The 56,926-nt window shown below is 48.7% G+C and overlaps 1 protein-coding gene across 1 annotated transcript; it reads left to right on the top strand.

Annotated features, from left to right (window-relative positions):
- Positions 1-14,497: 14,497 nt before the first annotated feature.
- On the top strand, positions 14,498-56,511 carry LOC311526421 (antigen WC1.1-like; the record flags this gene model as incomplete). Its single annotated transcript, XM_084639432.1, has 14 exons — positions 14,498-14,561; positions 19,998-20,312; positions 35,554-35,868; positions 42,611-42,928; positions 43,008-43,322; positions 45,900-46,214; positions 46,806-46,868; positions 46,944-47,262; positions 47,601-47,851; positions 50,134-50,229; positions 51,693-51,776; positions 53,950-54,039; positions 54,899-55,042; positions 56,267-56,511. The coding sequence occupies 14 exons, from the start codon at positions 14,498-14,500 to the stop codon at positions 56,431-56,433; spliced, it is 2,856 nt and encodes a 951-aa protein (XP_084495558.1). The 3' UTR covers positions 56,434-56,511.
- Between the last annotated feature and the right edge of the window lie 415 nt (positions 56,512-56,926).

The following is a 56,926-nucleotide window of genomic DNA, read 5'->3' on the forward strand; positions in this document are numbered from 1 at the left end:
GACGTATATGAGGTTTGGACTGCCCTGATGCTTCATCTGCACTGTTGTGCTGTTTTGTGTTGGCGTTGGTAAAGGTAGTAAAGATAAAGGTATCTGACTACAGCATTGTCAGGAGAGCTGCACATTCCTGATTTGGGGAAAAACATTTTATAAAACTTAACTTTCCCATCTTTCTCACCCACCCCTATGTGTTTACTTAAAATACACAACCTCATAAAACAACCAAACCAATAAGCAAACTATATTTACCGGGCTTCATCCATCCATCAGTCACTGATGCTGGTGAATTTTCCTTTTCAGCTGGCTCTTCCCTTTTTCTTTTGAGCTTTTTTACCCTCTGCTCTAAGGATCTCTCATGTTTTGACCGTACTGTGGAGCAGACAACATGATTATTATAAAACACATGAAACTATATTGTAAACTTAAAAAATAAAATACTCATTAGGGTGTTTTTCTATTTAAAAAGTCACAGCTTTAAAACAAAATAATCCATTTCTGGCCGCACAACAAACACAGGTTTTGAGTTTATTTCTACCACTTTAAAATACATCTCATTTTGCAGAATAAAAACCAAACTGCTTTAAAAACCAATTTTTAAAATCCATTTTAAAACACATTTTGCACAGAAACTCCTGTTAGTTTGAAACACAACAAACCAATACTTTGCAGCCATATACTTTTTTTAAAAAAACCACCTACGTTTTGCACAAACTCAGGGTATGTCTACACTACGAAATTAGGTCAAATTTATAGAAGTCGTTTTTTTAGAAATCGATTTTATATATTCGAGTGTGTGTGTCCCCACAGAAAATGCTCTAAGTGCATTAAGTGCATTAACTCGGCGGAGGGCTTCCACAGTATCGAGGCTAGAGTCGACTTCCGGAGTGTTCCACTGTGGGTAGCTATCCAACAGTTCCCGCAGTATCTGCTGCCCATTGGAATTCTGGGTTGAGATCCCAATGCCTGATGGGGCTAAAACATTGTCGCGGGTGGTTCTGGGTACATATCGTCAGGCCCCCGTTCCCTCCCTCCCTCCGTGAAAGCAAGGGCAGACAATCGTTTCACGCCTTTTTTCCTGAGTTACCTGTGCAGACGCCATACCACAGCAAGCATGGAGCCCGCTCAGGTAACCGTCACCGTATGTCTCCTGGGTGCTGGCAGATGTGGTACTGCATTGCTACACAGCAGCATCAACCCATTGCCTTGTGGCAGCAGATGGTACAGTATGACTGGTAGCCGTCATCGTCATGTCCGAGGTGCTCCTGGCCATGTTGGCCAGGAGCGCCTGGGCAGACATGGGAGCAGGGACTAAATTTGGAGTGACTTGATCAGGTCATTCTCTTTAGTCCTGCAGTCAGTCCTATTGAACCATCTTATGGTGAGCAGGCAGGCGATACGGATTGCTAGCAGTCCTACTGTACCATCTTCTGCCAGGCAGGCAAGAGATGAGGATGGCTAGCAGTCCTACTGCACCGTCTTCTGCCGAGCAGCCATGAGATGTGGATGGCTTGAAGTCCTTCTGCACCGTCTGCTGCCAGCCAAAGATGTAAAAGATAGATGGAGTGGATCAAAACAAGAAATAGACCAGATTTGTTTTTTACTCATTTGCTTCCCCCCTCCCCCATCTGGGAACTCATTCCTCTAGGTCACACTGCAGTCACTCACAGAGAAGGTGCAGCGAGGTAAATCTAGCCATGTATCAATCAGAGGCCAGACGAACCTGCTTGTTCCAATAAAAACTATTACTTAGGTGCACCATTTCTTATTGGAACCCTCCATGAAGTCCTGCCTGAAATACTCCTTTATGTAAAGCCATCCCCTTTCTTGATTTTAATTCCCTGTAAGCCAACCTTGTAAGCCATGTCATCAGTCACCCCTCCCTCCATCAGAGCAATGGCAGACAATCATTCCGCGCCTTTTTTCTGTGTGGACGCCATGCCAAGGCAAGCATGGAGGCCGCTCAGATCACTTTGGCAATTAGGAGCACATTAAACACCACACGCATTATCCAGCAGTATATGCAGCACCAGAACGTGGCAGAGAGATACCGGGCGAGGAGGCGACGTCAGCGCGGTCACGTGAGTGATCAGGACATGGACACAGATTTCTCTGAAAGCATGGGCCCTGCCAATGCATGCATAATGGTGCTAATGGGGCAGGTTCATGCTGTGGAACACCGATTCTGGGCTCGGGAAACAAGCACAGACTGGTGGGACCGCATAGGGTTGCAGGTCTGGGATGATTCCCAGTGGCTGCGAAACTTTTGTATGCGTAAGGGCACTTTCATGGAACTTTGTGACTTGCTTTCCCCTGCCCTGAAGCGCATGAATACCAAGATGAGAGCAGCCCTCACAGTTGAGAAGTGAGTGGAGATAGCCCTGTGGAAGCTTGCAATGCCAGACAGCTACCGATCAGTTGGAAATCAATTTGGAGTGGGTAAATCTACTGTGGGGGCTGCTGTGATGCAAGTAGCCCACGTAATCAAAGATCTGCTGATATCAAGGGTAGTGACCTTGGGAAATGTGCAGGTCATAGTGGATGGCTTTGCTGCAATGGGATTCCCTAACTGTGGTGGGGCCATAGACGGAACCCATATCCCTATCTTGGCACCGGAGCACCAAGCCGGCGAATACATAAACCACAAGGGGTACTTTTCAATAGTGCTGCAAGCTCTGGTGGATCACAAGGGACGTTTCACCAACATCAATGTGGGATGGCCGGGAAAGGTACATGACGCTCGCATCTTCAGGAACTCTGGTCTGTTTCAAAAGCTGCAGGAAGGGACTTTATTCCCAGACCAGAAAATAACTGTTGGGGATGTTGAAATGCCTATAGTTATCCTTGGGGACCCAGCCTACCCCTTAATGTCATGGCTCATGAAGCCGTACACAGGCAGCCTGGACAGTAGTCAGGAGCTGTTCAACTACAGGCTGAGCAAGTGCAGAATGGTGGTAGAATGTACATTTGGATGTTTAAAGGTGCGCTGGCGCAGTTTACTGACTCACTTAGACCTCAGTGAAACCAATATTCCCACTGTTATTACTGCTTGCTGTGTGCTCCACAATATCTGTGAGAGTAAGGGGGAGACGTTTATGGTGGGGTGGGAGGTTGAGGCAAATCGCCTGGCTGCTGGTTACGCGCAGCCAGACACCAGGGCAGTTAGAAGAGCACAGGAGGGCGCGGTACGCATCAGAGAAGCTTTGAAAACCAGTTTCATGACTGGCCAGGCTACGGTGTGAAAGTTCTGTTTGTTTTTCCTTGATGAAACCCCCCGCCCCTTGGTTCACTCTACTTCCCTGTAAGCTAACCACTCTCCCCTCCTCCCTTCAATCACCGCTTGCAGAGGCAATAAAGTCATTGTTGCTTCACATTCATGCATTCTTTATTCATTCATCACACAAATAGGGGGATGACTACCAAGGTAGCCCAGGAGGGGTGGTGGAGGAGGGAAGGAAAATGCCACACAGCACTTTAAAAGTTTACAACTTTAAAATTTATTGAATGCCAGCCTTCTGTTTTTTGGGCAATCCTCTGTGGTGGAGTGGCTGGTTGGCCGGAGGCCCCCCCACCGCGTTCCTGGGCTTCTGGGTATGGAGGCTATGGAACTTGGGGAGGAGGGCAGTTGGTTACACAGGGGCTGTAGTGGCAGTCTGTGCTCCAGCTGCCTTTGCTGCAGCTCAACCATACACTGGAGCATACTGGTTTGATCCTCCAGCAGCCTCAGCATTGAATCCTGCCTCCTTTCATCACGCTGCCGCCACATTTGAGCTTCAGCCCTCTCTTCAGCCTGCCACTTACTCTCTTCAGCCCGCCACCTCTCCTCCCGGTCAGAGTGCAAGAAAGCACAAAATGACATTATTTGCCTCCACGCATTCGTCTGTACTCTGTCAGTATGGGAGGACAGCATGAGCTCAGAGAACATTTCATCACGAGTGCGTTTTTTTTTTCTTTCTAATCTTCACTAGCCTCTGGGAAGGAGAAGATCCTGTGATCATTGAAACACATGCAGCTAGTGGAGAAAAAAAAGGGACAGCGGTATTTAAAAAGACACATTTTATAAAACAGTGGCTACACTCTTTCAGGGTAAACCTTACTGTTAACATTACATACATAGCACATGTGCTTTCGTTACAAGGTCGCATTTTTCCTCCCCCCACCACGTGGCTACCCCCTCAACCCTCCCTCCTCCCCGTGGCTAACAGCGGGGAACATTTCTGTTCAGCCACAGGCAAACAGCCCAGCAGGACCTCTGAGTGTCCCCTGAAGAAAAGCACTCTATTTCAACCAGGTGATCATGAATTATATCTCACTCTCCTGAGGATAACACAGAGAGATAAAGAACGGATGTTGTTTGAACGCCAACAAACATACACTGCAATGCTTTGTTGTACAATGATTCCTGAGTACGTGTTACTGGCCTGGAGTGGTAAAGTGTCCTACCATGGAGGACGCAATAAGGCTGCCCTCCCCAGAAACCTTTTGCAAAGGCTTTGGGAGTACATCCAGGAGAGCCGTGAATGCCAGGGCAAATTAATCCTTTCACATGCTTGCTTTTAAACCATGTATAGTATTTTAAAAGGTACACTCACTGGAGGTCCCTTCTCCGCCTGCTGGGTCCAGGAGTCAGCCTTGGGTGGGTTCGGGGGGTACTGGCTGCAGGTCCAGGGTGAGAAACAGTTCCTGGCTGTCGGGAAAATTGGTTTCTCTGCTTGCTTGCTGTGAGCTATCTACAACCTCATCATCATCATCATCATCTTCTTCGTCCCCAAAACCTGCTTCCGTGTTGCCTCCATCTCCATTGAAGGAGTCAAACAACACTGCTGGGGTAGTGGCGGCTGAACCCCCTAAAATGGCATGCAGCTCATCATAGAAGCGGCATGTTTGGGGCTCTGACCCGGAGCGGCCGTTCGCCTCTCTGGTTTTCTGGTAGGCTTGCCTCAGCTCCTTCAGTTTCACGCGGCACTGCTTCGGGTCCCTGTTATGGCCTCTGTCCTTCATGCCCTGGGAGATTTTGACAAAGGTTTTGGCATTTCGAAAACTGGAACGGAGTTCTGATAGCACGGATTCCTCTCCCCATACAGCGATCAGATCCCCTACCTCCCGTTCAGTCCATGCTGGAGCTCTTTTGCGATTCTGGGACTCCATCATGGTCACCTCTGCTGATGAGCTCTGCATGGTCACCTGCAGCTTGCCATGCAGGCCAAACAGGAAATGAGATTCAAAATTTCGCAGTTCTTTTCCTGTCTACCTGGCCAGTGCATCTGAGTTGAGAGTGCTGTCCAGAGCGGTCACAATGGAGCACTCTGGGATAGCTCCCAGAGGCCAATACCGTCGAATTGTGTCCACAGTACCCCAAATTCGACCCGGCAAGGCTGATTTAAGCGCTTATCCACTTGTCAGGGGTGGAGTAAGGAAATCGATTTTAAGAGCCCTTTAAGTCGAAATAAAGGGCTTCATCATGTGGACGGGTGCAGGTTTACATTGATTTAACGCTGCTAAATTTGACCTAAAGTCCTAGTGTAGACCAGGGCTCAGACACAAACACACACACCCCAGCAGTTTAAAACACCAAACCAAATACCTTTTTAAACACCCACACTTATCTCTAGCTTAGCCCCCGAATCACTAACAATTTAAACATCAAAGCCAACTCTTTTAAGAAGACTAACAACCCCAATTAAAAAAATCTCATTTTTTTGCAGAATAAAAACCAAACTGCTTTTAAAAACCAACTTTTAAAAACCATTTTGCACAGAAAAACACTGTTAGTTTGAAACACATCATACCATCAGCTTGCAGCCATAAAACCCCAGCAGTTTAAAACCAACAGTTTGTTAGAATATACTTTTCAATAAACCCACATGCATTTAAAAGCCAATTGCAGAAAATTACCTTCTACCACAGGAAGAAGGGTTGCTGGCACATGGTTGTTCTCTTTTCCCCCATGTGTGTTTGGGCCTTTAGGTTAAAGAACAAGCAAAAATTTTAGTTAGTATTATTCCCTAAATGCATCAGCCCCCTGTACAATCTGTATAAAACCTGAAGTTTTTTAATTTAACAGTATTAAGCACAACTTTCTTTAAAAATGGTTTTTGGCTTTTACCACCTTGGCCTGGTGGTGAAATCAGCTTAAAGTTACTAGTTCTATGCTAAACAGATCACACTGCAATTAAGATAGGTACCATTATTTAGTAAGGACAGCATGGCCAAAGAGTGACATTATATATGTAACCCTTCTGCCCACCTGATTTGGCAGCAACAAGGACCAGGTTCAGTATCTCGGGGTTCTGTTTCAATAACACGATGCAAAACCAGCTCGAGCCCCCACTCAGGGACCTGGGACAATTACATACCACCCACCTCAAAGAGGCAATACTTCCCCTCTCGCAAGCACAGAGTCTGAATGTAGCAAAAGCCTTTTAATAAAGGAGGGAAACAATGCGGCATTATGTTGGGGAAACACCACAAACAGGATTCATAACACAAATCATGAGCAAAAGACCCAACCCCAAGTATGTTTGGCAGCGTCCTTTTCCCCTCAGAGTCTGAAGTCCAGCAACCCAAAAGTCACCCCACCCACAGTTTCTGACCTTGGTCAGTGCAGCCTCCAGAGTTCAGAAGTTCATCTGCAGAGTTTACCTCCCAGCCCGGGTGGAAGTGGAGGGAGGTATGGGGGGCACCTTACATGTTCTGCTGCTCGGGTCGATGGCCAAGTACCACGCCTCTCCATGGGGTCCTGATGCAGTCTTCACCGCCAGCTGCACCTCTCTGCTGCTATCCACTCTGCATGCCTCTCTGCCAGCCATCCTGCTGTCCCCTCCACTCTGTGTGCCTCTCCACCAGCCATCCTGCTGTCCACTCCTCTCTGCCAGCCACCCTGCTATCCACTCCACATGCCTCTCTGCCAGCCATCCTGCTTTCCTCTCTGCATACCTGTTCACCAAGCACCCTGCTATCTGCTACTCACTCTCCAACTTATCTTCACATCACCCCCCTTAACACAGCTCTCTGCAAGTTTAGCAAATAGCAGGAAAGTCTGAGTGCCGGTGCACCACTATCCCAAAGTAGATCTAAAGCTTAAACCTAAGTATCAGTGGTTTCAGCTCTACAGCATATAACAAGACTCCTAGCGAAACAAAATTAATTCTATTATTACATAGCAGAAAAGGAAGGAAGGAAAAAAGATGAGAAGCATTTCAGAACATCACAAATACACCTATCTATCCATAATATCTCTCAAGTCATTGGGTTTTGGAATCCATGTCCCTTGCGTAGCGAGTACTACTTAGTGGAGGGTGACTCCCTCCATCATAAAATGCCAAGTACAGTTCTACTGTCCCTGATTCACATAACCAGGATAACAACCCTCTATTACTCCTGCCCCAATAACAAAGAGACTGGGGATCCCACAGCAGCCAAAGTGACCATTTGGGCAGGCAGTCCATCATGCTAGGCAGGGTGGATGTGCCCATGCAAATGAGATCAGCCCCTGAAGTCCTTTTCCACAGCTCACCACCAGATGTCAGGGTAGAGCTCATTCTGACTCTGCTTACATATAATATATATTTTCAGAGTTAAAAACAGGGAACATACCTCCTCTTGCAGTCCAGCAGCAATTCAATTCAAGATAGTTTCTGTTGAAAGAGGACAGTCTCCAAAAAAATTACTGTTTTTATACCATCCTAACTCTTTGTTTCAAACAGACTTCAAAAGTCTGTAGTTAGCAGGTTGATTTGATCACCACAAATCTGAATTAATAGATACTTAAGGATTTTAGCCCGCCCCACCCCCTTGCCCCTAACATTCCCTTTTGTGATTTGGCGTGGGGGAATTAAGTTCTCTGCACAACTGGGCTGCTTTTGGCTATTTTTTTTTCTTTTAGTTAAAATACATCTTTCTGTTTCAATGAAAAAAACAGTAAATCACCATATACAACAATCCTTAATGTTACTGTACCCCATTCCCAAGTTGGGGCCCCTTGCAGATATCAGTGAATATCTTAGAGCTTGTTTGTTTTTTAAACATGTTTCTTTCATGCTTAAAGTTTGGGGGATGTTTTTGAAATAAAATGGGTGAATCACAACCATAGTAAGCACCCTACAAATACCCAGAGCTTTTAAATGTTTCATTGTCTTTACAGCACATGCTTGTTCTAAAGGATGGTGGAAGTTTGTGAGCCCTTGAAACATTTCAGTTTTGGGTTAGACCCTTGTTTATTGTTGTGAATATATTATTTTAATGACTTTGAGTTGCTAGAAAGAGTGAGCCATAGCGTTCAACTAACTCCTGGGTTATATTTAAACTGTCCAGTAATGTTCTACAAACTTCTGGGGTCATATTTAAACTATCCAATAGAGTTCTACCAACTGCTGGGGATATATTTAAACTGTCCAATAGCATCTGCGAATTTCTGAGGTTTTATTTCATTTCATATTAATCAGAGCTCACCATCCTCACCCACCCACCTCCCTTACTGTGTGTGTACACCCGTCAAATTTAATTACTGATCACTAATATGATTAACCCTGATGGCAACAAGGGTGGGTAATCTCAGTCACCCTGGCTATTCCGTGGGGAGTTGGTTAAAACCATTCAGTTCAATACGGTGGGTCAGCTCTCTTGTACTCAAACACATGTCTGAACCATCCCTGTTTTTTTTTTTTTAATTGTAAATGTTACCCAAAATTGAGCCAGCTAGTAAGCTTAGGGAGGACTGATGACCCCCCAGAATTTAGCAGAAAGCAGCACGTTTATTTTATACTGATAGCTAAGCTCAAAAGAAGGGATGGGGGGTGGGGTGTCACACTCACACCCGCATACTCATGCTCACAGGACAGGCATGGCATTGGAGATGTCAGGATCCTTCAAGGTAAGTGTTCCACAGTGCAGCAATGGACGGTGCAATGAAGGTAAGTCTTCCCGAGGCATGATGCAATGCAACACGGCGAACCTCTGGCCAGGCGGTCTGGGTGAAGGGCCTTCACGGGAGGTCCAAGCTTGTGAGTACACTCCTGAGCACATGGGCGCTTCCCATTTTAAGAACCTCCTCCTCATGGCCTGCAACTAGAGATGACTTTGCTGCGTCTGGTTGGTCACACTCCACCCAAGCCAGTGTCCATGCAGTGTCCATGCTTTGGGTGTGGGAGCGCTGCCTAATTAGAGTCCCAGGCACCTTGTCTACCTGGGAGCTCTTCTGATCTTCCAGCTGTTCCAGCAGCCCATTAATCCCACAAGCATTCCAGGAGAGACGGGGAGGGGGAAAGCCACTTCACAGGTATTCAAAGAGGGAGAGGAGACAAAGGGGCCGGGGGGAGTGTAACAGACCTTTTGAGCATACAGGTTATACATAGCATAGTCATACAGAGCATACAGATCACTGCTGCGCCTACAACAGTAAACACATTATTAGGGTCCCCCTCCCACACACAAGATTCTACAACATACATTTCAGATATTTGCTGTAAATGGGTCTCTTTTACACAAAGACACAAGAGCTAAGTTCTCACAAACTTTTTTTTTTATTTAAAAGACATACAGCTCCTTGAAAACAAACCAAGATGCTCCGTTAAAACTATTAGCTCACTCAAGTGACACAGAGACCTTTTAACAGAAACACAGATAGCCACAAAGCTCTTTTCAATAATTTTTTTTAAAATTTACAGCTACCAAGTTTTATATCGCATGTATGTCCCCTCACCATTCTCTACCTTAATCCTTTTAGATTTCTTAAGCAGGGTTCTGTAACTTTTTGTGCGGACCAGATGGTCAATGTAACGCTATAAGCAGGCATCTTCCAGTTTGGTCATTTTCTTTAAAACACTTCAGGGTCTCCACTGAATTGCACAGCATTTATCAAGGTCACCCCTTGCACTAAATATTCTTGAGTTCAGCACAGACATTGCATAGCATCACCTATGGCAATAACAGTGTTTAAGAAGCTTTCCAAACACAGCTCAGCACACAAGCCCCGGAGCTTGCAGTTGATATCCATTGAAGTCCAGGCTACACAGTCCTGGTGCTGCTGGCCTAGCACGTCTATAACACAGCTCTCACAGTCTTCGAAAATCTTTCCCTAAGACAGTGATTAAGGACAGCATAAACTGCAATGCATTCAAGAAAAGTATGACTTTTTTATGCTTACGACATGGCACTGGCTCAGTTAGTTCCATGCCAAGCCTCCTCTTAAACTCCTCATAGCCGTCATGCTCGGAGTCCTCTTTAACAATTTGTACTGGTGTTGAGCAAAAACAAGGCCATCTTCATTGTTTGATGCAACACTGTCCAGGGCCTCCAGGGCCTCTAGAAAGGCATCGTCAAGCTGTCGAGGAACTTTCAGAAAAGAAACAAGTTTAAGTTCCCACTGCTTCTTTTTAGATTTACACAACACCACTTTCTAACCCCATTACACACATACACACACACAAACCCTCTAATATTACTTCTAAATTGTTCATTTACCTGAGCGATGTCTTTTCTGTTCACCTTGTCCGCCATTGACTCCTCTGAGCTGCGTTTGCCTTCCTCCTCCAAGGGGGTGGACGACGAGAGGCCAGCACACTTATCGGGGGGTCTCATGAGCAGCTGGGTTTCGGGGTCAGGTTCTGGTGTACCCATCAATGGCTGGGCCAAAGGGCTCCCATTGGCTGCTCCCTCCTCCTCCTCGGAACTCTCGCTGATGTAGCGCTTTCTTTGTGGCTGCTCGAAGGCCCTCGGTGCTAAAACAAAGTCCAAAGTTTTCATGGGGGTGGTGAAGGAGTCCATGTTTCCTCTCAGCATTTCCACGATTTCTACAACACGCATTCTTAGTAAGGGATGGCCTCTTCTGCCCAGGGCTGGGACTTATGGGGTGGTGGTGCTGCACTCTGATTGGCAGAGGGTGGTGGGAGGAGTTCTTAGAGAGGTCATATGACCCTCTGCTGGGCAGTTCATTCTGCCCTGGAACCTACCCTATTTTGATCAAATCTGTTCTTGTTGTGGTCCTCTGTGGACAAAACCCATCCCAATTGGTAGAGGGTGGTGGGGAGAGTTCTTAGAGGGGTCACACAAACCACTTCCAGATCATAGAATCATAGAATATCAGGGTTGGAAGGGACCTCAGGAGGTCATCTAGTCCAACCCCCTGCTCAAAAGCAGGACCCATCCCCCATTAAATCATCCCAGCCAGGGCTTTGTCAAGCCTGACCTTAAAAACTTCTAAGGAAGGAGATTCCACCACCTCCCTAGGCAACGCATTCCAGTGTTTCACCACCCTCCTAGTGAAAAAGTTTTTCCTAATATCCAACCTAAACCTCCCCCACTGCAACTTGAGACCATTACTCCTTGTCCTGTCCTCTTCCACCACTGAGAATAGTCTAGAACCATCCTCTCTGGAACCACCTCTCAGGTAGTTGAAAGCAGCTATCAATCCCCCCTCATTCTTCTCTTCCGCAGACTAAACAATCCCAGTTCCCTCAGCCTCTCCTCATAAGTCATGTGTTCCAGACCCCTAATCATTTTTGTTGCCCTTCGCTGGACTCTTCCCAATTTATCTACATCCTTCTTGTAGTGTGGGGTCCAAAACTGGACACAGTACTCCAGGTGAGGTCTCACCAATGTCGAATAGAGGGGGACGATCACGTCCCTCAATCTGCTCGCTATGCCCCTACTTATACATCCCAAAATGCCATTGGCCTTCTTGGCAACAAGGGCACACTGCTGACTCATATCCAGCTTCTCGTCCACTGTCACCCCTAGGTCCTTTTCCGCAGAACTGCTGCCTAGCCATTCGGTCCCTAGTCTGTAGCTGTGAATTGGGTTCTTCCATCCTAAGTGCAGGACCCTGCACTTATCCTTATTGAACCTCATCAGATTTCTTTTGGCCCAATCCTCCAATTTGTCTAGGTCCCTCTGTATCCTATCCCTGCCCTCCAGCGTATCTACCACTCCTCCCAGTTTAGTATCATCCACAAATTTGCTGAGAGTGCAATCCACACCATCCTCCAGATCATTTATGAAGATGTTGAACAAAACTGGCCCCAGGACCGACCCCTGGGGCACTCCACTTGACACCGGCTGCCAACCAGACATGGAGCCATTGATCACTACCCGTTGAGCCCGACAATCTAGCCAACTTTCTACCCACCTTATAGAGCATTCATCCAGCCCATACTTCATGTTAGTCCCCCAGGGGATCCTACCCATCCGTTCTCTGAGGGAGTCGAAGTCTGCTTTCCTGAAGTCCAGGGTCCGTATCCTGCTGCTTACCATTCTTCCCTGTGTCAGGATCCTGAACTCAACCAACTCATGGTCACTGCCTCCCAGATTCCCATCCACTTTTGCTTCCCCTACTAATTCTTCCCGGTTTGTGAGCAGCAGGTCAAGAAAAGCTCCCCCCCTAGTTGGCTCCTCTAGCACTTGCACTAGGAAATTGTCCCCTATGCTTTCCAAAAACTTCCTGGATTGTCTATGCACTGCTGTATTGCTCTCCCAGCAGATTTCAGGAAAATTAAAGTCACAGGAAAGTGTGGGCCCCTTAATGAATGAGGGAGGCAACCTAGATGGGTCACCCTGCCCCAGAACTCCCCCGATAGGTCAAATATCCTCTCGGGGGTGGTCCCCAGCAGCTGAAACCCATTCTGATTGGTAGAGGGCAGTGGGCGGAGTTGTTAGAGGGCGTCACACGACCCACTTCTGGATGGGTCAACCCTCCCTGGAACTCCCCTTGATTGGTCAAATCACCTCTTGGAGGAGTCCTACCAGGGCAAAAACCATCCTGATTGGTAGAGGGCAGTGGGAGGAGTTCTTAGAGGGGTCACATGAGAGACCTGGCTCCTGGTCATCTGTCCAGATTGACCCTGGAGGTAATACCCCATAAGCAGGACTTTTGGTGACAGGTGGGCGGGACTTAAGGGTAAAGGGGCGGGGTTAACGTTTGATTGACGGTAGACCCCTTATACCACTTTGGTGCAATTTCCTTTTTGTCATTACTGTTTGTTTAAGTAGTGGGAGGGGAGAGTGAGGGGGAATGGAAGGATTGGGGCGCAGAGTTTCTTAAAAATAAGGAGACAGAAGGAAGGGGAAGAGGCACATTAACACCTCCCCTGCCAAGTGTTTTTCCGGAATCACAACAGAACAGAGTCTCAAGGAGGGATTCAAAGGAGGATTAGGTGTTGGTTCCAGAGATTTTCTCAGGGAGTTTTCTCCATACAGATAGGACAGCAGGGGAGAAAATGCAAAGGTAAAAAGTTAAAGACGTTTCCCTTAATCCAAGTATTTGTAAGAGTTCTCTTGAGGAAGAGCAGGAGGTAGGTGTGGTGCCAACCAGTCATTATTCTGTGCTATTCCCTTGCCTTGTGCCTGTTCCTTGAATTGTCTGTGTCCCATGAATCAAGTACACTTGTTTCCAAGGAGCCCTCCTGCTGCTGATAGCACTGATGGGCATGGTGTGTGCAGGACCTCCTGCTACTGCAAGAGAGGGTCATGGCCTACTCAGGAAGCCCTATGCTCTGCCTCTACCACTAAGAATCATGGTCTAGACAGGAAACCCCAAGGCCAGGGTGAAAGTAACATTAAGCACTTACCAGTACAGGGGCCTGACTCTAGGCCCCTGGAAAGGGCAGAGCCTTGGGCAGAAGGGGCGGGGCTGGGAGTCAGCCTCCCCCAGCCAGCCCATCCGCGCTCCCTGGCCCGTGCTGCCCGGAGCTCCGTCGGTGATTTAAATTTTAAATTGCTGGCCCCGGGGCAGCTGCCCCTTTTGTGCCCCTCATTGGCAGCCTGGGTGGGGGGCAATGATGTTAAAGCGCTGCCGTGGCAGCACTTCAACATCGTCTGTGTACGGGCCGCTACCGGCAGCCAATTTTTACTGGTATGTTGTACCGGTCCACTTTCCCCACTGCCCCAAGGCCTAGTAGTGGAAGAACTGTCAATATTTCAGATGCTGCTGAGTAATTCTTCTTCTATAAAGCTGATGTGAGCGACATAACCTGGTTCTAGTGAGTTGCCCTTGTCTGTAATTGGACATGTCCTATACTGGGAATTGGTCTTGTAATGATCACCTTTGGCACAAGAGATTTCTTTCCTAGTTTATAAAATAACCAGCCTCTAATGTCTCTCAGTTCATATTTAATATGATATAGAATCTATCAGGGCGAGAAACAGCACGGCTACAGTTTGTGCAGAACTTTTCCTTCCGGCTCCGGAGATTGGGGGTTACCCGATGATCTGAGGCTGTGGTAAACCTGACATCAGGAGGGGGCTCATCACTCATATATGGTGATGTTTGTTGCTTTCGAGTTTTATTGGATGTTTTAGCTGCATAAAGTCACAGATAAAACCACTGATAATAACTAAAAAGGCAGATGGGTTTGCTATTGGTTCCTTCCCGCAGCTGATACCAGTCTCTGAATCTATATATTTCCCTTCCCCTGCTTTGTTGTCACTTGTCAGATACAGAGGAGTCCTGGCAGGTGTTTAGGGGCAGCCAGTGCAGTGAGTGGGGGGACAGCAAGTTAGGCTGGCAATGAAGGGACATCTCTCCACTCTGGTGCTGTGGCTTCTTCTCCTCACAATTCAGGACATTGCAGGTAAGTCTCCTCAGTGTTTCACCAGGGGAGCTGGGTTAACTGGAACGAGGGTGGTAACTTTTAGAGTCAGCTTTTTACCATCAGTACCTGGCTTGGACGTTATGACTTTTCCTTTTGGGATTAGACCTTGCCACTGTTATCAAAATGTTTGTAAGCTTGAGATTGGACTATTCAAATGACCCTAATGTGGGGCTGTACCTTAGAACCATTCAGAGAAGGAAGCTGGTGCAAATAGCAGCGACTCACTGATCAGCACATCTTGCTGGGAGCATGTTACAGCCGTGCTGGAGGGTCTGCAATAGCTGCCCATCTCTGGGTGGAGGTTAAGGTGTTGGTGATGATTTATAAAGTCCTGAATGGTCTGGGACCAGCCTCCCTGAGAGATCCCCTCTCTCCCCGTGACGTACTGCCACAGCTCTGGTTAGCGGGGGCACCTAAGCTGGTTCCCCCTTTTTATAAAGGAGAGGGGTGGCTGGCAGGGTGCTGTCTGTGAGGACTCCAGGACTTTGAAACTTGTTGTCCCTTTTGGGCCAAAATAGCCCAAATCTGGTGACCTTCTGTGCACACTGCAATAGACACTTGTTTGGGGGTGCGGGTGGGAAGGACCCAGGCTGTGCGTCACATAATGAGAAAAGGGTGGGAAGAAGTTTCTGTGGGTGTCTGTCTGGCTGAGTTCCGGTTGAAATGGTCACTTCATGCTGCAGGGATTTGAGTGTTATCCATGCCGTCCGCATGCCTAGAGCCTTGGCTGGGCATCGCTTTAGTAATTTTAATCCCAATAAATACATCAATAATTTGGGATCCAACAGAAATGTCTGTTTGGTCCAGAATCCAACAGGGCCAAGAATCCAAGGGCCAAGTCCTGGCTCCTCACTGCCCCATTCACTCACTGAAGCCAGAAGAAGTTTTGCAATTTTGAAGTGAGCAGGATTTATCCAAATAAACCCAGAGCTGATTCCTCCCACACAAATGTGTGTGTTTGTGTGTGTTGGGGTGCAGTGTGCAATGCCCTGTGCCCTTGGGGGTACTGGAAGCTCTGCCAGCAGGAAGATTTATCCTGCAGGAGCCCTGCTTCCCTCCCCCAGGTTTTCTGCTGGAGCAGAGAAGCTTTGAATCCTAGCTGGAATCTAGAGAAGCCCGACCGGCACAAGCTGCATGGCAGAGGTGCTGCATCAGGGCCTCTCACGGCTACATTGGTTTAATTCCCTCAAGGCCGCCCCTGCCCAGTTTCAGGGCTGCTCTCATTCCTCCAGCACAGAGGGGGCTGCAGGCTCCTTGCTACCCAGTGTCCCAGCTCCAGGAAGATTTAACAGCAATGCGGGAGGGGGGAGCAGATCATGAGATACATCAGAATGTGCTGGTGCGTCTTAGGGAGTGAATCTGGCCCAAAGACTCCAAAACTGATCAGCAATAGGATTCAAATTGAATGTGGCACCCAGATATGATTCAAATAATACAGTGATTGGAACCTGCTGGGCTGGTGTTAGCAGCACAAGAATGATCCATGTGTCTGGCAGGGCAGTGAACTGCTCAGCAGTAGCTGGTTCATGGGAACCCGATGTGCTGCTGCGCCAGCCTGAGAAACTGACCCTGACCTTGATAATCAGCAAGATCGGTTTAAATTGTTGTCTTTGAGAAAAACCTGCCCTGATATATATTTCACAGACAGCTCAGTCACTGTGCGTTGAGTAGGGGGCTCGTACCCAGAAAATCCTGAGCAAACCAACCATCTAGCAGGTTACCTGGAGTTTATATTTCAGATTCCCAAGAAGTTCCTATATAATGTGCCGGGATTAGAGCCCATGACACAGCTGTACATGACCGGAAAGCATGGAATTCTGTGGTGACTTCTGCTGATCAGACTGACATTGCAGGGGATGGACAGTTATTACCACATGCGGGATAAATTACTGCACGATTGTGGGATGGTGTCATATAGTGATGCCAAGCACATGTTCAGCTCAGTGTATTTTTGTTGGATTGCTGAGGAAATGTGCATCATCCCCTGAATATTTTTTATTTTCTATGGGAAATTTGACTGCTTCACATGATGCAGACACAGTGACATGGGGAGCATAAAATACTCTCCAGCTATTTGTGGGATAACGTCCTATAGTGATGCCAAGCACATGCTCAGCTCAAAGTATTTTTGTTTGATTGCTGAGGAAATGTGCATCATCTCTTTCATATTTTTTTATTTTCTATTGGAAATCTGAGTTTACTTCACATGACACAGACACAGTGATGTGGGGGAGTTCACAACAAAGGGGATATCACCATATAGCTACTCTTCCATTTCCCTCAGTGCCCCAATTCTCCTCCTTGAGCTCTAAGAAGAGGCCAGGTCAATCTTTGCGAGAAGATCGTGTTTCACAATTATTGACCTCTTTACATTGTGCAGGAAAACTAATTTGTAAAATTCAGTGGGGTTCAGGCCAACAAATGAGAATATATCAGGGATGGGTCAAAGCTGCAGGTTTCACTCCCAGACCCAGATCTGAACTTCCCCAATGTTCAGAGTGCTGGGTGGGGTCATTATTCCAAGTTGGGTCACAGAAGTGGAGCCAGCATATGAGAGGTGCAGTTTGTAAAAGTGATTGTTATCCTGAAAGGTGCTGATGGCTGCCATTGGGGAGTCTTCGATCCTAAGACAATCACAGACCTCATGAAAGCCAATGGCAGGGCGAGAACTCTCTTTTAAGCTCAACAGACGGAGCAATCAAGATCCTTTATGTAGTGAAAACAGATGCAGGCAGTGGGGGCTACTGCCAAAGGCACTGGGCACATGGGCAGGGCAGAGCTAAGCCAGGGGTTTCCATTGTTGCCAATGCAGGGGCAGGATACTGGTCTCAGAATGTGTCTGGTGGGGGGAGAAGCCAGTAGGAGTTGTGACCGGGATCTTGGAAGCAGAAAGGAAACAAAGCCAGTTGGAGCTCACTGGAGGGGCAGGCTGGGGGATTTCTGAGCAAGGAAACTGCCGGCTGTTCTTAGTTTCTACTGGGCGCAGGGAAACAGAACTGTGTGTGCACTTAGCTAGAGCAGTGCTGCAGCCTTGGGTCCTGCCACAAGTGAACAACACGGAGTTAACTCCATTGAAAAAAAGCCCCTATTTTTCTCAGTGCAGACCAGGCCCCATGGGTTCCCTGTGGGATTGCACTGAAGTGAGCTGTACCTGATAAAAGCCCCTGTGGATTGCAGTAAAGTGAGTGTTTTGTATTTCCTTGGCATTAAAGGAGCAGGATGGTCTGGCCACGTACTGGTGTGAACTGCACTGTTCTCTGAGCTCCATGGGGGCTCCTTAAACATAGTATCCCCAGCTCAGCCATCCACAGCTGCAACCAGCCTGTTCCAGGGCTCACAGTGGAACTCTGCATGTAGCTGTAACTCCTGGGCATTGTAATGATGCCTGGACTTGCTCCCAGTCTGAGGGACAGTCCTGGCTCTTCACACCCTGTCCTGTGGACCAGTTCTCCCAGCCAATATCCCAGGATTGTGTTGCAGGCAGTGGCCCCTCCTCACATTCCCTGTTAACTGCCTCCCTCCCAGCAGCCAGCTTTGCCTCTCCACAACCCCCAGAAATGCAAACAGCTGTAGAGACAACTGGGGACAGGGGTGGAGCTCAGAGCTACTGGGAGAAATGCCAATGTCAGGGAGTGGGGGCAGAGTCTGCTTCTCATGTGGGGAAGGAGCAGCCTGTATATGCAGGGCCGACAGGCCAGATAGAAAGGGGAGAAGAGAGGGGGGAAGAGCCCAGGGGAGGCGGGTGGGAAGAGACCAGTGGAAGAGGGAAATGTGTGGGGAGGTGGGGAGAGGAAAGTCCTGTGGGGAGCATAAGGCTCTAATGACAAGCTCCACAGAACAAAAATTACGAGGTTATAAAAACCATCCATTCATGTTACTCAGTCTGTCTTTGGACTGCAGAACCCCCCTCTACTCCTCTGCCAGCATGGGGGTGAGAACTGCAGACTGAAAAGTCACCATTTAATGCACCCAGATTGCACAACTCCCCCTGGCTGCTCAGCTGGAGTCTGCGCTTACCCTCCCCTCACCCCTGAGATGGGAACTGCTGTCCATTGCCCAGCACTGCCTTCACTCTGCCTCCTGATTCAGTTCCTCTGACAGAGGAAGCGCTGACTGGGAAATAGCTTGACAGCCACTGAGTTAATTCATGCAGCGTAGTTCACACTCGCACACAGAACTTCTGTTACTGTTTAGAGGTGAGTTACAGATATTGGAGACCTTCACATTGACATCAACCATTCACATCCGCTATAATGTCACCGTAACAGGGCAGGGTTGATTTAGCCATTTGCAAACAGCAACACTTCCCAGGCTTCCCCCACCCCACCCCTGCAACTTCTCTGCCTGAGGCGGGAAAGCACTGCCCCCATTCTAGAGCCCCCTCCCCTTCTCTCCTTTGCTCCTGCCCCTCACACTCCTGATCCCATCCCCTGCCTACTCCAGACTCCATTCCCCTCCCCAATACTCCCTCCTGTACCCCTGCTCCAGAACCCCTCCCCTCCCTCCTGTCTACCAGCACCAGACTCCCCACACTCCATCCCGATTCCTCCATCCTCCCCAATTCTCCCTCATCTCCCCCTGCTCCAGGCCATCTCCCCTCCCTCCCATCCTCTGCTCCACACCCCTCCCCTCCTCACCCTCTTGCTGCACTGCTTCAGAGTCCCTCCCTCCTCTCTTACACATGATCACCCCTCCCAACCCCTACCTCCTTCTTCCTCCCTTTTTAGAACCCCTCTTCTCCCCATGCCTCCTTCTGCCCCCTCTCTGCTCTCTCCCCTCCCCCTCTCTCCCTCCTGCCCAATTCCTCACCCCCTCCTCACTTCTCACTCCTGTCCCCCACTCCAGACCCCTCCTCTTTCCAACTCTCCATGCAGCCCGTTTCTCTAAACCCCCTTCTCCTCCCTCCTGCCCCCTGCTCAGTAACCACTCCAGCCCTATGCTCCCTGCTCCCCCATCCAGACCACCCTGTGCTCCACCTCCACTGCTCCCTCCTGCCCCAATTTCAGATCCCTGTCCCCTCCCTTCCGACTTTCTCTCCTGCCTCCCTGTTACCCCACTGCAGACCATCTCCCCACCATCTCGCTGGCTTCAGCCCCAGTGACAGTGACAGGAGATGGTGCCATTTGGAATAAGGGAAACTCCATGAGTTGGCGCCTTCCATCGTGTTCTCACAAGACAGGTAAAAACTCCCCAAACCACCAGAGTGGGGATAAAATGGGGAGAGCTGCAGCAGTGACAGCCCCGAGTGCGAGACCCTGAGACGTGAGAAGGTGGTGCCATGAGGCAGCTCTGGGCATGTCCCATTCTCCTGGTTCTGGGCATGGATCCCTTCCTGTTGAGCACGGACTCTGCTGTGATAATGGTGAGGAGGGGGCTCCCTGCTGCTCTGACCCTGCTCTGTGTCTGTCTTTGAAGGTGCCGACGAGCTGAGGCTGGCGGATGGAGGCAGCCCCTGTGCCGGGAGAGTGGAGGTTAAACACCAGGAGCGGTGGGGGACAGTGTGTGATGATGGCTGGGACATGACAGATGCTGGGGTTGTCTGTAAGCAGTTGGAATGTGGAGCTGCTGTCAGTGCCCATCGTAATGCTCATTTTGGAGCAGGATCTGGACCAATTTGGCTGGATAACATTGCCTGTCGTAGTACCGAGTCTGCTCTCTGGCATTGCAGGAACAGGGGATGGGGAGTGAATTATTGTGATCACACAGAGGATGCTGGAGTGACCTGTTCAGGTAAGAATCAGCCAACTCTGTCCTGAAAGACAAATCCCCTGAGAGAAAAGGGCTGGAACCCACAACGTGTTGTGTGCCTGTGACCCTAAGGAGAAATGAACAAAAAGCAGAGCAAGTCCTGTAATTATTATTATTACTGAACTGCAATTATTACTGTTCATGTCACTGGGCACCGAGGAGCCCCATGTGTGACTGTGAAGCATTTTCATTATCTCATTTCCAGTTGTTTCAGTGCCACATCGTTCCTTTCCCTTTCCCTTTGAATGGGTCTAAAAATGCAGATAGGAGAGAAAATGGAAAAGGAAAATGTCACGTAGGTTCCTAAGTCACTGAGGCACTTTTGAAAATGTTACACTCATGCTAAAATCCAGACCCAGACACCCAACCACAGAAGTACAGAGGCTGGGGCATTTATGTAGCTCGTTTGCCACCCTCATAGGGTGACCAAGGAAGGGGCAGATTCTCCCAGCTTGGCCAGAATTAGATTTTGCCGAAAGCACTCCCCTGTCTGCTCTGTTACTTCTCACATTTTGGACCAACCAGTAACAGAAAATTTCACAATCTCTGATACCCTGTAGATCGAGAGTAGAATAGAGAGCTCAGCCAAAAATATACCTCAACCCTACACAGCACAGGAATATCATATTATCGCATTTGTTGTAACTGAATAGTTAACATTACAGCTACAGACCCATTATAAATTTTATTTTTAAGTTCTCTCTTCTGAACATTTAGTAGGAATAATATCTTCCCCTGAAATAGCACAATAATAATTGTGAAATGAAATAGCACAGTAATTTTAATTTTGTAAAATTACTCTTGTGTTTCAGCTGGAGCTGCATGTTTGCAGTGGGAATAGAGTTCAGCTTTTTAACAGGGCCCTTGAAGGGCCAAGCTCCTGCATGTTTTGTACCCCTAATCTCTGGCTCCTTGTTTTGAAGGTCAATTTGTCTTAGTCTTTTGGGCAAAGAAACTTAGGTTCTCTCTCCACCAGGTCCTAGTCCATAGTCCTGCATGTCTCAATCCCTGAATAGGGGAGGCCTCCCAGCAGAGAGTCTAAATCCCCTGTCCTGGGCTACTTCCTATTCCTGTTCTTGTTGTTTGGAGCCTGGCCCCTCTAGTTCTATTCGCTGGGTGGCTTGCATCCCATAGCGCCTTCTTGTGGATCTTGGGTGGTATCATGCTGCAGTCTCAGGCTCCTTCAGAGGGAGAAGCTGTAAGTTTGGTGACCCAGTTAGCTTCAGGGACCCAGTTACCTCAGTTTCTGGAGGCTCCTAGGTCTCCTCCACAGTCCCCCTTGGCTGGGGAGACAGTGATTACTCCCTGGTGGCTACCCCAGCTGGCAGGCTAGTGACCCTTCCCCTCAGGTAGGGAGGCGGATAGCTCCTGCCTCTTCGCCAGTCAGCCCTCAACTGAGCCAGGCTCTCTCCTTTTCTCCCCCCAGGCCTGGCATTGGCTGCATGTACAGCGGAGTGGAGCTAGCTGGGCCCAAAGGTTCCCTTTAATCCCTGCCGTGCTGGCAGGGTAGTTCCACGGGGGCTTATATAGTCTTTCTCTTGTGGTTGGAAACCACCTTGTCCTCCTGTGTAAAATCCCCTGCACAAGATGGAGTTTGCAGACACCTGGGCAAGTCACATCTATGAATGATTCAGCTTTTTGCAGGCCGACGCCATTGTTTACATGTTAGCTTGAATGTTCCCAGGAAAGCTCAGATGTGGATTGGTGTCTCCCAAAGTCCATTGTCAGTTAAGTGTTTCTTGATTGGGCACTTACTGAGAATAGTCCTTTCTCCAGAAGCCGACCAAATGCTTCACTGAGGCAACTTAGAATCAAATAATTACATAGCCAATATTCATAACTTCGAATACAAAAATGATACACACATTCAGGCAGCATAATCATAACCAGCAAACTACAACCTTCCCCTAGACAATGATCTATTAGGTCACAGTTCATGGCAATAACGTCACAACTGTAATGTGAGTTTGCTTTGTACAGACTGAGTAGAAACAGAATAAAGGACTCAAGATTGGGTGCATTCAGAATTATGCCAGAAATAACCAGTCATCTGTTGACAAACTGCCCTGTGCACTAGATATCACTGAGAACAAACACCTACGGGAGCTGTGATGGTTCTGCACCAAGCGATTTTTGAGAGATGCTGACCTGACAGAACACTAGAAAACTTTCCCAAAAGTGACAGTCGTCTTCTGATATGCAGTGTTGCTGTAGCCGTGTTAGTCCCAGGATATTAGAGAGACAAGGTGGGTGAGGTAATATCTTTTATTGGACCAGTTTCTGTTGGAGAGAGAGAAACTTTTGATGTGACAGAGAAGAGCTGTAAGCTCAGAAGCTTGTCTCTTTCACCAACAGGAGTGGGTCCAATAAAAGCTATTACCTCAGCCATTTTGTCTCTCTCAACCCCTTCTCGTCCAGTTTCACTTTTCATTTCTGGTTGGATTAATACCCTACTTTGCCAAAACATTCTCCTCTCCCAAGGTCCTTGCCTCAGTCAGTGCACGGGCTGGACGGTGACAAGGGAGTGAAGCAGGGATGCACAGTGACAGAGGCTGTTGTCTGTAGGCCCACAGCCTCATTGGTTGCAGCATTGGCGATCCCTCCATTCCAGGATGATCTCTACCACAGATTTACTTCTGGGTCCTTTACTCAGGAGTCCGATCCTGGAATTATAGATCTGCCCACAGTAGGTACAGATGTTTCCTGACAGGTCAGCTGCCTGTTGGGAGAAAGTTCTTTTTCTTTCCTTCCTTCCCTCTCTCTTTTCAACTTCGAGGGCAGGGCACTTCTCCTCAAAGCAGGCCACTGCCTGTTGGAGGATGTGGCATCACTGAGATTGGTTGGTTGCTTGCTCCTCCCAGCTCGTGATGAGTTTTCTTGAGATACGCTTTCAGTGTGTCTTTGTAGGGTTTCCTCTGACTACCACGGGATCTCTGACCATTGGTGAGCTGAGAGTAGAGGGCTTGTTTTGGGAGGAGAGAGTCTGGCATCCGCACACAATGTCCAGCCAAGCGGAGTTGGTGAGTGAGGATCATTGCTTCAATGCTGGTGACATTCGCTTCAATGAGGATGCTGGTGTTAGTGCAGTGATCTTCCCACTTGATGCAAAGGATCTTCCAGAGGCATCGTGGGTGTTACCTCTCCAGACTCTTGAGGTGCTGTCGATAGGTCACCCAGGTTTTGCGTCTATAAAGGAGTATAGGAATAACAATTGTCTCATAGACCTGGATCTTGGTTTCCTCCCGTAGGTCACGGTCTGCGAAAACGCGCCAGAGCAGTTTCCCAAAGGAAGCAGTTGCTCACTGGATCCTGTACTGGATCTCACTGTCCATTTTTGCATTTTGAAAAAGTTGGCTACCGAGGTAACAGAAGTCCTCAACTCTCTCCAAAGTCTGTCCCTCGATGGTGATTTGTGGTGGCTCATGTGCAAGGCCTTAAGCAGGCTGATGGAGCACTTCAGCTTTCTTGATATGGAGTGAGAGTCATAGGCTTCGGTAAGTTTGTGCAAAAAAATCCAGTGTGGACTGAAAGTTATTCTCAGTGTGCGTGACGATGACACAGTCATCAGCGTTTTGAAGATCAGTCATGGACACCCTGAGGACTTTAGACTTTGAGCAGAAATGTCAAAGATTAATGAACAGCCCATCCATTCTGTATTGAATGTCAACTCCAGTGGGGAGGAGGTATTTATCAAGGACCAAAATGACTGCTAAATACATGGAGAACAGGGATGCGGCAATAAAACTTCCTTGTTTAACCACAGTTTTGAGGATGAAAGGATCCATCTCCAGGCCAGAGAACGGTGACAGTCATCTCATCATGAAGAAGCCTTAGGCCCTTAATAGATTTTGGAGGGCAGCCAAATCTGGCCAGGACCTTCCACTGGGCTTCATGATTGACAGAATCAAAGGCCTTTGTCAAATCAATGAGAGCCAGGTACAGGTCCTGATTTTGCTCCCGAGACTTTTCCTGGATTTGGTGAGCAAGGAAGGTCATATTGGTTGTCCAGCAGGATGGTCTGAAACTGCACTGAGATTCCGGCAATATTTCCTCAGCAAGGGGAAGTAATCGGTTTAAGAGGATATGGGCAAGAATTTTCCCTGCTGCAGATAGCAAGTCAATGCCACGATAATTTCCACACTCCAATTTATCTCCTTTCTTAAAGATTGTAACAATGTTGGCATTTCTCAAGTCTTCTGGAATCTTCTCATTACACCAAATTTGAAGAAAAATGAATCTCCCGACAGCATAGCTCTGAGGATCATTGGAGCACACAAGCCCCTTCCTCGCAAGAAGGTGACGGTCTCTGAAGAGGGGCTGCAGCAGTGGCAAGATGTGTAACCAATAAAATTATGCTGAAATTATGCTCCTGGCTGCTGTGACCAGAGTGACACCAGGCACTAGAATGGAGATGAGGGAGACTGTATCCACGTATTGGGCCCAGGCAGTGTGAGGAGGAAGCTACCTGAACTGAATGCAGACCAGGGTGGCAGGGGAAAGTAGATGAGGATAAGGATGCAGGGGGACTATTCTGAGCCTGGAGGCAGCTGGATGGAGAGAAAGTGGGACTGGGAGAGAAAGCAGGAGATGGGGACTGGTTGGGCAAGGAGCCTGGGACTGGGAGGAGGGGGAAAGAGACTAGGACTGGCTAGGCAGGGCAATTAGGACAGTAAGTGGGTGGGGAGAGACTGTGATGTGCTGAGCAAGGAGCTGGGGGAGACTGGGACTGACTGGGGGAGGAGTCTGGGACTGGGAACCAATGGGGAGGAACTGGAGGTGGGTGAGGAAACAAACCAGATGACGAACCAGGGTGTCAGGGGAGTCTAAGACTAACTGGGTGACGAGACTGGAATAAGCAGCCAGAGTGGGCTATGGGAGACTGAGAGCAGACCTCCATGAACATTTAGTGCGTGGCATGCTGGGGTGTAAATCTACCCTGCACTGTCCTGCCATGCATCGAGTGTCCGTGTGGATGGTGTGGCTGAGCACTGGGGCCTTGTCTACACTACAGCTTAAGTTGATGTAAGTTACATCGCTCAGGGGTGTGAAAACAACCCCCCCCCCCAACAATGTAACTTACGTCGACTTAAAGCAGTGTCTGCATCGCACTATGTCAGCCGGAGACGCTCTCCCACCAGCAGAGCTTCTGCCTCTCGATGAGGTGCACTAATTGTGTAGACAGAAGAGCGCTTGCCCATCGATGTAATGTGTCTTCACCAGACGCGTTAAATCATCTCCACTGAGTGTGCAGCAGGCTAGTGCGGGGTAAATTTACACCCCAGTTTGACACAAGCTAAGTGTGTGTAGAGAGAAACCCTGAGACAGGAAGAGGCATCCAAGAAGAGAAACAGGGGCTTGGGGAAGACAGGACAACCCAAGGCAGGGATAAGTGTGAGAAACAGATCAGCTGAGGACCCCAGAGGGGAGGGACAGCACAGAGAATAGGGGGAAACTGGGACAAGGCTGGGGAAGCCAGAGGTGAAGTTCAGGCTTGGCTTGTCCAGGAGCCTGGGCCTGGGGATGAGAAGCTTGAGGAGTGGAGACTGGCACTGGGTAGACAAGAAGAACAGGACTGGGACACAGAGCAAAGGATGGAGAAGAGACAGGACCTATACAGGGACTGCTCGGAGGGGATGGGGCAGAAGGGGTTAGGCTTCGGGGAACAGGGGTAGACGGGTCTGTCACTACCAGAACACACACCTCTCCAGAGCCTGGAATGGAACCAGGATCCCTGAGTTTTGCCATTCCCCTGCTGTCAGCAAATATCTGTCAAACCCTTCAACAAAATTTTCTGATCCCGCTCTAGTGCTGGTCCACAAAGAGGATGACAACCTACTACTACTGTCAGTTACGCCGTTAGCTCAAGTGGCAGTGGTTTCTGTGGTGGATCTAAAGGTTCCAACACTGCTGATGACCCATGTGGGTGTCACAGGGTTGCCATCTTTTTCATGGCTGGTAACCAGATCCTTGAGGCTCTACCCCCTGCCCTACCTCTTCCCCCAAGGCAACGCCCTCTTCCCCCAAGGTCCCGCTCCTGCTCCACCTCTTTCCTCAAGGCCCCGCCCCTTCTCTGCCTCTTCCCCTCAAGGCTCTGCCCTCATCGCTCACTCCCCCTCTCCCCTCGTCACTCGCTGGATCGTCTCAAGCAGCCGGCCTGCAGGTACGAAGCCGCCCTGGCTGAGCAGGGGCTGGCACAGATTAATGACCCGGTTTCCCCCCCCCCCCCGCCTGGAAACCAGATTTTTGGTTCAGGTGTCATTTAGGTCCCTTTTCGACTGGACTTTCCAGTAGAAAACCAGGCACCTGGCAACCCTAAATGACACCTGGACACAGAAGCCAAAAAACGGACTGTCCGGGTAAAACTGAGACGCGTGGCATCCGGAGGGTGGCAACATGATTCTGCATCTTGGAACTTCTGTTTTTTCAGTTTGCTTTTTTAAAAACTTAGGAAATTATGCAGAAAACATTACTTTTAAGGAACGTTAAGTTTGCAAAGTTGAGCTGTAAAAAATAACGAAATGGCAGAATTAAAGTTGACTTTGTAACTTTATTTTGGCCCACTTGTAGATCTGCGTTAAGATACTGTCTTTAATTACAGGATAAGAAGCTATTTTCTCCATGAGACCCCTGCCTCATTCAGTGCACAGCACAGACAGCGTGGGCATAGTTTGGGAGGGTGCAGGGGGGCATTGGCAGAGGAAAGGCATCGGGGGGCACGCGGGGTCGGTGCAGGGAACGGGGGCAGGGGGGGGTGGAGCCACTTCTCCTGAGGCGGAGAGTAGCTGCTCCGGGTTGTCGCTCTGCAGCTGTGCACGGCTGCCTGGCTCCTAGTGCCTGCCCGTTTCCGTAAAGCGGTGAGTGCCTGCAGCCGGGCAGAGGACACTGGGAAAGGGGGAGGGGCACGGGGCAGCGGGCAGGGGAAGGGGGTGGGATGGGAAGAGAAGAGAAGGAGAGAGAGGAATGGGAGCGGGGAGCGGGAGCCCAGCATGTGGCGTCCCCTCGGCAGCAGCAGCCCCAGCAGGGAGGCGGCTGCAACGGCCCTGGGAGGCCCCAGAGCAGCAACATCTCTGCAACAGCCGGTGCTGGAGTGGCCACAGCTCCCAAGCTCAGGTCGCTGCAGCAGACAGCAGCAGCTGGGGCTCACCCATGGAGCCATCCTGCCCCGCCCCCAGCCCTGGCAGCCCAGAGACCACTCCAGGCTGGGGTGGGGGGAGGGAGAGTCAGTGAGCCAAGATAACTGGCTTCAGCATGCACGTGTGTGTGCGTGCGCATGTGTGCGTGCGTGTGCGTGTGTGTGCGTGTGTGTGCGCGTGTGTGTGCGTGTGCATCTGTGTGCGCGCGCGTGTGTGCGTGCATCTGTGTGTGTGTGCGCGTGTGTGCGTGTGCGTCTGTGTGTGTGCGTGTGCATGTGCGTGTGTGCGTGCGTGTGTGCGTGCGTGCATGTGTGCGTGTGTGCATGTGTGTGTGTGCGTGCGTGTGTGTGCATGCATGTGTGTGTGTGTGTGTGTGTGTGCGCGCTCTCTGTCCCCCCCAGATATAGCAGTCAAACTACGCCTGTGCTAGACAGGGCTCTGGATCAGGGTTGGTTGTGGCGTGAAGGAGGCTGGTCTGTGTAGGACCCTGCCTCATGGTCGCAGAAACTGCAGAGTGTGCTGTGTGTGAGGCAGGGGATTGCAGAAGGAGAAAGGAGGGTCTCTTGTTAAGGCAGCTGAATCCTGCCCTGGGGAACGGGATTCTCTCCCTGCCTCTGCCACAGAGATCCTATGTGATGCTTGGCAAGCCTCTGAAACCAAATATTTCACAGGTGGTCATTAATTGTGTGTTCCTCATTTTATGGGTGGCCCCTTGTAACCATGGGGGTCTGGTTGCAAAAGTGCTGAGCATATGCTGCTGTAAACTGAAGTCAGTAGGTCAGGGGTGCGCAAACTACGGCCCATGGATCGGATCCGGCCCCTCAGGGCTTTGGATCCGGCCCGTGGGATTGCCCCCCATAGTGCCACAGGCCCCGCAGAAGCAGCCAGCACCACATCCCTGGGACCCCAGGCGGGGGTGGGGGGGTGGGCAGAGGGCTCTGTGTGTTGCCCTTGCCTCCAGGCACCGCTCCCCGCCGCTCCCATTGGCCAGGAACGGGGAACCGCAGCCAATGGGAGCTTTGGGGGAGGTACCTGGAGGCGTGGCAAGGGCAGCGCACGGAGCCCTGTGCACCCCCTCCCCCAGGGGCCGTGCAGGGATGTGGTTCCGGCCACTTCCCAGAGCGGTGCGGCGTGGGGCCAGGGCAGACAGGCAGGGAGCCTTCCCTGGCCCCGGTGCGTGCCGCTGCCACCCCGGAGCTGCTTTAGGTCAGCGGCGCCAGGCCGGAGCCCGATCCCCTCCTGCACCCCGCCCCCGAACTCCCTGCCTGCACCTCGCACCCCTCCTGCACCCCAACCCCCTTCCCTGAGCCCCCTCATACACCCGCACCCCTCCTCTGCCCCAATCCCTTGCCCTGAGCCCCTTCCTGCACACCGCACCCCCTCCCACACTCCATACTCCCTCCCGCACCCCAACCCCCTGCCCCAGCCCTGCATACAATTTCCCCACCCAGAGGTGGCCCTCGGCCCAAAAAGTTTGCCCACCCCTGCAGTAGGTCTTCTGCTCTGAACATACTAAGTGCTGTATAATGCTAAGGAATCTGAAAAATCAGGACCTGGGTGTCTCAAATTGGGCACCCAAAATCAGTTGACACTTTTGATCATTTTGGCCACAGTGTCTCTGGGCTTCAGTTCCCCCTATGTAAAATAGAGATAACAACACTTCCCTGCCTCCCAGGAGTATTGTGAAGAGAAATTCTTTAATGTTTGTGAAGCACTCAGCTACCATAGGAATGAGCACCATAGAAAAGCCCATGAGGAAATGAACAATTCTATTTTGGGAGTTCAGTTTGGATGATGTGCAGTACATAAGGGCTGGGGCCAAACATTGCACAATGAGTATAAAAAGAACGATTGACCATCCACCCATTCAGTCAGCACCACGTGTCCTGTGCACTGAGTGAGGCAGGGGTCCTGGGGCAAAAATAACATTTGATGGTGTAATTAAAGACTGTATCACAATGGAAATACAAAAGGGACTAATTAAGGTTACAGAGGACAACACGAGCCAAGCATTCTGAATGTTTGAGTGCTTGACTTTACAAATTTAACCTCCTTTTAGAAACATAGCTTTATAGATTTTAAGGGCAGAAGGAAGCATTAGATCATATAGTCTGGCCTCCTGGGTAACAGGCTTCAGAATTTAATCCAGTTACTCCTTAACCGATTTTAAGGAGTAACCAGTTACTCCTTAAAAATCCAATAATTTTTGTTTGGCTAAAGTACATCTTCCAGAAAGGCATCCAATCTTCATCTAAATACTTCAGGAGGTGAATAATCTTCTGCTTCCCTTTTTAGTTTGTTCCAGTGGTTAATTGTCCTCGCTATGGAAAATGTATGGCTTACTTCTAATATGAATTTCTCTGGCTTTAACTTCCAGCCATTTGTTCTTGTTTTGCCTTTCTCCACTAGACTAAGGAGGCCTCTACATACCAGTGTTTTGTCCCTGCGCAAGTACTTCTATACTAAAGTACTTATACAGTATAATCACGTCATCTCTTGGTCTTCTTTGTTAAAAATAAACAGACGGAGCTCCTGGAATCTCTCACTACAAGGCATATTTTCAAGTCCTTAAATCATTTTTGTGGCTCTTCTCTGCACCCTTTCCATTTTTTTTTAATATCCTTCGTAAAATGTGGACAACACACTGGATGCGGTATCGGTCTCACCATACTGTATACAGAGGTAAAACCATGTCCCTGGTCAGAAATTATCCAACAAAATGGAGCTTCACTGGAAAATGCTGGTTTGTTGAACTGGACATTTCCCATGAAAGTGAGTCGGGTGCAAGGATCTTTCTCTAGACCACAGGCAGGGTTGTGGCAGAAACCTGCATGGTTAAGTGCCAGCTGGCTTGGGAGGCTCCAGCCAGCCCTGCCATGCAGACTGCCTTGGGGCCAGGTACCCCAGTCTTCTCAGGTCAGCTGCTCTGGGATAGCTGCACCCTGTAGACTGCCCCAGGACCAGAGACCCTGGTCTTCTATAGTCTGCAGCTCCAGGGAAACACTGCCATGGAGAAGGGAGTCCCAGCTTTCACCAGGGATCAGCTCCCAGCTCCACAGCAGGGAATTTAGAAATCCTGGGTGGGATCCTGATTCCCAAGGTCTGCGGCTCTGAGGCAGCCCTGTTTTGCAGACTGCCCCAGACCGGGGACCCCAGAGCTTTGGTACTCCCAGGCCAGCTGGCTATTTGGGACCCCAGCTGGCCCAGGAGTCTGGAAGCCCAGGGGTCCCCAGCCCAAGGCAGTCTGCATGGTGAGGCTGCCCAAGAGCCACAGATCCTGGGATCCCCAACAGCAGCTGAGAGAAATTGACATTTTTGTTTTTCTCTTAGCACTGGAGGTGAAACTGACAAGAATGTCAGTGTCACTCAGAATCTGCTGGTGTCCCTGGGAGCAAATTTCATGTCAGACACACCATGTGTTGGTCTTTCCAGAACAAATTTGAGGGAATTTCTGGTTCACAGGAAGTTTTGAACTAGCAAAATTTCCTGTGAGCTGGAAATCCTGCGTTTCAGCTAGCTCTTCTCACTGCTCCCCTGTTTAAACCGCCAAGGATCACCTTCGCCTTTTCACAGCATCAGCCTGGAAGCGCTAGTCCCATTGCTTGTCCACTATGACCCTGCCTAGACCATGGGAAATATCTGTATTGTTATGTATATTATGTGTACTTCTGTTTCTTTTATTGCTGTTTTGCCATTTTTTACCAGGTTCAAAGAGTAACTCCTGCTGGAGCTCCCCACATGTCCCAGCAAGGCAGACAATGGCTACAGAGAACCCAGTCACTGGTGCTTAACTGACAATACGGGTGTCAAGGCCTTTGAACTTTTGCCTCTGACCAAGCCGGGCACCCCTCCCCCCCTAGCTTGGGATTGGGGAGGGGCCCTTCAAGTGGGAAAATTAAACAAAGAGCTTGGGAACTATGAAAAGGGGAGCCCTGATGAACAAAGAGGGAGAGGCAGGGTCTGCAGGGAAGGAGATTGAAACCCAGTCCCCACAAGCAGGGGTACCTGGGATAGGTTGGGCCAGCCCAGGTTTTGAGGGAAATGCTGAGGATTAGGTAAGACATATGCCCGTTGGCCTTTAGTTGCCTTAACACTTTTCTCTCTGGTCACTGTGTTCCTATGGATACATAAATAATATCACTCTCCTGGGCCTGGTACTATTCAATACTTTCATTAGTGATTTGGATGATGGAGTAGAGAATAAACTCATAAAATGTGTGGATGACACAAACCTGGGAGGGGTCACAAGCTTTTTAGTGAGAGTATTAGAATTCATAATGACCTTGATACATTGGAGAATTGGTTTGAAATCAGTAAATTAAAATTCAATAAAGACAAGTACAAAGTACTAGACTTAGGAAGGAAAAATGAAATGCAAACAATCGAAAATGGGGAATAACTGACTAGGCAGCACTACTGCAGAAAATGTTCTGGGGTTATGTTGGATCACAGACTGAAATGGGTGATGCTGTTTTGAAAACAGGAAATGTTATTCTGGATTTTATAAACAGAATTGTCACATGTAAGACAGAGGAGGTAATTGTCCTGCTGTACTCAGCACTAGTGAGGCCTCGGCTGGAGCAGTGTGTCCAGTTTTGGGCTTTCTCTCTACAATGGGTAGGTAGGACAAGAAGTAATCCATTTAGATTGCAGCAAGGGAGAGTCAGGTCAGATATTAGGAAAAACTTTCTAACTATAAGGATAGTTAAGTACTGGAACAAGGTACCAAGGGAGGATGTGGAGTCCCCGTTGTGATGTTGCACTCCATATGTTTTATGGAAATATGCTTATGAGTGTGAATATGATGTAACTGGAATATGCTTTATGCAAAAGGTCTCATGTAAGGTATCAAAACAAAAGTTATAACCTACTGAATATATTCCTCCTATTTGTATGTATGTGTCATTCTTGTATCTGAAGCTAGAAATGTGAAGTATGACTCTGAGGTCAGATTGTAATTATGCAAAGTGTGGGCAATTAATGGTGGTTTAGAATCTTGATGGCTCCCATTGACTACGACAATTGGTTGTAGATGGTTTATTTACCTGCAAGCCTTCCTGTGTACGTGTGGGCCAGCCTGTGGGTAATGAACAATGAGGTCTCACAGGACATCCATATTAAATCCATCTTAAATCTGGTACTTTTCCATTTAGAAGGAGGGGTAGGGACAAAAGATTCCTACCTTGTGCCAAAGCTGTAAAAAGAGGTGGAGCAGGACAGACGGGGCTGTCAGTCATGAGAAAGCCCCTGTTTTCCACCTCAGATGTCTGGTGGAACTAATAAGGACTGTACCAGGGGACAGGATTGGGCCCAGACTAGAAAGGAGTCTAGTCTGGGAAAGAAGCTTATTGGAACATCTCTGAGGGTGAGATTTTACCTGTAATCAGTTTCTTAATGTATTAGGCTTAGACTTGCGTGTTTTTTATTTATTTTGCTGGATGACTTACTTTGTTCTGTCTGTTATTACTTGAAACCACTTAAATCCTACCTTTTATTCTTAATAAAATCACTTTTGTTTATTAATAAACCCAGAGTAAGTAATTAATACCTGGGGGAGCAAGCAGCTGTGCATATGTCATAAATATAAAGGGAAGGGTAAACCCCTTTGAAATCCTTCCTGGCCAGGGGAAAGCTCCTCTCACCTGTAAAGGGTTAAGAAGCTAAAGGTAACCTCGCTGGCACCTGACCAAAATGACCAATGAGGAGACAAGATACTTTCAAAAGCTGGGAGGAGGGAGAGAAACAAAGGGTCTGTGTGTCTGTCTATATGCTGGTTTCTGCCGGGGATAGACCAGGAATGGGGTCTTAGAACTTTTAGTAAGTAATCTAGCTAGGTATGTGTTAGATTATGATTTCTTTAAATGGCTGAGAAAAGAATTGTGCTGAATAGAATAACTATTTCTGTCTGTGTATCTTTTTTGTAACTTAAGGTTTTGCCTAGAGGGGTTCTCTATGTTTTTGAATCTAATTACCCTGTAAGATATCTACCATCCTGATTTTACAGGGGGGATTTCTTCATTTCTATTTACTTCTATTTTTATTAAAAGTCTTCGTGTAAGAAACTGAATGCTTTTTCATTGTTCTCAGATCCAAGGGTTTGGGTCTGTGGTCACCTATGCAAATTGGTGAGGCGTTTTATCCAACATTTCCCAGGAAAGGGGGGGTGCAAGTGTTGGGAGGATTGTTCATTGTTCTTAAGATCCAAGGGTCTGGGTCTGTATTCACCTATGCAAATTGGTGAGGCTTTTTACCAAACCTTGTCCAGGAAGTGGGGTACAAGGTTTTGGGAAGTATTTTGGGGGGAAAGACGCGTGCAAACAGCTCTTCCCCAGTAACCAGTATTAGTTTGGTGGTGGTAGCGGCCAATCCAAGGACAACGGGTGGAATATTTTGTACCTTGGGGAAGTTTTGACCTAAGCTGGTAAAGATAAGCTTAGGAGGTTTTTCATGCAGGTCCCCACATCTGTACCCTAGAGTTCAGAGTGGGGGAGGAACCTTGACAGCATATCTCTCTGTCAGTGGACAGTTTATGAGTTTACCCTATATAGGCTTTATACAGAGTAAAAGGGATTTTTTCGGGATTTGGATCCCATTGGGAACTGGGTGTCTGGATGCTGGAGATAGGTGACCTGCTGAGCAGTTTTTGGTTGAAGTCTGCAGCTTTTGGGGTGTGGACCAGAACTGGGTGTGTGTTGCAGCAGGCTAGCATGTCTGGCTCAACAAGGCAGGGTTTTGGAGTCCCAAGCTGGCAGGGAAAACGGGCTCAGAGGTAATTTCAGAACATGAGGTGGCAGTCCCAAGGGGGTGTCTGTAACCGAACCTGTCACACACGTCATTGGTGACTTTTAAGAATAAGTTTGACAAACATCTATCAGGGATGGACTAGGTATACTTAAACCTCTCTTGGTGTGGGGGGATAGACTAGATGACTTCATGAGGTTCCTTCCAGTCCTACATTTCTATTTATTCCAAGATTTCATAAGCTATTCAGGCCTGCTGATTTTTTAAAAAAGTTTATCCCTACTAGATACTGTTTAACATCCTCCTTAGTTACCAACAGACTGCAGAGAGGTTCACCCTCTTCACATAGTATGAATACACTTCCTGCTTCTATCCCAAACCAGAAATGTTTATTGAACACTTCTGCCTTATTTGCATCATTATAAACTATTTTACCATCTCCATTTGTAATGGGCTACACCTTTGTTAGGATTTGTTTGTTTGTTTGTCTTTACTCCTAATATACTGAAAAAAATGGTCATTATTGTTCCTAGCCCTGCCAACTATGGAGTTTTCCCTGATAGCTTTAGCTTCCCTTATCGATTTTCTACATCTCAGAACTTCCAGTGTATATCAATTGCTATTAAGTTCCCCCTTTCCATTTGTTGTACATTGCTTTTTAAAAAAAATGTCTAATTGCTGCCTGCACTGTCCCACTGCACCACATGGGCTTTTGGCCAAAGTTCTAAGGCACTGGAACACCTAACTCCCTGAGGCTCCTTTGTAATTTTCATCCTTCATTGGCTTTCTAGGACACATTGAGCTCCAGCTGGTTGGAGAAGATAGTGCCTGCTCAGGACGTGTGGAAGTAAGACATGGAGACACTTGGGCTACAATCTGTGATGCACACTTTGATCTCAAAGCTGCCAGTGTTATCTGTAATGGACTAGAGTGTGGAACAGCTCTATCTATCCCAGGAGGAGCTCATTTCCGAGAAGGACATGGACCAATCTGGACTGAGGAATTCCAGTGTGTAGGGAATGAGTCACACGTCATGTACTGTCCCAGGATATCACACAGGAGTCAGACGTGCTCACATGCAAATGATGCAAGTGTCATATGCTCAAGTAAGAATTTGGCACAATGTCTCTAAAATCCCAGTCGTGTGTATTCTAGAGTTGAATGCAGCAAAAAAAATGATCTCACTCTGTAGGGAGCTGAGATAACAAAGCTGCTACCAGCTTCCAGTAAAACCTAAACAACTCGATATAATGGGAATGGGTTCAATCCCCCAACTTTCCTTTCCTTTATTATTTAATATAAAATATCTTAAATGCTCCCTCTCTAAACCCCTTCTCCCTTCTCCCCGGGGCACACAGGGTTCCGTCTGGTGAACGGCAGCACAGCGTGCTCAGGAAGGGTGGAGATCCAGGTTCTTGGTGCCTGGGGAACCCTCTGTGACTCATGCTGGGATTTACCAGACGCCAACGTTCTCTGTCGTCAGCTCGACTGCGGATTCGCTGTATCAGCCCCAGGAGGAGGGTATTTTGGGAAGGGAACTGGCTCTGTCTGGACAGACACATTTCACTGCAAAGGGACTGAAATCCATTTGCGCCATTGCCCTGTTACTGCCCTGGGGGCCTCTCAGTGCTCACACGACAATGATGCCAGTGTGATTTGCTCAGGTAAGTGCAAGAGAGATGCTGGATTAAGGACACCTGCCCCTCAGTGTGTGATGCTGTCCCACAGTACTTACAACGATTAAAGCCAAAATTCCCAACTCGCTACTTATTTGCGGTGATTGAGCAGCAACCTGAGACCCTCAGGGCCTGATTCTCCAGAGTACTCACCATTTCTGCAGAGCTTTATGTGTTCAAAGTACTCTCCAGACACTAATAAACCCTCACCAAACTCCAGGGAAGTAGGTGGATAAGTACTATTATTATCTCCTGTGACAGGTTGGATCACAGAAACCCCTTGGGGGCTGCCACCTGATGTGCCAAGACTACTTCTGCCCCTGCTTTCCCTGCCAGCTTAGGACTCCAGCACCCTGTCTCGCTGAGCCAGACATGCCAGTCTGCTCCAGCACAGATCCAGGGTCTGAAGCACGTGCCCCAAAGCTGCAGACTTAACTGAAAGCAATTAAGAACTGTTCCCGTCTTTAACACTCAGATGCCCAACTCCCAATGGGGTCCAAACCACAAATAAATCCGTTTTACCTTGTATAACGCTTATACAGGATAAACTCATAAATTGTCCACCCTCTATAACACTCGGAGAAAGATATACACAGCGGTTTAACCCCCCTCCCCGGTATTAATACATACTCTGGGTTAATTAATAAGTAAAACGTGATTTTATTAAATACAGAAAGTAGGATTTAAGTGGTTCCAAGTAGTATCAGACAGAGCAAAGTGAATTACCAAGTAAAATACAATAAAACACGCAAATCTAAGCCGAATACAGTAATAAAACTGAATCCAGATAAAATCTCACCCTCAGAGATGTTTCAATAAGTTTCTTTCACAGACTGGATGCCTACCTAGTCTGGGCACAATCCTTTCCCTGGTACAGCCCTTGTTCCAGCTCAGGTGGTAGCGAGGGGATTTCTCATGATGGCCGCCCCCTTTGTTCTGTTCCACTCACTTATATATCTTTTGCATAAGGCGGGAATCCTTTGTCCCTCTCTGGGTTTCCATCCCTCCTTTTCAATGGAAAAGCACAAGGTTAAAGATGGATTCGAGTTCAGGTGACATGATCACATGTCACTGTAAGACTTCATTACCCACTTGCCAGCATACAGGAAGCATATTTCAGTTACATTATATTCACACTCATCAGCATACTTTCATAAAATCCTACAGAGTGCAATGTCACAGCTCCATTTTACAGACGGTGAAACTGAGAGAGAAAAGCAAAGTGACCTGCCCAAGGGCACCCAGTGAGTCAGCAGCGGAGTCAGGGGTCATACAAGCAACAGTCTGATGCTGCACAACCCCGATTTATCCATCCTGGGCACTGAAAGTGGCCAGGGCCCTGCGGGAAAATAATTCACTAGAAAATTAATTTAAATGGCCAGCCAATCTGGTTCCCTTGTGCCTAAATGGAGCCCATCTTATGGGTCTATAGATCCATAGAGTTTTAAGACCCAAAAATGCCATTATGATCATCTGCTTCTCCCCTCACCACAAGGACCCCTCCTGCTTAATGAAGTTTCAGCTCCCCTCTCTGCCACATCTTCAAATCCATGTACAGAGTCTCCATAGGGCTTCTTGCCTGGCTGGAACTGGGATCCTTACAGAGAAACCTACTGCAGAAGCCCTGGATTTCAACCTTCTTCCTAATAATGGACACGTAGCTTCCAGGACTGACCCCCACAGAGCCCAGAGTCACTGGTGCCCTTACACACCATGACTAAGCCTATGTGGCCCTGCCCAGAACTCTCAACAGACATCTACTCTCCTCTTTACAACTGATAACTTTGTACCTTGGGGGCAAAAAACCTGGCAGTTCTCCTGCTTCTCACAGAGGCTGCTACCTGCATTCCTCACTGAATTGCCTGCAGCCCTGCCCTGCCTCTCCTAACTAGCTACTCAGCCCAGACCCTGGTTCTTGGAGGGAACTCCTCAGCACATGAAGATGCTGATTTCTCCCTACAATTGCTGGAAGGAGAATCCCTTCTAAGGAAAAACACCTGGTCCCTTCCATACGAGCTCCATCTGCCATGATCCCATCCGGGCTTCCTGCGGAGCTGTGGTACCCAGTTATATCCATGAGCCTCCTCGGAAAGCCCCAGAGCTACTCTCTGCCCTCACACTACACTAGTGGCATACCTAGGACAGGAAACTTGGGTGGGCCTCAGCTTTCGGGGGTGGGCAGTGACCGGAGGAGCAGAGGGAGGGGTGCAGGAGGAATCTGGTGCCCTGGGAAGGGGGCAGGAGGGAGGGGGGCTCCAAAGCTGAGGCTGCTCAGGGCACATAGGCTGCGGGGCGTACCTAGGGTAACCAGATAGGAAATGTGAAAAATTGGACAAGTGGTGGGAGGTAATAGGCGCCTATATAAGAAAAAGACCCAAATATCAGGACTGTCCCTATAAAATCGGGACATCTGGTCACCTAGGCGTGTATTTTGGGCAAAGTGGGGTCCTACTAGGGCTCAAGCTCTGCTCACCCTTCCCGACCCTGGCTCAGTGTCCGACAGCCCAGCCACGTCCCTTTCCTGCCGGTGCCAGGAACTGCTGCCCTGGTCTCCGGCCCCAGCACTAGCCCCACCCAGACCTGCCCTCACGAGGCACACCCCCCGCGGGGCTAGTGCTTGGGTCAGAGACCAGGGAAGCAGCGCATGGCGCTGGCAGGAGAAAGATGCAGCCAGGCTGTTGGACACCGAGCTGGGGGTGGGAGTCCCAGCCTGTGGATTCGGGGGGCTCCAGCCCTGATTTGGGTGGGCTTGGATGATCACTGGGTGGGCCACAGCCCACCCGTGGCTACACCCCTGCACTACCCTAGCTGCATGCAGGCAGTCTCCTGGTCCAGTCTTAGGGTGAACTCCTGGCTCCGCTGAAGTCAATGGAGGTTTTACCATTGCCTTCAGTGGGGCCAGGATTTCACTCTTAGCCTTGAAATGTTATTTGGCTACCAAGATCCTTGAGCTGTTTGGATCCAGTGCGCACACACTGCACCCGTCAGATTGCCATACTAGTACATACTGTACCCGGCACAACCAGTGGGTGTGCCCTGCACTGACTCTGCTGTTGTCTTTTAACATGGTCAGTCTCTCCTGGCTGCACCTGGCCCTGAACTCGGGGAGTAATTCCTAACTTACCACGCTGATGTCGGACTCTCGGATTCTGGGACACACGGAAAGACTGAGATTCTATGTGGAACTATAGAACTATAGACTGAGGAACTATGACGTGATCGGAATAACAGAGACTTGGTGGGATAACTCACATGACTGGAGTACTGTCATGGATGGTTATAAACTGTTCAGGAAGGACAGGCAGGGCAGAAAAGGTGGGGGAGTAGCACTGTTTGTAAGGGAGCAGTATGACTGCTCAGAGCTCTGGTACGAAACTGCAGAAAAACCTGAGTGTCTCTGGATTAAGTTTAGAAGTGTGTGCAACAAGAGTGATGTAGTGGTGGGAGTCTGCTATAGACCACCGGACCAGGGGGATGAGGTAGATGAGACTTTCTTCCGGCAGCTCACGGAAGCTACTAGATTGCATGCCCTGATTCTCATGGGTGACTTTAATTTTCCTGATATCTGCTGGGAGAGCAATACAGCGGCGCATAGACAATCCAGGAAGTTTTTGGAAAGCGTAGGGGACAATTTCCTGGTGCAAGTGCTAGAGGAGCCAACTAGGGGGGGCGCTTTTCTTGACCTGCTGCTCACAAACCGGGTAGAATTAGTGGGGGAAGCAAAAGTGGATGGGAACCTGAGAGGCAGTGACCATGAGTTGGTTGAGTTCAGGATCCTGACGCAGGGAAGAAAGGTAAGCAGCAGGATACGGACCCTGGACTTCAGGAAAGCAGACTTCGACTCCCTCAGGGAACGGATGGCCAGGATCCCCTGGGGGACTAACTTGAAGGGGAACGGAGTCCAGGAGAGTTGGCTGTATTTCAAGGAATCCCTGTTGAGGTTACAGGGACAAACCATCCCAACGAGTCGAAAGAATAGTAAATATGGCAGGCGACCAGCTTGGCTTAACAGTGAAATCCTAGCAGATCTTAAACATAAAAAAGAAGCTTACAAGAAGTGGAAGGTTGGACATATGACCAGGGAAGAGTATAAAAATATTGCTCGGGCATGTAGGAATGTTATCAGGAGGGCCAAATCGCACCTGGAGCTGCAGCTAGCCAGAGATGTTAAGAGTAACAAGAAGGGTTTCTTCAGGTATGTTGGCAACAAGAAGAAAGCCAAGGAAAGTGTGGGCCCCTTACTGAATGAGGGAGGCAACCTAGTGACAGAGGATGTGGAAAAAGCTAATGTACTCAATGCTTTTTTTGCCTCTGTTTTCACTAACAAGGTCAGCTCCCAGACTGCTGCGCTGGGCATCACAAAATGGGGAAGAGATGGCCAGCCCTCTGTGGAGATAGAGGTGGTTAGGGACTATTTAGAAAAGCTGGATGTGCACAAGTCCATGGGGCCAGACGAGTTGCATCCAAGAGTGCTGAAGGAATTGGCGGCTGTGATTGCAGAGCCATTGGCCATTATCTTTGAAAACTCGTGGCGAACCGGGGAAGTCCCGGATGACTGGAAAAAGGCTAATGTAGTGCCAATCTTTAAAAAAGGGAAGAAGGAGGATCCTGGGAACTACAGGCCAGTCAGCCTCACTTCAGTCCCTGGAAAAATCATGGAGCAGGTCCTCAAAGAATCAATCCTGAAGCACTTGCATGAGAGGAAAGTGATCAGGAACAGCCAGCATGGATTCACCAAGGGAAGGTCATGCCTGACAAATCTAATCGCCTTTTATGATGAGATTACTGGTTCTGTGGATGAAGGGAAAGCAGTGGATGTATTGTTTCTTGACTTTAGCAAAGCTTTTGACACGGTCTTCCACAGTATTCTTGTCAGCAAGTTAAGGAAGTATGGGCTGGATGAATGCACTATAAGGTGGGTAGAAAGCTGGCTAGATTGTCGGGCTCAACGGGTAGTGATCAATGGCTCCATGTCTAGTTGGCAGCCGGTATCAAGTGGAGTGCCCCAAGGGTCGGTCCTGTGGCCGGTTTTCTTCAATATCTTCATAAATGATCTGGAGGATGGTGTGGATTGCACTCTCAGCAAATTTGCGGATGATACTAAACTGGGAGGAGTGGTAGATACGCTGGAGGGGAGGGATAGGATACAGAAGGACCTAGACAAATTGGAGGATTGGGCCAAAAGAAATCTGATGAGGTTCAATAAGGATAAGTGCAGGGTCCTGCACTTAGGACGGAAGAACCCAATGCACAGCTACAGACTAGGGACCGAATGGCTAGGCAGCAGTTCTGCGGAAAAGGACCTAGGGGTGACAGTGGACGAGAAGCTGGATATGAGTCAGCAGTGTGCCCTTGTTGCCAAGAAGGCCAATGGCATTTTGGGATGTATAAGTAGGGGCATAGCGAGCAGATTGAGGGACGTGATCGTTCCTCTCTATTCAACATTGGTGAGGCCTCATCTGGAGTACTGTGTCCAGTTTTGGGCCCCACACTACAAGAAGGTTGTGGATAAATTGGAGAGAGTCCAGTGAAGGGCAACAAAAATGATTAGGGGTCTGGAACACATGACTTATGAGGAGAGGCTGACGGAGCTGGGATTGTTTAGCCTGCAGAAGAGAAGAATGAGGGGGGATTTGATAGCTGCTTTCAACTACCTGAAAGGGGGTTCCAAAGAGGATGGCTCTAGACTGTTCTCAATGGTAGCAGATGACAGAACGAGGAGTAATGGTCTCAAGTTGCTGTGGGGGAGGTTTAGATTGGATATTAGGAAAAACTTTTTCACTAAGAGGGTGGTGAAACACTGGAATGTGTTACCTAGGGAGGTGGTAGAATCTCCTTCCTTAGAGGTTTTTAAGGTCAGGCTTGACAAAGCCCTGGCTGGGATGATTTAACTGGGAATTGGTCCTGCTTCGAACAGGGGGTTGGACTAGATGACCTTCTGGGGTCCCTTCCAACCCTGATATTCTATGATTCTATGATTCACATCCCAAGGGAGTCACAATATTCACCAACAAAGCACGTCCCCTTCCCCGCCCCACACACAACCTGCTTCTTGTGCTATGAATTGATCAGCAGGAATCTCATGTTGGACTCAGAGATGACACCACATTTCAGGGGACAGCTCCAGTTAGAACCACCAGTGCCGGGAACTATCTAACACTAGGAGCTCCTGAACTGGATCTACGTGAACCAAGAAAGTTGCCACTTGCTGAGCAAAGATCAGAGGAAGCTAAGGGAATTTACCAATAATAACCTGTTCCTGACCACCGTGAATCCTGCTCTTCCATTGGCCAAACTCCCTCAAGGCAAACTTGCCTAAATCATTCACGACCCACCTGCTAAGTGCTTGTGCAGACACCGTTCACTGGCTTCCAGGCATTTAAGCCTGGATAAAGTGACTACAAACTTCAGCAGCCATTCCACCACCACACAGAGAGACTATTTTCCCAATCAGTAATCGGCAGGAATTCCCTCGCTCACTCATTTAGAGAGTCCGTTGGCAAGCCCTTGTGTCAAGCTCAGAGTTTTAAAATCATTGCAGCACATTCCACTTTTAGATTCACAGGAATAAGTGTCTTCTGACAGAGGTTGTTCCCTTCAACACTGTGACACACTCTGATGACTGGCTTATACCTTCTTATTGAGAAATAGTCCACAATTTCATGTGCAGTATTTCTAGTGTATAAGAGAGAGTGTTATTCAGTGTATTTCCCATCTCTCCTGAGCCCAGGTCACTCTGAATCACTCAGACTGCTGAATGGAGAGAGCCGGTGTGATGGGAGAGTGGAGATTTCCCTCCGTGGTGTGTGGGGCAGAGTGCTGGATGACCAGTGGGACATGAACGATGCCAGCGTGGTGTGCAGGGAGCTCCAGTGTGGAGTCGCTGAGAAAGCTTTTAACCCCCCAAAGACTGAGAATGGAATGGGCCCTGTGGGGCTCAGAAGGGTCCAGTGTGCAGGAAATGAGACTCGTCTGACTCTCTGTGACATCTCCACGTCTGAGACAGCCCAGGCAGGAATTGCTGAGGATGTCGGTGTCCTTTGCTCAGGTGATTTATTTCCAAATCTCACAAACATTTTCTGTTCAGTAGGAAAATACATATTAACAGCTGGGATCTATCCCCGCAGGTAGCCGGCAGATCAGACTGGTGAATGGGACAGGTCGCTGTGCCGGGAGAGTGGAGATTTATTACAATGGCAGCTGGGGGACAGTCTGTGATGATTCCTGGGATCTGTCAGACTCCGATGTCGTTTGCAAACAACTGGGATGTGGACGTGCCATCAGTGCAACTGTCTCTGCTCGTTATGGGCAAGGATCCGGGCAGATCTGGCTGGACGATGTAAACTGCTCTGGGAACGAATCCGATCTCTGGGCGTGTCCTTCCGGGGGCTGGGGCCAGCACAACTGCAGACACAAAGAGGACGCGGGAGTTCTCTGCTCAGGTCTGTTCTGGGAATGCTCACGTGAGCCTGGTGACCAGGGGATTAAATGGAGGGGGCAGATGTTTAAGGAGATTGCTGAGAATGACACTCTCATTGACTGTCTCTGCCTCCCTTTCCCTTGTGTAACTACCTACCAGGGTCACCATTAGAAAGTCCTCAACTCCCACCCAGAGGCGTTGGAGATATTGCAAGATTTCCCTTAGAATGCTAGAAGGCTGCATCTCAGGTATCTAAAGGAGATTATATAATGGAAAGCAGTGACTGAAAAGGATGTAGGGTCCTAGTGGAGAAATAACTGAACATGAGCTCCCAGTGCCATGTGTGGCAAAACGCGCTAATGTTAACCTTGGATGTATAAACAGGGGAATAGTGAGTAGGAGTGGGGACTAAATTTTACTGCTGTACATGATGCTGGTGAGACAGATACTGGAATACTTTGTGTCCAGTTCTTATGTCCACAAAAATTGGAGCAGAGAAGAGCCGCAAAAGTGATCTGATGAATAAAAGACTTACAGTGAGAGATTTCAGCTGCTGAATCTGTTTAGCTTATCAAAACGATCAAGAGGTAACTTGATTACAGGGCATAAGTCCCTTCACAAGGAGAACATACCACTTCCTAAAGGGCTCTTTAATATAATGCAGAAAGGCAGAACAAGAGTCGATGGCTAGAAGCTGAAACCAGACAAATTCAGATAAGAAATAAGGCCCAGGTTTTTAACAGGGAGGATGATTAACCATCGGAACTAACTACCAGGGAAATGGTGCATTCTACATCTCTTGAAGTCTTCCTGTCTAGACTTGATGCCTTTCTGGAAGCTATGCTTACGTCAAACTCAAGTTATTAGGCTCTATGCAGCTGTTTTACAGAAGGTCAGACTATTTGATCTCATGATCCCTGTCACACTGTCTGGAGAGGCTCACAGCACTGAGTGCCCACCTCAGGGCAGATGGTGAGAAACAAGGCAATACCCCAAACTGCTGGTGTGTTCTATAAGTAGATTTCACCAAGCCAGCAACAGATGTGAACTCCTGGACCAATGTTCCCTCTAATTTTTACATCCATGTGTGGAATGAATTTTGTTCTGTGCACCAGTCTAGAGGTGATGTGTGGTGGGGTTGGGGCTGAAGGGTTCAGAATGTGGGAGGCAGCTCAGGGCTGGGGCAGAGGGTAGCTGTGCACGGGGTGAAGGCTCTGGCTGGGGGTGCGAGCTCTGGGGTGGGGCCAGGGATGAGGGGTTTGTAGTTCTGGCTGCCCTGGGGCTGCAGCAGGAAGAGAGGACTCCCCCAAGGCCTCTCTTGCTGCAGCAGCCTGGGGCCAGGGGAGAGGCACCTCTCCCCACTGCGGCAGCTCCAGGGCTGGGGAAGAGGTGCCTCTCCAGTCTAGGCCCCTGTGGCTGCTTGCCTACGTGGCCTTTGATAGCCTTCTGTGCGTCCATATGGCCACGCAGCTCAGAGGGAACTTACTCCTGGATCACTGTATCTATCTTACCATGGAGTCACAGACCGTCCCCTTAGACTCTCCAGTCTATTGTCACCCAAACAAACTGGACTTAGGGATAAGTGGTCACTTACACCTAAAATCACATCACATTCAGGTTTCTTCCAATCCCAAGAGACCAGCCACCTACTCAGATCACTTGGTACCCTGGATCTTACACCAAAGACAATGCCTGTAGCCAATCCTGTAATAAAGTATATACAGGTTTATTCACGAGGAAAAAGAAATAAAAGGGTTGTTTACACGGTTAAAGCAAGCAATCACCTACACACAAATGAGTTACCATTTATATCCTCGGAGTGACAGAGTTGTAGTGATCTGTCAAGTCAAAATGTCCTTCAGCGCTGACCCAGGGGTAACCCCTTGGGGTCTCGGGCTTCAGTTTGGATTCTTTAGCCCTGTCACAGTTCAAACAGCCAAAAAGATGAAAAATCTTCCCATCTATTATTTTTATTCCCCTCTTCCAGCCTTCAAAGCAATAGGATAAGACCTTCTGCATGTACTACATGCAGGGGATGGGCGGCGGGGATCATTCCCGTCCCTGAGTTCACAAGTTCAGAGCAAACATTTTCAGTTATAAAGCAAAACTTGCATATGTTCTTGTTGCATGGACCACAGACATTACAAGTGAGATTAGTGCCCACAGCAACTAACCAGCATTTCATAAAGTCTAAACACTCAATACATTCTTCCAAGACTAATACCTGTTTTCAGCAAAACTAACACACATGTGACCCTGCCTGGTCTCCAGCTACGAGATTGTAAGTTCTCAGCCAAGGCCTGCAGCCTGGGCAAGAGCTGGCATCTGGCCTGCCAATGTCACAATCCTTCCCGGCCTTTTATCTATTACAATCTGTATGTAGCTGCTGCTAAATGGTGGCCTTCCAGAGATGCCCACTGTATTTCGAAGGGGCCTGTGGTGTCTAAAAGAGTCTCTTACTCCTGGAGTGGTTCTCTAGCAGTTGCTCCTGCAGAATGATGCACAGGATCGTTAGCAATCGCAGGGATTTCACTCTTCACACCCCAGTTCATTTCAGAATCAAATGATTTAAATTCCCTTTTTCTGCATTTTCTTCTAGAGTTCACAGATCTGAGGCTGGTGAGCAACAGTGACTGTGCAGGGCGGCTGGAGGTTTTCTACAATGGGACGTGGGGCAGTGTTTGCTCCAATCAGATGTCTGGAGTCACCCCAGCAATTGTCTGCAAACAGCTGAACTGTGGGGACGGAGGGCAAATTGCAAGTGACTTTGAATATGGAGCAGGTTCTGGTCCCAGGTGGCTGGACCACGTTGCATGCAGTGAGCAGCACAGCTCCCTCTGGCAGTGCCCGTCAGAGCCCTGGGATCCAAAGTCGTGTGATAACCGAGCAGAAGAGACCCATATTTCTTGCATTGGTAATTCTGAAACTACCTGCATGCGCGCATGCAAACCCACATGTACGCGATGTGTTCAATTAATTGAAGGGTTAGGAGAGAATTTTTGTTGTTGTTCACATCTCAGTGTAGGCAGATTTAAATTCTCAACACAAGTTACAAACATATTTTCATGATTTTCATGTTTTCATATTTTCATTTTTTATAGGAACAAGCATTTGTCTGACTAACAACAAACATGGAAGTTAATCAATTAATCTTAAAAGAGACCGGTGTTAGACACTGCGATAAGGTAGTCTGAGAGCCAAGAAAAGTCTCTCCCTAGAGACAGACATTAGGCAGCTCTGTGGTTATTTATCCTTTTGGGATGAACAATCAGAGGTGGGCCCAGGCTGTGCAGTTTGGGTCAGAAATGGAATCCCCCATAAGTCTGGGTGCATGCCAGCCTATGTGTCTAACAGCTGAATAGCAAATTAATGAGGTATTAAATGACCCAGAGTTCACATTTCAGTTTATACAGTACTGAAATTAGGGGGTTAAAATACAGATAAATTCTACTCCCACCTCACACACACAACCCAGTGCATTCACCTCAGCTTTTTCTCTCCATAGAAAAAAAACCAAAACCAACTCAGACCCTGTTTGCCGAATGCCCGAACTCTCCAAGCTGCACAGGTATCTCTGCTTCTCACTGTCTCCCTCTTGGTCCCTAAGTTGTCCCAGTAACATGTGAGGTTTCTGCATTTCTAGACCAGGACAAGTTACGTGTCGTGGGAGGAGAGGACAGATGCTCGGGGAGAGTGGAGGTTTGGTACCGTGGCTTCTGGGGAACAGTTTGTGATGACTCCTGGGACATGGCGGATGCTAACGTTGTGTGTAAACAACTGGGCTGTGGATCTGCTCTATCTGCCCCGGACAAGGCTGCATTCGGCGAGGGGACTGGTCCCATCTGGGTGGAGACGTTGAATTGCAGAGGGACAGAGTCATCTCTCTGGGACTGTCCTGCCAGGCCCTGGGGTGAGAGCAACTGTGGTCATAAGGAAGATGCTGCCGTGAATTGCTCAGGTGAGTGACAGGAGATGTTTCTGCTACATGCTGTAATATTCAGGGAAAAGGATGGTTTAGCCCACCCATCCCCTTTGGTCCCAGACCAGGCCCTCCCATCTCCTGAGTGCCGGAGCATCCTGGATGTTGAGGGGTGGAACCTTTGTGGGATCAGACTGACTCAGGCACCAGCCCACATAGCCCCTGCATCATCACAAGCCCCACTGTGCTGGTTTCTTATGAGAGTCCTCATTGCTGCACAGAGCACAAGGGACTTGGGCCCTAAATCACTAACAAACAGGCCCTGTGCTGCTGTGAGGGAGTCTGTGGAGGTGACAGCTGGAGACAACCAGGGACTCTCAGAGGTGAGGATCCCCCTGGGAACAAACACGTCGCCTCCTCCTTGCTACAGGTTTGTGGGCTCCCACGACTCTCACAGACTCATCTCTCCCTGTCGCTTGTTCATTTCCATCCAGCTCCCCCGCGCCGCCCTCCGACCGACAGTGGGAGAGTCACGGTGCCCGTGGTCATCTGCATTATCCTGGGGGCCCTGCTCTGCCTGGTCTTAATCATCCTGGGGGCGCAGGTGCGAAGTGCCAGGGCACAGCGCAGAGGTGGGTCCTGATTTGTGTCACTGTGTGAAATGCCTCTGCAGTAGCAGGGCGGCTGCAGGGTGTCAGGGTGAGGGACGATACCAGGCTGGGTGGGGTGGCCAAGGGTGCCTGTTAACACCTCTCTCTTTTACTATTTCATTAACTGTCTGGCAGTGGAACAGTCCAGCCATGAAATCTGGAGATGATACTGGCTAGGGACCTTTACAGTTTCAGAGAAACGGCATCTGTATCCCCCCGCCCACCCTCCAGTGATCCACTCCAGGAATGCCTACTCAGGCCTCCAGCCGTCACCTGTCTCTGGGTGGGAAACCCCTGTCCCATCTCCTTGCGGCCAGGGGCTTTTAAGACTGCACAGTCCCCTGCCTTCCACTGTGATACCCCCAGCAAACCAATCTGCCTACAGGCCAGCCCCCATGCTGTGCTTTCTCCCCAAGGGCTATGAGCAGGGCATTGCCAGCAGTTACAAGTTACCACCCAGCTCTCTCTCAGCAGATTACACCTTATTCCGAGGATAAAAGTATGACAGAGAAAATATTAAAAACAATAAAAATTCCTCCACACTTGCTGAACATACCAGAATTCACCCATCTTCCTCATGGGCAGCCTGGTAGACCAACATCCCTCCAACGATTCAGTGTTGAGATCCCTATGGACAGAAGGTCCTGCCCATTTGCAGAATCAAAATGAAAGCCCTGAGTCTTTTTAAACTCAGCCTTTCATATCAGAAGCCCTCCTTTGTCTCTTGGTCTCTGGTAACCCAGTTTGAACCAGTCTGTATAAACCACCCTGAAGGTTTTTACCTTTCTGGAGTTGTTTACAATCTCAGTGATTCACCTTAATCACCCACCCACCCATCCACCCCCCACACACACTCAGTGTTTTTTCTTCCTGGAGGAGCTGGGTAACCCTCCGACATGCAGTAGAACATAAACCATTCATGGCTTTAATATAGTGATTCCCAAAGATACTGCCTGGAGCTGCAGTATCTGCCACAGGGAGGGGATCTGAATATCATGAGGAGAGACATCATGGAAAAGGGACCGAGAGAAACTGGAAATATTATCAAGGAAAAAAGGTGTATAAAAATAGAGCTGTGGTAAATAGTTGTGAAGAGAGTGATCCAGTAGAAAAGACAATCTTAGGAAGGAGAAGTGTGGAAAAGGAGCATTTTACTATCTTGTACTCAAGGCTGGCACTTGTCGGGGATTTTACATCTATAACACACTTTATACAAACATTAGCGACCAGCTCCTTGGCAAGAAGATAGAAGATGGGATTGCCATCAACATACATGTAACAGTCACAACGTTGCAGTAAGACAATGACTACAATCAGATCTCATGCTTCAGGGCTTCAGCCAGTCTCCTGCAGGGGTCAGGAAGGAATTCTGGGAAGCCCCCATCTTTGTGTTTTGTTTTGCTTCGTTTTGTTTCTTGCCCTCCTCTGAAGCATCAGACTTTAGCTACAGAGGGAGCTGTGACACTGGATGGGCTGGAACAGTTCTCTGAGGTGATACAGAGAAACCTCTTTCGAAGATATCTGGCTGGTGTGTCTTTCCACATGTTCAGGGTCAAACCAATTGTCAGATTTGGGGTCAGGAAGGAATTTCCCCCCAGGTCAGATTGGTAAAAAGGGACATTGGGGGATTTTCCTCTTCCTCTGAACCATGGAGCATGAATCGCCAGCCACGATTATCAAGGCATCTCTCAAGTAATCAGTTCCCTGCCACTGCGGGGCCCTTGGGCATTGGTGGTACCTTACTCGCTCCTGCTTTCTGCCTGTGGCACACAAGAGTTTATTCTCCTGAGGAGTGAAATGCTTTACTCGAAGTGCATCTTTGGGCTCAAACCTATTGGTATCTGGGTGAAATGCAGTGGCCTGTATTATACAGGAGGTCAGACTAGATGTTCTAATGGTCCCTTCTGGCCTTAAACTCGATGAAAAAAAAGAGGTTCTCACCATTTTGCAGAGAAACACCTGCGTGGGGGAAGAATTATTTACGCTGCTCCAAAGGGGAATAGCCAGAAATAATGAGATGAGATTAAAAAACATTTAAGATGAATGTGAGGAAGCTTCCTAACAGAGAATTAGCCCTGGGAACCATCATCAAAGTGCTGTTGTGGAAAGAAATACTGTCACCTGGCTCATTTAAATTCCAGCAGTGGGAATGTGTGGTAGGGTTCAGGCTCGCACTGGGCCCACGGGGAGGGGCTGGATGATCCCATAGTGTTTCCCGTCTCTGGTTTCAATGACCCTGTGCAAACCCTGCCCTTTGTTTTCAGGCTCCAGAAGACCCTTGGATCCCTTCTCTGAGGCCGTGTACGAGGAGATTGATTATAACCTGATGAGAAAAAAGCAGGAGATGTTCAGTCGCTCAGGTCTGTGGGTCTCACTCTTAACAGGGAGCAGCTATCTAATGCCCTGTCCATCTGAGGCCCTGACCCAGAGTTAAATCACTGCAGCTTCCGCCCTGTGAGCTTGTCATTGGAGCTGCGCACAAGTCTCCACTGCAAAATGTTTTGGTGAAAAATGGAGATTCAGAGACACCAAAACATTTCACAAATTCTTGTCGATTTCACCCAATTGTTCCAAATACACACAGAACGATTCATTTCATTTCAACACTTTCTAAAGAAAACATTTTGTTTTTTTCAATTGGATATTACTTTTCCCTTAGAAATTTCCTTTAATATTTTCGGGAAAAAAAACAAATAAACAAAAATTAACAAATGTCCAAAAGAACACGAAATGGTTTCATTCAACATTAAACTTTTTTTTTACTTTTGCATTTCCCAAAAATTTCCCAAAATAGTCATTTTTGGCTCAACTCAAAACAATCTTATGTTTTGCTTTTTTCCCGAACGGTCAGAAAACCAAACCATCTGGTTTTTTTGCCAAGCTCTAGCTGTGGGAGCTGGGTCTGTGGTGAGACCAGCAGTTACTCATGTAGACTGAGGGAGATGGGTTTCCTTCCCACCATACTCTGAGTGTCCCAATTCTAGGGGCAGTTAATTTCCCATCTGCCCGTCCTGCAGCCTTGGCGTGTAACCAGTGAGGGGTCAGGAAAGCGACTGTCTGGGGCAGGCTAAACTATCATTTGAAAACTTCTTTGGAGCAGGGGATGTTCTGTGCCCCCCTCCCACCGCAGCCACTGGTCTGCTGGGTCGGCTCCCTCCTGCCCCCGGAGCAGAGAGATCAGCTCAGGAGAGCCTCATGACTTTGAGTCCCGGCCCTTTTATCCTTTGTGCCATTTTGTCTCAATGTCTGATGGGAACATCCTGCCCAAGGGCTGTGCTGTGGTGGGGCTCTGGGAACATGCTCAGGGCATCTCCCAGCATCACTGCCAAGATGGTTACAGTGAATGTCAAAAAGAAAAGGGGTACTTGTGGCACCGTAGAGACTAACAAATTTATGAATCACAGACTTTGCTCTGGGCCTTTCTTGGTTTAATCTGGAAACACCACAGAGAGCTGATCGACTGATTCATGGGGGAGGTGAGTATTTACCCTTAAGAAGGAGGAGTCCCCTCTATGGCTGAGGAGGCCAGGACAATTGTGGAACTTCCCTGGACCAGCAGCCAGAGACGGGCCATTCACTCACCCCAGCATCTTTCAGGTCAGATCGTATCATCCCCTCAGTCACATTTATCACAATAACATGGAGATTTCTCTTGGGGAGTCTGTGTCAGCCTCTCACTGCTCAGAGTTGCTGTGAGTCACCATGTCCTGTAGAAGAAGGAATAGACTGAGACTGGAAATCCTGCTCCAGACCCCGGATGTGTTCCCAGTCCTGCAGTTCTGCTGTTCTCACTGTAATGAATTTCTGGTTCTCGTCTCTCCAGTCTCCTATTCAGATGACTCAGTGACGAAGCTGCAGTATTACACTGGGGACAGCGAGGGGGAAAACGATCCTGGATCAGAAGAAGGTAACGGGGGAGGGGCCAAGAGACCCACATCTGGGCAGAGAAATGAATTTCTATCACACTTTCTGCAATCGCAGCCATTTCCATCCCCCCCCCCCACACACACACGGTTCCCATTGTACACAGTCGGGTCTCATCCCATTGAACAGGATTTCTGTCAGAATCTCAGGATGGGAACATGTGACCATCTCCTGAGCACACACCCCTCGGAGTGGCTCCCAGTGACCTCCCCAGGTGTGGAGCTGGAGGAGACGGGTCAGTCTCTTTTGGTGGAAGACGTCAGTGCCCAGCAGGGCTCATCTCTTGTCCCCGAGAGAGAGAGGAAGATTGTCCTATGTTATAATTACAGATGGGCGCAACCCAACTCACTGATCCAAACCCACCAGAACTTTGGGGGGCAGAGGGATTTGCAGATTCTGACCCCAGCTCTGGATCTCAGTTTTGGGGCTGGCACCTGTCGCTGTAACAGGCTGAAGCAAAATCCTGGACCTGAACTTCCGGGCCTGGCCCCATCTCTAATCATAAACGGGGCGGCATTTCTCCCCGAGCTGCTCTCAAGGGAGTCCATGATTTGGGCCCTGTGGGAGTTTAGCCTGTGGCTGGGGGAGGAGACACTGAGCAGATGAGCCAGTTCTGCTGAGAAGCTGGAGCGCTGCCAAGCTGAGCCCTGGGCTGCCTAAGAGGCCAGTGGAGAGCAGGAGCTCACAAAGGATCAGGCCAGTGACCTCCCAGTAGGAGCTTTAATTCCTGCAGAGGGGAGGTTCCCCCTCCCCAGTGTAACAGGAAAATTCAAACCTGTCTGCAGAGATCAGCTGGATCCACACAGGCCGGCTCTGGCCTGGCAGTGCCCGTGTTCCAACCTGTTATCTCAGCACAGGCCCAGATCCTGCTCCCACGGAAACACGTGAAAGAGCTGCTGTTGGATTCTGCAGGGACAGGATTGGCCCCTTGTTATTTCTGGGACTCCTGTTTTACTGTAGTTCTCTGACTTGTGCCCTTCTCAGCATGGGCCCCTGCGACTTCCCCTCTCATAGAATCATAGAATCATAGAATATCAGGGTTGGAAGGGACCCCAGAAGGTCATCTAGTCCAACCTCCTGCTCAAAGCAGGACCAATTCCCAGTTAAATCATCCCAGCCAGGGCTTTGTCAAGCCTGACCTTAAAAACCTCTAAGGAAGGAGATTCTACCACCTCCCTAGGTAACGCATTCCAGTGTTTCACCACCCTCTTAGTGAAAAAGTTTTTCCTAATATCCAATCTAAACCTCCCCCACTGCAACTTGAGACCATTACTCCTCGTTCTGTCATCTGCTACCATTGAGAACAGTCTAGAGCCATCCTCTTTGGAACCCCCTTTCAGGTAGTTGAAAGCAGCTATCAAATCCCCCCTCATTCTTCTCTTCTGCAGGCTAAACAATCCCAGCTCCGTCAGCCTCTCCTCATAACTCATGTGTTCCAGTCCCCTAATCATTTTTGTTGCCCTTCGCTGGACTCTCTCCAATTTATCCACATCCTTCTTGAAGTGTGGGGCCCAAAACTGGACACAGTACTCCAGATGAGGCCTCACCAATGTCGAATAGAGGGGAACGATCACGTCCCTCGATCTGCTCGCTATGCCCCTACTTATACATCCCAAAATGCCATTGGCCTTCTTGGCAACAAGGGCACACTGCTGACTCATATCCAGCTTCTCGTCCACTGTCACCCCTAGGTCCTTTTCCGCAGAACTGCTGCCTAGCCATTCGGTCCCTCGTCTGTAGCTGTGCATTGGGTTCTTCCGTCCTAAGTGCAGGACCCTGCACTTATCCTTATTGAACCTCATCAGATTCCTTTTGGCCCAATCTTCCAATTGGTCTAGGTCCTTCTGTATCCTATCCCTCCCCTCCAGCGTATCTACCACTCCTCCCAGTTTAGTATCATCCGCAAATTTGCTGAGAGTGCAATCCACACCATCCTCCAGATCATTTATGAAGATATTGAATAAAACCGGCCCCAGGACCGACCCTTGGGGCACTCCACTTGATACCGGCTGCCAACTAGACATGGAGCCATTGATCACTACCCGTTGAGCCCGACAATCTCACGTGCCATGATACACAGCTCTAGTTAGAAGGGCCACCTGTACTGAAGAGACGCTGCTGGTGTCATGGGCTGAGTGTGGTGTTTGCTGTTCCAGAGGGAGTTTCCCCAGGGGGGTCTCAGTTGGATTACGATAACGTGGAGGAGCCTGCCTTGAACGACGTCCCCCAGACTCCAGACGGCCGAGGTGAGCAGTGAATCCGCCTCCTGGAAGCAACGTCACCCTGACGAAAAACTAACTGTATTTCTCAGTAGGGACAATAGTGGTTTGTTAAGAAAACCAGGAAGTTCACCCACCAGTATTGTCTATTAGCGTAATGCTGGGGGCGCTGACCAGGTGCATGACAAGAGCTGTGTGGAGGCCCAGGGGTAGGGAAGCATGTGATGTCCTAAGGCATAATAAAGGCCCATTGCAGGGACTGAAGGAGCAGTTTGCTCAGGAGCTGCCCATGCTATACTTGGCTCAGGTCACTGCCCCAGCTTATATACATCTGTGTCAGACACGCTGTGCTGGGCGGGACATAGAGATTTTACACCCAAGGACCCATGTCCCGACCTTATTAGCTGGCTCAGCTCCAAGTGGTGTCAGTACGTTGGAGACTGATGGCAGTTTATGGGGTAAACTTTATCAGGAGAATGCACTGAAAAGTCATTTTTAAAGTAATGTCAAGTTTAGGAAGCCAGGGACAAGCTCTGGGCAATTCCAAGTCATTTCTGTTTGTAATTATTGTAACCAAATGCCTTGTGGAGTAATCCCTCTGGACTAGATCCCAGACACCCTTTCTAGACCTCCCCCCGTCCCACACTTGTAATCTAGGAGCTCTAGGATCCTCTCAATTAGCTCCTGAAACATATCAAATCAATGTGATATGTGAAATCCCCCAGTCTCAGGGTTTCAGAGGAGGGCTTCTCTTAATGCCCTGAAGGTGGAAGTTAAGTGCTGAGAGATCCCCCAGGGATCAGTGAGGCTGGTGCATCTGCAGCTTGTAGTTTATTTCTGTCTTCACTGTGAATATTCTCTTAATTACTGCACATCTTCATGTCAGATGCCCCAGCCCTGCCTGGAGATGTCCCAGGGGCTGTTTATGATGATGCCAGAGAAGTGTCTGTCCCTGAAGGTGACCCTGGCTTGGGGCAGAATGGTGAAAAAGGCACTGGGGCGAGTGACAGGGACAGTGATGCACAGACAGGTGAGTGGAAAACTGTTTGCACTTCACAGTGTCTCTGCAAAGTGGGGTAGCTGGAAATGTGGGGTACACAGCAAGGGAACAGCCCTGGCCAACCCAACGCCTGTGAGAAAAACTCTCCTTCTCTCATCTCTCCATTCCCTCAAAGAAGAGGCTTCAGTGCCTGAAATAGAGAGAGGAAAAGTAGGATCTGTGCTGGGTGGTACTTCCTGGTCAAACCAGCAAGATAGCTCGGATTCCCTCAAGCTCTAGGTTCAAGTCCTTGGGTGTGGCTGCCCTACTCTTGATGTACTGGATTCCTACCTATTTACTGAACGTGTATCTTTTGGGCAGAATCTTATAAACCAAAGTCATGTTACTGCTGTACAAATGCTAAAGAGCCCATGACACTTCCTGTAAAAGTCGAGCTTTGCCTATTATCCTTGGCCTAAATTTCCACTCCCCTCCCTGTTGTGCCATGAGCAGAGGAGGTGCAGTGGTGATGAAATGTGCGTTGCTTAGTACTTGATGCTTATCTTCATTGTTAGGGCAGAGTGACAGTTCTGATGTCCTTAAGTAAGTGCTCCTGGCTGGTAAGTGCTTGGGATTTTTTTCACCAATGTACAGGTAGCTATAGCTGGCACTGGGCAGTGTTAGCTGGTCTGGAAACCAAAGGTTTTAATTTCTAGACTATGTATCGAGATGATGGATTAGAACTTGTTCTAGACCAAGCCAGAAGACTGAAGGGGGAACAATTCCTAACCCACACCGTAAAGCAAAGGTTCTCAAACCATGAAGCACAGAATATATTCTGGGACGGCATGAGAAGCCAGAGCAGAGAGCAGCAGCTACTTTCCAGGCGCCCAGCTTCGAAGGCAGCACTGCCACCAGCAGCAGCACAGAAGTAAGGATGGCAGAGTATGGTGTTGCCACTCTTACTTCTCCGCTGCTGCTGGCGGTAGTCCTGCCTTCAGAGCTCGACGGCCAGGGAGCTATGTACTTAAATGGCTCTTTGTGACTCAATGCCCGACTGCTGTTCATATTTAGTGAGAGTTGCACGTTGATTTTTGTAAATCGGTAGATGTACTTGTGTGGTGGGGGTGGGGGGCGTCAACTACAATGGACACAAAGAAGGGGGGTGATCAAAGAAGTTTGAGAACCACTGCTGTAAACGCCGCCTTGCTCTGCTGCTGCCCATCACCATAGAGTGGATCCACTGACTGTATGTGTCTCCCTTGGTATTTTCAGGTGGGAGTCTGCACTCGCGAAGGAGTGAAGGTGTATCTGGGATGGAGAAGGAAACCCTATTCCTGCCTCTGGGAGACACAGGTTATGATGATGTGGGACATGGTGACTCTGGGGGATCACAATATCAGAACAGTGTGATTGGACAAAATAACCTTGTGCTGATGTAAACGCTTCACCTCTTTCTCTTAGAAATGCTCCCTCTGTTCTGATGGTCCAGAGACAGTCCCTTCCAGTTTGATAGACAAAGCAGGTGTTTTTATAAGATTTGTGTGAAGTTGCAAGAACTACAAGTGTGAGAGGGAAAAGATACATAAACTTTCTTTGCATAATTCTCCATTGTTTCAAGGGATGGAAGTTTCCTGCTTTTTTATGCCTATAATTTCTTCATCTTGAATTTGTGCCTTTTTGCATATTAAATCCTTTCTGAAAGTCTTCCCTGTTGTGGAAGTTTTTCTTGCCAGATGAATTGTGAAGTTTCCACGGTTCATCACAGGGAGAGGCTGAGATACAACAAACCAGGAGACAAGGACGGGCCACCTCTGGGTATGCCCGGCTGTTTGATGGGAGGTGGGTTGACACTGAATGTTCTATCAGGCATGTGGTAAAAGTGAGACACCGGCAAGAGAACATTCTGAGATGAGCAACATGGTTGTTACTAAA

This window comes from Lepidochelys olivacea (assembly GCF_965140295.1).
Source record: "Lepidochelys olivacea isolate rLepOli2 genome assembly, chromosome: 1".
NCBI lineage: Eukaryota > Metazoa > Chordata > Testudines > Cheloniidae > Lepidochelys > Lepidochelys olivacea.